The 68,239-nt window shown below is 40.5% G+C and overlaps 5 protein-coding genes across 6 annotated transcripts in view; all 5 read left to right on the top strand.

Moving 5' to 3' along the window:
- The first annotated feature begins 8,359 nt into the window (after positions 1-8,359).
- Positions 8,360-19,211, top strand: gapdhs (glyceraldehyde-3-phosphate dehydrogenase, spermatogenic). The gene is made up of 11 exons (XM_063878921.1): positions 8,360-8,469; positions 15,615-15,674; positions 16,029-16,125; positions 16,334-16,440; positions 17,129-17,219; positions 17,304-17,422; positions 17,517-17,598; positions 17,710-17,861; positions 18,199-18,361; positions 18,517-18,614; positions 18,725-19,211. The coding sequence occupies exons 2-11, from the start codon at positions 15,646-15,648 to the stop codon at positions 18,792-18,794; spliced, it is 1,008 nt and encodes a 335-aa protein (XP_063734991.1). The 5' UTR covers positions 8,360-8,469; positions 15,615-15,645; the 3' UTR covers positions 18,795-19,211.
- Positions 19,212-21,117: 1,906 nt separating this feature from the next.
- On the top strand, positions 21,118-23,706 carry LOC134862111 (macrophage mannose receptor 1-like). Its single transcript, XM_063879825.1, has 3 exons — positions 21,118-21,708; positions 21,794-22,439; positions 23,198-23,706. Exons 1-3 carry the CDS (start codon positions 21,425-21,427, stop codon positions 23,408-23,410), a joined length of 1,143 nt encoding a protein of 380 aa, XP_063735895.1. The 5' UTR covers positions 21,118-21,424; the 3' UTR covers positions 23,411-23,706.
- Positions 23,707-24,193: 487 nt separating this feature from the next.
- On the top strand, positions 24,194-28,749 carry tmem147 (transmembrane protein 147). Its single transcript, XM_063879963.1, has 8 exons — positions 24,194-24,298; positions 25,070-25,172; positions 25,486-25,555; positions 25,672-25,737; positions 25,846-25,982; positions 26,070-26,154; positions 27,006-27,127; positions 27,892-28,749. Exons 2-8 carry the CDS (start codon positions 25,096-25,098, stop codon positions 28,010-28,012), a joined length of 678 nt encoding a protein of 225 aa, XP_063736033.1. The 5' UTR covers positions 24,194-24,298; positions 25,070-25,095; the 3' UTR covers positions 28,013-28,749.
- Positions 28,750-30,700: 1,951 nt separating this feature from the next.
- Positions 30,701-47,622, top strand: sult2st3 (sulfotransferase family 2, cytosolic sulfotransferase 3). Of its 2 annotated transcripts, none has more exons than XM_063878622.1 (6): positions 30,701-30,908; positions 44,914-45,122; positions 45,330-45,456; positions 45,579-45,673; positions 46,583-46,763; positions 47,144-47,622. In XM_063878622.1, exons 1-6 carry the CDS (start codon positions 30,773-30,775, stop codon positions 47,257-47,259), a joined length of 864 nt encoding a protein of 287 aa, XP_063734692.1. In that variant the 5' UTR covers positions 30,701-30,772; the 3' UTR covers positions 47,260-47,622. The 2 variants fall into 2 exon arrangements, with proteins under 2 accessions (XP_063734692.1, XP_063734691.1); XM_063878621.1 differs by lacking the exon at positions 30,701-30,908 and adding an exon at positions 36,057-36,310.
- Positions 47,623-65,666: 18,044 nt separating this feature from the next.
- ncam3 (neural cell adhesion molecule 3) overlaps positions 65,667-68,239 on the top strand; it is a 7,425-nt gene continuing 4,852 nt past the window's right edge. The window contains exons 1-7 of the mRNA XM_063879989.1: positions 65,667-65,927; positions 66,170-66,241; positions 66,379-66,573; positions 66,727-66,864; positions 67,034-67,177; positions 67,346-67,463; positions 68,080-68,234. Of these exons, the coding sequence (XP_063736059.1) occupies positions 65,864-65,927; positions 66,170-66,241; positions 66,379-66,573; positions 66,727-66,864; positions 67,034-67,177; positions 67,346-67,463; positions 68,080-68,234 (886 nt within the window). The 5' untranslated portion in view covers positions 65,667-65,863. The remainder of the gene's footprint in view (positions 65,928-66,169; positions 66,242-66,378; positions 66,574-66,726; positions 66,865-67,033; positions 67,178-67,345; positions 67,464-68,079; positions 68,235-68,239) is intronic.

Raw genomic sequence — 68,239 nt, 5'->3', positions numbered from 1 at the left:
TGGAAAACAGCCTCAAATCCATAATGCTGTCAAATATAGTCAACCCCTTTTGTTCTGCAACATGTGATTTGTTTTTACAATATTTTTATATGAGGTTTCTATATATCCTTTATTGTTTTAAAATTGAGAGAACCCTTAGAAAAAGAGTTCTTCAGAAGAAGCTGGGTTAGTACAGAGGGATGTCTCTTTGAATATATACAGTATATATTCTTAAAAAACGTTTCTTCCTTTATTGGTTTCTTTTAAGTAGGAGTACAGTCAGACATTTCTCCTTGACTTCATACACAGCCTGTTATTGCATGCAACATTTAAAGAAAATGCATAGGGTTAAGTACAAAGTGCATGAAGTAATTTTGTAGAAACAACCTCTTCTAAGGATTTTTTAAAGGAAAATCTTGACCTATAAAGTTTAGATGTATGAAGGCCTGAAGAAGCCTAGACATATAATGTTTTACTACCTTAAAGGCCAAATCTGTTACTTATTGTCCATAGTAATGTCCTATATCAATTTGAAAGGGAGTTATATATGTTTAAATGATGTTTTTTCCCCCTTTATGAATACTGTAACAACACACATTATGGTAATACAGTATTGAAAATATCAATAATGTATTATTTGTCACTTATATTGAGTTATTATTTAACATGAATACCTGCATTAAAACAACTGCCAATGATTTTAAAGTTCTTAGCGCTGTGTTGAATGCTGTGGTGAAGATCGGATTGGGATTGTCAGATAGTTTCTACAGCTGTTCAGAAAATGTTATTAAATATTATGTTTCTGTCTTATTTTAGCAATTCTAGTTTTGGTGAGCACTGTTATAACAAAACTATGTCTCATGAGTCAATTCCATTTACTGTGAATTTGTAAGCTGGGTACTTTCAGTCTAAAATTAGCCGTTTACAAAAACACTCATTATTTGTTCTGGTAAGAGTTTGCTCATCTCTCTCTCTGACTCCTCTCTCTGTTCTCCAAAAAACTTTGCTCATCCCTCCAGAGACCCACCTGATGTTTTTGACATAAGGTGAGCGAAAGAGAAGAGACACGTTGTACTCTTAAGAATGTCCTCCTGACTTTGCCATACCACGTCCATAAACTCATCACATTTCCCCCTCTCTGTCCTCTGACTCTCTCCATTCTTTAAACCTTAACACTCACCCAAACCACTGGATGACTGAACTTTTGCTTTTATGCTGAAAACAAACCGCAACAAGTGGTCGAACATACCTGCAAACACACTCGCATGGAAACACAAACTTTATGTAAGCACTTCACATTTCCCCAACTGGAAAACTATCAGACGTAAAACATGCAGTTAAGTGCACTACATATATCAAACACATTTTCCCCACGCAAACACACACCTGCTAGGAAAATAACCATCTTTTATGCCAAAGGCGAATATCGTCATCATAAAAAAGGAGTAAGAGAGGAAGGAACTGAAACAACTGAAGGAAGTAAGCAACAGTAAAGAAAGATTGGGAAGATAACAAAGGCAAAAGATGTAAAAATTGGAGAGTTTGAGCTCTTCTTGTAAAAAGAGCACTCCACCAATTGAGCAGCACTCTTATAACAGTGTCAGGTTCACTATGGGCAGTATTTGAATTGTATGCATCCGAACCACTTTTACCTGGTGACAACATTATCCTCAACTCAATCCAACTGCTGACCAAATTTTATTTTAGAACTTCTATTAAATGATGCTTTATACTTCTACCCAATTACATTGTACGTGTTACTCCACTGCATTTGTTTAAACCTAACTAGCTCTTTTTTAAATGTGTAAACACATACAGTAATGGCAATAAACCTGATTCTGAATTTGGTTCTGATTTTAATGATTATACTTTTGTAGTTTTACTTAATTTTGAATTTAGGAATTTTACATGTAATGGAGTATTTTAAGATCATAGTATTTCTAATTTCAATAAAGTAAAGGATCTAAGTACTTCTTCCAAAACTGCATGTTATGCTAGTAGCAGCTAATGTAGCTTTAAGTCTTACACATCAATGAGAAGCGGGCTAGGGCTGGCTTTCCAACATGTCACCCCCAGATTTGATGTTCAAACTTGCTGCCTGTAGCCCTAACTGTCCCTGACTCACTCTCTTCAACACTTTAGGACATTTATCAGTTTTGCACTTTCTTTCTGGAGCAGAAAAAGTTATTATTCAGCTTTATTTACATATGCAGCTCCACAGATTTTGATGTGGAAAATCAGTGGGGCTCACTTTACTTTATTTATCTCTTGGAGCTTTGTTCTTGCACATTACAATAAAAAATAAAAACAAAACCATAAGATACTATGAAATTAAAGGTTGGCAGAAAATCACAAGTTCCTCGCAGAATAAGGCTTGCTGCAGGGTTTTTCTTTAACAGAAAACCTTTATCTTATCAGTTACTGTCATAAAGCGAGACTGAATTCCTTTCTAGAATTCTACATTTTCTCCTTTTTTACTACTTCAATTCTCTTACTGTTGTTATGTATGCATGTTTGAACCTACTTGGCAGCAAACCTGTTTCTGAATAAATATTCTTTTTCCTTCTGTGTATGAGTGATAAATTGCCCGTTCAAGAGTATTTTATCACTCTGCCAGGTTGTCAAATGCATCGCTGTGGTAGCTCAGTGTAATTGGAGAGCAGTTTATTTCACAATACCTTGTTGCCTTCACAGTGAACCCCGGCCAAAGAAAGGAAAGGTTAAAACCTGGCAGAGTCCCACACAGCGCTGAGGCTGATTGTAGAGTTATTACAGGCAGTCTATCTCTCAGATAGACATCGCTGTGAGAAGAACTTCACAGTTGTTCAAGAGCCAACAGTGTTTGTAGGAAGCTGCCAAATCCAGGTTGAGGATTTCAGATCAGATTAACAGACATCCTACTGTGGCCTCCAAGGGAAACAGAGCTCTGTGTGATGAGGTGACACTTCCAGTCCCTCAGTGGCAGGCCAAAGAAAACAGGGAGAAAGGGAGAGGAAGTGGAGGAGATATATGCAGGAGAGACGCAGGTAGGATGAGAGGAAGGTTGGAATGAAGGTGGAAGGACACATTGATGGATCTACCTCTGCTCACTGTGGAATTAATCTGAATTATGCCAGAATATCAGAAGTATATAACATTACATGACATTTCATTTAAATGACATTTTTATCCAAAGCGACTGCATTCAACCATGAAACAAAAAAAATCTCAGTTCGAACAGTGACGGTGAATTACATTAAATGTCCTGTGAATCTAAATCCAGCTTTATCTCTGTTGGAATCAAGGTTTCTCAATCTAAATCTTATGTGTGGGTTGACAGAAATTATATGACATAATGTACATTAAGTCCATCTGAGGTAGCACTTTCTACATTCTCTGCATCAAGCTTGACATTTTTCAGATTCCCCAGGTTGGTTTTCTGCTGCGGTGATTCAGGAGGACATTGAGAGCAGCTCCAAAACCACCGGAGACCCGCATCCACAGTAAGGTGCACTTACCGGTCACTCTAGCTCACATTTCCATCCTCCATCTTTTCCACCCTGTTGACTGTTTCATTAAATCACATTAAAAACTATTGTTTAACTTTTGTTTTAAAATATATTTACAGCTTGAATTAAGACAGTCCTTGGTTTATTCCCATAAATTGGTATTTAAAAAGAATACTGTTTCAATTCGGAAGGCCCCACATGACTTACTGTACTACATATCTTATCACTGTCATCCAACGTTTGTACCCAAAGATTATCACTAGTATGGTACGAAAAATACCATAACATTGTTTCTGACCGCATGTTTGTACATATTAAACTTGTAATGAGTTCACAAAGGCATTTATAATCACTTATTAGATTGTGCTCATTGTAGTTTTTGAGATGTTCATTTTCTGTAAGTTTTTCTTGGATATGGAAATATGTAGAACAACACAGTATGTGCCCAAAGAATATATATAGGATGACAAAAAAAGTACATTTTTAAGTGCTTCATACATTTTGAAATTTCTTCAGATTTGTGCTATGGCTAGCCCAGAGAAAAGTCACCCAGGAAGGGTAAAACCAGGCTGACTTGCTAACGATAATTAGCTTACTTGTAAACACTTCAGAAGAATTTGTCCAAGGAAATCTGTCTCGCTTATTCATTTGGACATGAATATAGCAAATTTCTTTAAAAAACACAAAGCTTACAGAGTTAATAACAGTGCTCTGCATTTAGTGTTGTCAGGTGTGTGTTGCCCTCTGCTGGACAATAATGAAATGCAATTCACCTCCATTTGTTTTCTGTGTTGTGGCATTAATGGAACATTGCTGTCATAATGAAGAATCATCCTTTCAGTTTTAAGTGAAACAACAATGTGTTTTGTGTTGAATTATTTATTGATTATTTTTATTATTCGGGCATTTCCAATCTTTAGTATTCGGTTAGCTGTTCTGAGGGGAGAATCTTAGTCAGCCATCCCAAAGATTAAAGCCTGCATCTTTACCTCGACTTCTTCACCGTGTGGCTACCATTACCTTCCACCACTTTCAGGGTCTGACTGACAGGAACGTTTTTGCAACGTTGCGTATGGTATGTTTTAGTGGTGTCAAAGGTTTGAATCTGACTTAAGATGGCTATTTTTCCCCCTATCCTCCCCATATTTCTTTTAATTTTCCACTGTATACTTTCTTAAAAGGCATGATTGGCCATAAAAAATAATTGTTGTAATGAATGTTTTAACTTTGGCTAAAACCTGGCCCTTGAGGCTCTCTATCCAGACTTTGTGGTTTACTGATGCTAAGCAGCTCTTGGCATGAGTGTAACTCTGCGATTAGTGCCCCTTTAAACACTTATAATTCACAGCCTATGAAAATATTATCAGAGAGGGCCAGCTCTCTGCCTGAGGGGGTCAGGAGGTTGGTTTAATGGTACCATGGGCTCAGTGTGTTGAACTGTTGGAGTTCTCGGCATTAGTGTTGTCTTAAATCACTTTCAGTGGGTCCAGAATGTGAAGAAAAACTACACAAGATATAATCATATGTGTATGGAGTAATGTAAACATGAAAATTATAGGCCTAATACTGTGGCTATTAAAGACATGACATAACTGGAACATGTGGAAATTATTTTAAAAGTTTGCATTATAATGACAAATGGTTTGTTTTTTCAATGTTGTGTGTGAGGCCGAATTCTCATGCTTTCACCTTTGCACACACACCTCTACTCAGACTTAAATTTCCTGTTAAGTAGTGGTAGGAGGTGTATATGACACATTTGTCATTCGGCTGGTGGCTCATTTCAGCCGACAGTTTACATAAGGAAGCTTTAATATCAATAAATACTTTGTTCTGCTACACAGGTGCTTTACGTTTTCAAGACTCAATCTATGGTGTGTGGAGGAAAGAAATAATGAAAAATAACTGAGAAGGGGTTTGAGGGAATGGCAACCAAAGCAAGTTTTTGTTCTTATATCATCGCTTAACAGATGATTAAATTATCTTTATTTGCATTGTTCTTTTCTTATTTACTGGTAATGACCCAGAATAATAAAGTAGACTAAATGGACCTTGCCATATGCAGGGTTGATTCAAAGTGTACATAACTCAAAAGCGTATAATATTTTTTTCTGTTGAGAGGGTGTATTAGAATCCCTGACAAACATGTTCAGTTACTTTTCACATATTTTTAATACTGTAATAAGCCAGACAAAACACACAAAACATGGTCCATATATGAAAAGTATTCATAGCCTACATCTGCCTTACTTCAAAATAGTGATTTACAGTTTCACCAAAGAGAAAACACTGATTACCTTTACACGTTGATATTTGTGTGCATTCATCACACTTTATTATTTACTGACTTTACAACTTGTTCTCAGATAATAATGTTTAACTGAAGGTGACTGGGCACAAACTCTGACCCGTTATTTGGTGCTACCTCTGCTGTAAAGGGAAGTTCGCCCTCTGTTGTATGACACAGGAATTGCGTGGGTACTGTAACTATCGTAAAAGATCCTCAAGTTCTTTTAAAAGCAAAACAAGATCTAGGGACCAGGCAAAAATAGGGAATATTATGTCAAATAGATCTATAGATCCTGAAATGTCTTAAAATCCACAGATTGCTTTGCGTGCGTTTTGAGGTTCACCCTTGAACCAACTTCATTTTATTCAAAGGAATGTTAAGACAGTATAGATTTATAATTTGAAAAATAACATGTTAAAGATATAGTCCTGGGTTCAATGGGCATTTACATATATTTTAAAACTGTTGATCCTTAGATTTTATACATATTCGGATTCAAAACAGTTTTTCTCCTGAGTCATTTATGGGGCTTTTCTTACAAATCATCCTCTGTTGCAGCTCTCTTCGCGTTGTTCTCAAGAAAGAAAAAAATGCATAACATAGACATCCAGAACTGTAGGCCCAAAGCTGATAAGACTGGCTCAGTGTCATCCACCATGCGAGGTCAGGGAGATAAAAGTCTTCAGACAAACGTCAGGGACAACTTTCTTGCTAAGAATGTATTGTCTAGGACTTAAGGCGCCATCCAAGTTATACAATTTTAGGTAAACATGTATTGGTGTAGGGTAGATATCGAGAGAATATGGCTGACTTTCAGCGGTGAACATCACATTGGTCTACTGCATGCTTCATGAATTTTAATTGCTCTGCTTCTCCTATTGCTAAATTCCCCCTACTGCATTTGTAAGAACTTCTGTCTTGCCAATCTGAACACTTTCCAGATTTTTTCTAGTGTTTCCATTGCAATGAATCCTACAAACACAAAAGATCCACTGAGAAAATTAATCATCGTAAATGTATGTGCTGAATGTTTATTATCCACAGTGTGCCGACAGTCAACACAAACAGTACTGTCATCTTGTTAGGGCAAAGCCTTCAGAACAGACAAGCAAAACATTTAAGTACCTATGTAGCTGATTTAATATCTGTCATAAACACGAACAATCCTTATGTGCAGTGCAGTTTTCTGTCCAGCAGATGGCACCATCGATTAACTCTCGATGAATGGACCCTGTGATTGTGCTGAAATGAAGAAATATATATTTGGAATTACTAAAAAAGTAGCCTACTGTGAACAGATTGTTTTCTTTCATAAAGTAGAGGAAACTAAATAAAAGATCATCTATGTCTAGAGATAGATAGATAGATAGATAGATAGATAGATAGATAGATAGATAGATAGATAGATAGATAGATAGATAGATAGATAGATAGATAGATAGATAGATAGATAGATAGATAGATAGATAGATAGATAGATAGATAGATAGATAGATAGATAGATAGATAGATAGATAGATAGATAGATAGATAGATAGATAGATAGATAGATAGATAGATAGATAGATAGATTTGATGGGTTTGACCTTGCTTTACAATGCAGGAATCTAAAGCCAATGCAACACGGGATGTGCAATGAGTGCAAATCATGTTGGTCAACGACTTCCTGCTCGCACTGCAGTGCAGGGATCTCCCATGTTACAGTAGTGCACGCACCCTCCCTCACGTAGGCTCGTTCCCAGTCTGACACATGCTGTGGCATGAAAAGAGGAGTGGAGAGAGGAATAGAATGGCATACAAAATAATACGATAAACTTAAGTCTAATTCAAATAAAATCACAAGTATTAGGGTTTATTGTTGATCTTTTATTATTTGTTTCTTCTTTAAAGTGTAATATAAACCGGTCTAGCAGAATGTAGAACATGTCTCTATCAGATGTTGCTTTCATGATTTCCTACATAACTGCTGCATCTATCCATATCGGCACACACACACACACACACACACACACACACACACACACACACACACACACACACACACACACACACACACACACACACACACACACACACACACACACACACACACACACACACACATGCATATGCTGCATCTATAGGCGACCCAGTCTGCAGTCCTTTACAGATCACTGCACAGTGTCGGCCTGGGTATAAAACATGTGCCTGTATAGACAGAGAGGGACCAGTCTACCAATTAGACTGCATTTAGTTATTTTGACTATTGTAATCTACAGCTAGTTTCCTGTCTCTGCCTATTATAAATAAAGGCTGTCCATGCATTAGCTATATTGCTTCTGTATTTCATCACATGCATGATCACGGTGGGAATGGGACAAAATGCTTCATCATTGCCCACCACTTCCACGCTGGCATCATGCCAGTGTCTGTCTTATCTCTGTCTTGTCCTTCATCTCTGTGTGTCTTCTCTCTGCTTAATGTCATCTTTCATCATCGACACCACTCTTGTCTTATATTGGTTTATGAGTAACATGTGTGAAAAACCATTTCATCCCTATAGTTACTATGGCAGCCGTGACCAGCCCCTCGTTCAGAATGGAGCCTATCAGCACAGGATGAGGTGACGTCACGTCGCCAGGACGACCAGGCTTCCCGAGGCACGTGTCTTGTATAAAAGCGGAAGGCGGCACCGAGTACTGCGCACCCAGACTGAAGAAGCATCAGCAGGAGGTAAGTCCAACACCGATTTACCGTAAGCTGCACTGTGTATTCGCCATTATACAGTACACAAATGTTAAAGGACGTTACCAGTATTTGACACTACTCAGCCTTCACTAGGGGTTTAAATGTTAGCGTATATGTCTTTGCACACATGTAGGCCAGCCTTACTCAAAGTAGGTTTACTACTGCCGCTTTAAATGACCTATTTACTGTTTAATTCGTGGAATATTTTCCTGAGACTGCCATTATTAAAAGCTGTAAATGACTTATGGAAGCCAGTAATCATCCTCGAACCTTTACAGTGCATTGTTAATCGGCCACGTATCCGTTTACACAGTGGCCAGAGACAGGCATGTGGGAGGATGAGAGTGAGGTAACATTAGTTTAAAGCAAATGTATCGTTGCATAAGTGAAACTAATGTTAAATGTGCTATTATTGCAGTTAGCACGTTTTATGATAGCCTGCGGGAAGAGAAAAGCGAAGATGGGAAATGGATGCGGACATGGCCTTGCAGTCAGGAGAGAGGCTGCTCGTTCTTCTCTCTACTTCAGTTTATCGTTGCATCATATAGCCAACACCAACACCCTCTGTCTATAAACTCATAGGAGTTTCAAAAGTGTGTCTTGCAAAGAAAACCTACATAATGTGGATGATAGCTAGTTTATAACATTTAATTCATTCATTTGTCTTACTGAGTGCGTAACGTGACATTGGCAGCTCCCATTGCTGCATCTTTGCGGAAGTGGATTAGTCTCCATGTTATATAAGCGCAACACAGAAATATATATTTCCGCGTTTATCACAACAGATACTTAATAATATCCCATATAAAATAACTATGCAGTGAATTTGAATGTGTTTGAAGTAAAAGCTTTAATAGACTCCAGCTCCATTTTTGTATTAGGCTGTAATGGACAAAATGTACGGGAGTGTACGTGCATGAAGGGTAAGCTACGTGCTTTCCCCAGACTGCATGATGAAACCTGTCGTTGCGCCATTACATTTCACAGATGAATTGTACACGGGAAGTACAGATCACAGTGATGCAAGAAACTGACCGGGAAAAAATGAAATAACCTTGGCTTCATTTAATGTCGAAAGATGAGAGAGGCGTGGTGAAAAAGGCTCCAGTGATGGCTGTGAAGGACACAGGCAGGACTTTGGTGTCGCATTATTCTGTCGCAGTTTGACTCCAGACTCGACAGACCTGTTGATGCGGTTCACAAAGACGCCTGCACTTTTTGAGGCAGCAATACGGCACAACTAATTAAAATCTGTTTAGATAATCAGCCTTACAGTATAAAGTGTTCTCTCTTTATTGTGTTATTTACTATTCAGAATTATATATAATAGTAATAAAACAGTACATAAGATATTATTACTGTGGCAATGCCTATATGCTTTCAGTTACTTCCATACATCTTATGTAGGTGTGGCAGATGCAGCCATGTCGGGCTTTGGCTCCCTGTTGAAGGTCATCACTGCAGCTGAGAAGGTCACATCAGACCCAGTGCTGCCAGCGGAGATGCTAGTGTTCTAAAGTCAAAGCTCATTAACTTTATTCCATAACTGTTAAAAATGTGTTTCCCCCCAACTGTACTGGTGGATGGGGAGTCAGGCCTCTTATCTCAGGATGACTGAAGGTCACTCATAACAGGCCCAGTGCTGCCAGCGGAGATGCTAGTGTTCTAAAGTCAAAGCTGTATCATTTTCCATACTCAAGGCTCTATTATATTCATTTGGGGAATTTGAGCATAATCATTTCAATTTACATATGTTATCATTATAACTCCCCATGTATTTTATTTCTCAAAATTACGTTTTTCATAGCACATGTATAACAATGAGAATATCGTTACATGTTGTTCAAGTCTATCAGTGATTACAGAAAGAGATATGGACCACCCACAGACACAAATCGTGACATATGCAAGTAAGGGTGTCATGGGGTCTCTTTTACATTGGTGACAGATATGGTCTGGACTGCCAGGTGCTTTTTTTCTTCTTCTATTAGATTAGGTCTGTGCATGCTACTCATGTTGGACAGAAGCTCTTACTCTTACTTCCTGAGCACTCTTCAGTGCATGGTTTTACAAAAAGGGAAGAATCCCTCATACTCAAACTCCTAAGAATATTTCACACAGTCATGTGTTGGTTATGACTTCTCTGGATATACACACCTTTTCCACATAATGTGAAGTGGTTGTTTCAAGGCCAAAGTTAGCATGAGTGTTCCTCTCCATTATGCCCTGCAGATGACTTATCAACCAGCCATCTTGTCCAGGATGTGTGTCAGGGAGAAGGAGCTCAAGAGTGACTCAGCACTCTGCACATAACTGCCACACATGTATGGAAATAAGCCCTACAGTAGGGAAGGACAGACACACCTGGGACATAAGCAGCCCTTACTTGTAAAACAAAGCAGTTTTGCATAGCTTTTTTATTCAGATGTTGATAGGGCCAGGTGTGTGTACAGCAAGAGGATAGCAAACACAGCATCATACTGTAGTGCTGTAGCTTGAAGAAAAGAGGCCAGTCACAGGGTCTGAGCCTCACCAGGGGAATCTGTCATCTGCCTGCTGACACAAACTCCTACTATGTGTGTGTGTGTGTGTGTGTGTGTGTGTGTGTGTGTGTGTGTGTGTGTGTGTGTGTGTGTGTGTGTGTGTGTGTGTGTGTGTGTGTGTGTGTGTTTGGGTGTGGGTGGCTGTGCGCAGTGTTACCTCTGCAGAGCGGTCACATGTGTCCCTCCTATTGAATCTTCTGCAGTTTGATACGACACACTTTTAACTAATTCATGATGGGTGTGTGTGTGTATGTGTGTGTCTCTGTCTCTGTCTCTGTGTATGCACATTGGGTTTGTGCATGCATGAACATGCTTCTGTAGAACTTTAATAGTAAGTTATGACATTTATTATATCACCTCCTTTATCATCTATTCTTATCTTTGGTTATAAAAACATAGTAATTCATAAAAGCTATTAGCACTAAATATAGTGTTGGCTTATTGTGTTATTTTGCCACTTGTGAATTGTCCAATAGAAAGATTGAACTTATTATCTGGCTATTACAGGACACCATGCCTGCTGAGACGGAGGCACAGCCTGTGGTGGTGTGTGTTTGTGTGCGTGCGTGTGTGTGTGTGTGTGTGTGTGTGTGTGTGTGTGTTTGCTTTGTGATGTGATGGCGTTGGACATTTAACTGACTGGTTTACAGCAGCAAAGCGACATTGCCTCAGAGGTGAAACTGTAAAAAGGGCAGCAGCAAAAGAAGAAGAGGAGGCGGAGGAAAAGTTATTTTGAACACAGAAACTTTGACTCCACTCCATTAGAGTGTTTGTATCTAAGAGGCAAAAAAGCATGATCTATTATTCAGTCTCTAATGTATTTATTTTTTAAATTGCTAACCAGAAAGGCGGGCAACAAGAGAAAAGCTAATTGGATAGTCTGTCTGGCCTCTAGCCAATCAGCACTGCAGTGGAAAAGTACTGGAGAGGACGAGGGTGTGACAGAAGGAGGAAGGTTTTCAAATGCAAAAGACGCTGAAAGGAGAGCGGGTGGAGGAAGGAGGCAGACTGGGGAAAGGAAAAGCAAGATCAGAAGTTCTATTTCTACTTTTAAACACTTACAAATGTTCCACTCTATACCAAATAAGTAGCTGTGTACATGATTTATTTATATAATCCTCTCAAAACTCGGGTAGATATAAGATTAGCAGGAGTCTCAGTTTTAGTATTTAACCACAAGACTTATTTTTCTGCCCGACTAGTCATGAGACATCCTTCCCCTAGTGGTCCCTGCGGTGCACTTGCACACACACAGACATGGCATCCTGCACCCCCCCGTGGTTAAACTCTGTTTGTGTGAGGAAAGTGGGTCGCAGCTCAGACAGAGGGAGGGACATGGGTTGTCGTGCTGAATGAGGGTGGATCAGACAGACAAAGAGTGGCGCGTACAGGAGGAGGTAGGGAGTAGAATTTTAATGATAAGTTTGAGTGGTGTGGTAAAGGGGGGGAGGGTATGATAGTCATGGGCAGAAGAAACGGTTAAGAATGAACAGGAGTGAAATGAAACATCAAAGGGAGATATAGCGAGGACAAAACAAGTCAAATAAGCCAAACAGATTGAATGAGAAGTGTTAGAGTGGATGAAGGGAGAAGTAGGCAGAGTGCATCGGGTCTACTTCCGCATTATTGAGGATTACACCATTAAAGCTTCTCAGAGTGGGCGGTTCCTCAGGTTGGCCAACCAATCAGGAGAGGGGATTGGTTGCATCGCCCCTGGTCAAGTGATTGATTGTAGGTTGACTTGTGATCAAGGAGATGTGAGATGTATGGACCAGGAAGGTGAGACAGAAGTGAGAATGAGGAGGGAAGGTTGAACACAGAGATGGGAAATGATTGGCTGTTCTCTGCCCTGCCAATCATGAATCATGTTTGGCTCTCAGTGCACAGATATATCTAACAGATGCAGACACGTTTGTACCATAATTAAATCAAATTTAAACAGTTTCAATTTGCTGTGCATTTCATTTGATCTTGAGAAAAAGTAGGTGTTCAGTACTTGATTTTGCATTGCAGTCTTTTTCCAGATATGAATTGTACTCTTCCCTGGTAAACTATTGAGAACACGGTTTAGTAAATCAGCCATGTGTAACTTTACCACACTTGCTGTCTGGCTGTCTGTCTGATTCTTCATACTACATTTTAATGAGTGTCAGCAGACTTCAAGGTGCAGTTGACAGCATGTAACTTCATTGCTTTGCTCTGCACCATCCTGCCTCTATGAGCGGTGACATTTCTGTGTGAGTGTGTGCTGAATACCAGGTCACACTGATTGGTCTGCAGCCAAAAGAGACAATCTTTTGGTGCTAAAGAAAGGTAACTGCACATGAAAACCTTAATGTTACTCTACATTGAGGAAATGGATGATTTAGCAGTAATGTAGCAGGGATTGAACAAAATGTACACATTTTAGTGTTATTATCAATGCCAAAGTACATTTAGAATAGTTTGGACCTGAACTAAATGTAGCGTAACACTACATTTGGAAGCTGAACAGTGGTGCTACAGTTTCCTTCCTTGGATTCATTCACTGAAGTTGCGTTGGCAACGTTTTTTTTGGCTTCTCGTATTAGTGGGCAAAAGCCAGACACTGTTGCTTGGCAACAGTAGGGCATTGAGGGGGGAATGTCACCCAGGCTTCAGTCCAATTTTAAAGTATCCAATATATGTCAGGGTTTGCACAATTATTACCACTCATTTCTATAGTTTAACCTCAGCAAGTATACTATTCTCTGCACACTGCAAACTGATTTTAATTAATATGTTTTGGAGCACAGCACTTAATCCAATCAAGTCTCTCTAATGTGGTCCAATTAGTCTTTGTCCACGCTTTCCCCATGCTTTAGTGAATCAGAATAGCCCTCTCTTTTAACAAAGTAGTATCATTTCTCAGTAGAGCAGCCATTTTATGTTGGGAAACCCAGGGAAATGGCTCTTTGTAAAGAAAAACGCAGAGAACAGAGAGAGGGAGAAAGCCAACAAGTGAGACAAATGGTGAGAAGTGCACAGGGGGAATGAGAGTTCTGTGAATACACAATAGGATATGGTGAGAAAGACAGAAACGGTAATTCTGTACGCACCCTCTTTCTTTCCTCTACCTCTCTCTCCTTTGGCGACCTTGTACAATGGATGCTAGCAGCAGAATTCAAAATGGCTGCTCTTCTCTTGAAAAAAATAAGACACGTGATCCCCCTGTTGGAAATTCAGTCAGTGGAAACGGTGGCAGTTCAATAAATTGATTTTTCCTGGCATCAGATTAGCTCCAAATGGACAAGTTTTCAAATCTGAGAGCGTGTGTGAAAATGAGAGGGACGGTTTATCTTAATCTGCTTGCTCATTTTAGTCTATTTAAAGTGCTCCCATAATGCATTTCACCAGATCTACATCCTGTCCTTCAGGCTCCCCACTGGGACACACACGACTCACACTCAGTGAGATGCATACACACAACAGATTAGGAGATTACTGTAGTCTGAAACGACAACCAACCAATGTCAAGGACAATCAGCGTTAACCTCGGTCACTCGACTGTATCTGCGCTTGTCACACACACACACACACACACACACAAACACACACACTGGCTGCTAGTCAAAGAGCAACCACTATCTGGTTATCTGTTCACCTGTTTAAGTTTATGAACTTTTATAAGTCATATATGACTATGAAGTTGAAATATAAGAATAAATAGTAAACGTAAGTCAATTTGAATCCTAAATCCGTATTAGCAAATCCACATTTGCTTATATTCCAAGTCCCAAGATATGATTTATGAAGCTATATAAGATATCAGAGTGCATATCCCTGCTGGCACAAACCGTTTCAAGGACAGCAAAGGAGAAGAGGTGGAGACAGAAGATGAAGGAGGCAAAGCAAGTAAAGGAGAAGTGATGCATAAGTAGAAAAGTAGAAGGCGAGGACAGAAGAGGTGTTGAGAGGAGAGCTGGCGAATGAGTGCACAGCATGAGAAGGAGAGGAAAGCTGAGGGTAAGGGAGGTCACATAGTTGATTCAAGGCCAGGCTTCCTCCGTTCACTCAGCAGACAAGTCTTTTATTGTCAAGTTGCGTGCAGTTCCTGCTACTCTCTCCCTCCCTCTCTTCATTGTTGTCTAAACATGTCCCTGCATGATGTGAGACGCCCCTACTTTTGCACAAGTTGCACATAAAACAGCCTGCAGCCAGTACCTTCCCGCTACTGATAACAAACAGCCACACCCACGCTGGTATTCTGACTCGGACTGAAGCACCCAGCTCATCTTGACATTATACCTTCAGAAACACACCATCATCTAGATGTTTTCTTTCTAGCTGTAGTTCTAATGCAGCACACCGTGCTCCCTGTGCACCGTGAAACTACTGCTCCCAGGCTTTATTCATGTTATTTGTATGTAGATTTAATTTCACTGCTGTGAACATGTTGGAATGCTCCATTTCCACGGCTACAGACAGATCTTGAGTCATTTATGCAGCCTGTTCAGAATAGAGCGTCCTGCCACTGTTCATTCATTAGTCTGGATGTGTTGCTTGTTTTCTCCATCCATCAGTAGCTGCGGTTCTAATGTCCCTCTGTTTCTTTCTTGTATCTCTCAGGTAACTCAATCCCCCACAAGCAGCAGCAGCCATGTCAGACCTCTGTGTTGGAATCAATGGGTGAGTTTAAAACACACACACACTTTATAAACAGGACTGAGGTTTATGTGGGATTATTAGGGTAGGATGTCAAGTGAAGCAGATTTTGGTAATGATCAATCAAAAATAAAATAATAATGGCACAGGAAGAGATGAACTTACATGGATTAGATGTCACAAAGAGTTCGGCAGTCAGGTTGATTTAACATCAGTGGAGCTGGAGGAATACTGGAGTGGAAGAACTCATTATATCATTGGTTTTTATAGACATTTCTTGTGAGTTCTTGTGAGGTCTGGGACATTCTGAGAAAGTGTCCCACCATTTTGGCAAAACAACTATTATTGACCCCCCCTCCCTCCTCCCTCTCCCTGCAGATTTGGCCGTATTGGCCGCCTGGTCCTGAGGGCTTGCCTCCAGAAGGGCATCAAGGTCGTGGCCATCAACGACCCCTTCATTGACCTGCAGTACATGGTGAGAAAACTACATATTTCCTTACAATAATTAACAACAATGTATTTACCTATCACTGGAGCACCTGGGAACTAAACCATCATTATTACTCGCTTTTGTTATATTATTACCCTTTTGAACTGGAAATAACAAACCAAACTCTGACTCCTAGATTGTGTTTGTAATTATACCTGAACTAAACGTGTGTTATCTCCCCCCCGCCTCCTAGGTCTACATGTTCAAGTATGACTCCACCCACGGCCGTTACAACGGTGAGGTCTCCAAAGAGGACGACAAGCTCATCGTCGATGGCCAGGCCATCTCTGTCTTCCAGTGGTAAGTGTGGATAATGGTTAGTGGTCAGTGGCAACAAGCAGATTTATTAAAACGTTTCTATTTAACTGAAGTATTTAGTGCCAGTTTCACCTCCTGGTGTTAAGTATCCCCAAAAAATCCCATGTAATAGAATGAGGCTTTGTGCTGACTCAGCGATCGCTCATAGAGCTGCCCCTCTACCCGTAGTGCCGGCTGTTGTTTTAGTCCTTTCAGCAATGGTGCCTCCTCATCTGCAAAATGCAACGCCATCAGAAACGAGTGTCAGACAAGAGACATTCCTGGTCCTCTGAGCACTGAGTGTAAATTAGTATTTAGTTTTTACCATGCAACATACTTAAAGTGGCAGGATCTGAAACTCAAATGCCTAAAAATTTTAATTACTGGCATAACATGATCCAAAGAGGCTCTTCTGTACACTATTTTAAAAAGCCCAGTGTGTGCTGTTGTAATAAGATAAGCCCTCACTTCACTCACTACTTGTTCCTTTTGTTAACCTCAAATTTTATATCACAAAATGTAAAGATAGGAAGATTTTATCGGCATCGACTCCTGATAAATTGTTAGGTGAAAAAAGAGTATATACAGTACAAGTCTATAAGAGACAGCTTGTATTTAAAATATTTGTGCAATTGCTAACACCATTCTGGATCCTGCTCGCTAAATGTTCCTGATTTTCCCTCGACTTCAGCATGAAGCCACAAGAAATCCCCTGGGGCAAGGCTGGAGCCAAGTACGTTGTGGAGTCCACTGGAGTCTTCCTCAGTGTGGAGAAAGCCTCTGTATGTACACACATGCACAAATATCGAAACAGATAACACAGACTGCCTAATGTCTCCGTTTCTAACCTGTGCCCTCTTCCACAGTCTCACATCCAGGGTGGAGCACAGCGCGTGGTCGTGTCCGCCCCCTCACCCGACGCTCCAATGTTCGTCATGGGAGTCAACGAGGACAAATACGACCCCTCCACCATGACCATCGTCAGGTAATGTTTGTTTGGACATGCACATTTTTTATTTACACAAAACATACTTCTAGAATAGAGTCCGATACTAAGTGACCTGTCTTCCTGTTGATAGCAATGCCTCCTGCACCACCAACTGCCTGGCCCCCCTGGCCAAAGTAATCCAAGACAACTTTGGCATCGAGGAGGCTCTCATGGTAAGTGTGTGTCCAAATGTTATACTGTAAGGACTTAAACATAGATGACCCTGTATTTTAACTCATAAATGTATGTCAGAGTTGCTGATGTTCTGTTTGATGTCTCTTTAGACCACAGTGCACGCGTACACAGCCACCCAGAAGACCGTTGACGGACCCAGCGCCAAGGCCTGGCGTGATGGCCGCGGTGCCCACCAGAACATCATTCCAGCCTCCACTGGTGCTGCCAAGGCTGTCGGCAAAGTCATCCCCGAACTCAACGGGTAAGGACACACACATCTTACTATTATTATAACGTGGCTTAGCTGAAACTTAATTGTGATTGGTCAGGTGGGAGATTCAGTGGCCAAGGGACACTAGTGTTTGGTTACTTCGTCAGAAAACACCATAGAATTCTTTTTTATATACGCAAATAGCACGCAATGAAATAAAACAGCAGGAAAGAAGATGAAGACTCATGAAGTGACACTAAAGGGAACAGCCGAGAAAGAAAACAGGAAATAAACACGAAGGGGAACACGGTATTGATAATGGCATTGTTTAAATTGAGGTAGATGATACATGTCTGATATCTCTATCATGTCTGTGCTCTCTCTCCAGGAAGCTGACCGGCATGGCGTTCAGGGTGCCCGTGGCTGATGTGTCAGTGGTGGACCTGACATGCCGTCTGTCCAACCCTGCGTCTTACGCCGAAATCAAGGAAGCCTGCAAGAAGGCCGCACACGGACCCATGAAGGGAGTGCTGGGTTACACCGAGGACCAGGTAACACTCAAAGCGCCACATTATGTGCATTGATCCGGTTTATTTGAATGCATGGATAACGACGAACAATTAACCAGATAATTATTATAATTCATTTTGCATAAAAGGTGTAAATAATGCCCTTTTTGACCTCTGACTCTCTTTGTATTCTGCAGGTGGTTTCCTCCGACTTCATTGGTGACACCCACTCCTCCATCTTTGATGCTGGTGCTGGCATCTCCCTGAACGACAACTTTGTCAAGCTCATTTCCTGGTTAGTTTTCAATTGCTTTGATCATTCCCACAGGTCAAACAGGAATTTTACAGTTCTATCATTTCAAAACCAAACTATTTATTCCTCTTCTCTTCGCTCCCTCTCTCCAGGTATGACAATGAGTTCGGCTACAGCCACCGTGTCGCTGACCTGCTGCTGTACATGCACTCCAAGGAGTAGACACTTCCTGGCCAAGAAGGAAGTCAGAAAAGGGACCAACCCAACCATCCTACCACACTTTCCCTTCTCTTTTACACACCCCACCCATAGCAAAGTCATAGCATCACGGCTCTTAACTCTACTACAGTAAACGTAGGCAGCAGCTACAGTGTGTTTGAGTGTTCTGAGTTTATCTGTTGTTTTCCTTTAACGACAATCGGTCGGTGACAGTATTTGTGTCTGTGTGTCCCCTCTGCACCTCCCACCTCCTCTTTAGATGTGTCCTTATGGCTCAGTACTATGGTGACTACTGTATTCATCTCCCTGTTGGTGTGTTTTAAAGACTTCATCACCAGTGGAAGGAGGAAGCTGAGAGGAAGAGCTACTGTAACAAGGCCTAAGAGTAATGAGACAGAAATAAAACTTCAAAAACCTCAAGCTGTCACTTTGTCCTGTTTTTATTGTTAACTGTTCACTGTGTCTCATGGAGCCATAAAACTGACAAAATGTAGTAAAAGGTTTTCAGAAAAATAAAAAATATATATTTAAATACATCAAAAAATTATATTCACAAGGACTTTAAAACATTATGGTTTTTTTTTATGTCTAATCAGTAAATATTGTTCAGTTATTGCTAATAAGTAAATCAAATTCAAACTTCATTAGTTTTCAATTTATGAGTTTTTATTTTTTGTATCCATAATTTTCAAATTGTTTGTGTTGGCATAAGTTTAATAATTTGTCCTGTTTTATTTCCACCATGCTACATTTTCCAATTGTTTTGACTACTTATTTAGTGTCTAGGTCATGTCACCTGTCAGGACAGAAATATCACTGTGAAGAAAAGCGATACTGATGATGTTGATATGAATATTATAACGTCTATGTATAGGCTGGAAAGATTGAAGCAATTAATGGACCTGAAATAAAGAAGGTGAAGTAATATGGTACCTGGAACAGCGTGCTCCCAATATTTATTCCCTCCATTTTGTGCTGGATTTGAACTTTCACCGGTCAGACTAAGGGAAAAAATATGAATAACCATGTTAAATATGGATGTGAAAGCACAGCAGTCAGACCTCAAATAAAATAGAGAGTAGAAAATGAGAGGATGGATTGAACACTTAAACTCTTTTGTCTGTTCAGTTCTTCTTTTCAGTTCTTTTCTTACTTACTGGTCCTTTATCACCTACTGTAGCCTATAAGAGGTTAGCAACTCAATGTAAGCATCGACTGGAGTCTCCTCCCTATTCCCTTCAAGTCATTCTCTGGTAGGCATCATGTTTGTGTGTGTGGGGGGGGGGGGGGGGTTGTTCTAGCAGGACTCCTGTTGCCTCTTTAAGTGTACGGCAGCATGACTCAACATGAGGGCTGCATCCTTATATAGAAGAAATGCTGCCCTGCTGCTTTTTCCTGCGTTGGCCAAGTTACTTCCTCTTAAAAGGAACTGACATGAAAAGCTTTGAAAATGTGTATAATGGTTTCTGCTGCAGTGCCACCTGCTGTTGAACTGAACGCACTGCAACACATTCAACAGGGCTGTGGAACTATGGGCATAACAAGGACCTGGTAACATATTACTATAAGACCATGTCCTAGGAGGAGGAGTCCGATGGACAGAGGTCAGCACAAGGATGAGGTCAACAGTATCTCCTGACTAAAAAGAAATCAGATCATTTGCCTGCTGCCTGATTTCCCCATCCATGCATGGAGACTGAACTGTTTTGAATGTAGAACATCTGAATGTAGCTTTCAGTTGAAGTCAGAGCTTTTCCCTGCTCCACACATGACTGGATTTGAGTCCACTTTCTTGTCATTTGTTTATTCCGTGGCCAGATGAAAAGCAGATGGAAGCCAAACAAACTATGGTACACTGGTTACTTTTTACCACTGCAAAATGTCAGTGTTTCCCATACTGTAAATGTGATTTTAGGTTGTTTAATTATTATACAGTATGCTAGTGGGCATATTAGATCCATTTAGTTATTGTTGTCCCTATTTACACAGATATTTTGTTGAGTGAAAAATGTTGTTTTCTATTTGGGATAGAGAGAAAAAAAGTTATGTGATAAAGAAATAATGAAGGACATAGCAAACATAGTTTACATTATACACTAAGTAGTTTCAACACAAGTTATTTGTCTACAATTGTAATAAAATGAAGACCCCCTTTTACAGTATGGCCTATATTTATTTCTGCAATAGCCATTTAATTATCTTTCTATTTATCAGTTTTCATTTTTTGTATCGATGAGTTTCATTCTGCTCAAGGAGCCTTTGGCCTATAATCAAAACGCACTTGCCGTTACCACGGAAATCATGGTTGTCTCGGAATTAACCAAGACGGGAATCGTACACAAAATGCAAGTTTCAAGTGATACAGCTAATTCAGGTCAGGGAGAAATTCAGGCATGTTCTGTGTAGTTAGTTTATCATAGGAAAAGCTGTCATGTGACAAAACGATACAAGCCATTTGAAATCATATACAGTACGTCTGTTGAGTTTCCATTTCTGTTTTACATAGGAGAGGTTATACTGGTCAGCTGGGTGTGGCAGGGTGTGTTTCTGTGGGAGTATTTAGTTGATTTAAAATCAGAGGGACAGCTGACCCTGCCAGGCAAACGGACACATCTTGGTAGGGAGCAGCAGTCATGGTGAACAGGAGCAGCTCTGAGCTCACCCTCTGCCTCCTGCTCTTCACTGCTCTTTGCTTGGAGGCATTCATCATAGAATTGAAAGTCAACTCTCCAGCTGAGAGGATGAACTGGACAGAGGCCAGACTGTACTGCCAGAAGAACCACGTTGACTTAGCTGCTGGTAACAATGTGAATATTCTGGACCTGAGTGAGTCCTTCGTGGAGAATGTCGGTGAAGCCTGGGTTGGTCTACGCAGAGACCCTAAGAACGACTCAGCGTGGAGGTGGATTTATCCAAAGTGAGTATTCTGATGCAGATATCGTGAAATATTGACGAGATAAATTGTAGTTGCTGAGCAAAACATTATTCATTTGTCTTTTCAGAGCAGGAGAGCAGCTCTCAGGAGAAGACCTCTCACAGAGTGTATTTTGGGCCGATGGGCAGCAGAGCAGCCACTGTGCACATGTGGATACAGATTTTAAGTGGCACAGTGTGAGGTGTTCAAGTAAACGTAAATTCTCCTGCACAGAAGAAAATGCCATTAAACATCATCAAAATAGTGTTGACTGGTACACGGCTTCTGATTCCTGCAGGGAAAAAAAAAACTACAGTTACCTGGCCACCATCACCATGGATAACACAAAAAAATTGAAGGCTGGTGACTGGATCGGTCTGTACAGAAAAGCTGGTGAGACCTGGAGCTGGATCGGAGATCAGCAGACTGACTACAGAAACTGGGCCCAAGGAGAGCCAAGCTATGCAGACTGCGGCTCTTTTGATCCCGTAAATCAAAAGTATCACAGCAAAGCGTGCTCGGAAGAGTTTCCTTTTCTCTGCTTTGATGACAACCTTGTGGTGGTGAATGAAAACAAGACATGGGAGGATGCCTTGAAGCACTGCAGGGAAATGCAGAGCCCATGTGAAAATGAAACGAGCCCCTGCATCTACAAACACGACCTCCTGAGCCTGGAACTCCTGTATGAATACAAATACGTCAGAGATAGGATCTACAGAGCCACCACTGATGAGGTTTGGGAATAGGTGGTGGGCATTAATCATTAGAAAAACCTAAAAGAAAAAAGAAAATTTTCACTGAACACTTAACTATTCAAGTTAAGAGAAACATAACTATGATGCTGGCTCGTGACACTGAAGAGTGAAGCAATGTAGCCCATGTTTACCTGTTGAAGTCCTATTCAATCTGTCATAAAAGAGGGATGATTTTCCCCTTTTTCAGTTTATTTCAACATTTTTAGGACCTCTGGAAATAAAAATATCAAATCTTTTTTGAGGTAATGTAAAATGTATTTCTATTAACTCAGAACCCCCCAGGATCTCTTGCAGTTCCTTAATAAGCTGAATTATGATAGACAAATTCATCACCAATAGAATATTAAGAACTTTTTTTCCAAGGTTATCAATGTAAATGTTTAATTATTTAAGGAAAGAATAAGGAGTTGATTCAATAATATACAACAGATGCAAGTGTTTTTGAAAAGTGCCGTAGTCTTGTTTTTTTATGGTGGTTCCTTTTCGCTAAAAAATAAAGCTATAATAAGCTTTAGCTTTTTTTTTTTTTTTTTTAACTGAGTCTTCAGCTTTGAAGGTCAGTTCAGTGAGATAGCAGAATATTACTTTTTGTTTCTCCAGTAATTAACATTGACAACCTTATTGTTTCCGAGCTTCATACAGCTTCATCGCATAATGTGAATGAAAGAGTGAGCGGTTACCGATCAAACCCTTTTAAAAGGGGGAGACACTCTCAAAGCCTGTTTTGTGTTTCTCAGGTTTGGACGAGCCTTCGCTTCCTGGGAGGAAGGTGGTGGTGGTCCAACGGAGAGCAGCTGGAGAACCAGATGATGCTGCCGGACTGTCCGTCTGAGTGGAAACACTGTGGGACCTTGTCCAAACATGACACCAACAACTGGATCACCAGGAACTGCTTGGAAAGAAGAAACTTTATCTGCTACAGATATAAAGCTGACATTTTGGGGGTTTAAGAGCTTTTCAATGCTTTATTTTTTCCTGTTTTGACTGTATGTAACACACTGAGCTCTATATATTAAAGGGTTGGATCAGATAAATAGAATAAGGCTATCCTGGTTTATTTGTTCCCAATGAGTGAGAAAGAATATTAGCATACAGAATGAAAAATTAGAAACAAAAAGGTGTTTCCGCTTGTTTTTTGTTATGGTTTTCGCAATATTAGACTTGTGTGATCTCTATAGATCCCAATCCCGATGAACAACATGTATTATGGACACATTAATACTCTAAGTTTATCCTTTGTTTTGTAGGATCATTGACATGAAATCAATCTTTGCTTCAGATAAATTCCATTAGCTGCTATAGGTCAATAAATGTTGTAAATAAATAATGTTTTTATTAGCTCTTTTATTGAAAAGTAAAGCTATAAATATCGCATCATTTATAGCAAAACATTAAAAAAGTTATGATCAGATATTTCAACAACCACCTCAAAGTCATTGCAAAAATATATACTAAAATAAAGACTTTTGAAATGAAATCATCTGATAATATCCTCGAATATCCTTTACTATTTGGATATTCAAATAACATGCAGACCTACAGGTAGCACCACTCCTTCAATATTTACACTTCCAACATCACTCAAAAACATCGAAAGCAAGGGTTTCAAAGGTTTACTATTTGTATGATTTGACAAGTTATAGTTTATTTTTATTTTTATATAAACTCAATACTTCATGTGATATTGTCTGTTACGCTCAAATAAAGCAAAAATACATTAAATGTGAGCTATGGTTCCTACCTGTGGCGTAGTCGGAGGCATTTCGAGGCTGAGCACACGCTTTTCCGGTTGTCATTCAACGAGACAGCGCTGTGCTTCACCTCAGGACTCTAACACAGTAAGTAAAAAACGGGTTTTCCTTACGGTTGCTGAAATAAACATTAAAATAAAAACCTTAATGAAGACTAGTTTAATGGGTACACTTCACATAAAAATGACCCTCGAGACGTGTTCTGTAAATACAAGAGCAGCGCGTGTAAAGGTACGCAGGCGACGGGATTGTAGTTAAGCTAACGTTAGCTAATGTGCACCTTATTCATTTCCCTAAATACTCTTAACCATGAATAGGTTAGCCATGTAAATGTTTTGAATAAGACAACTGCCGGTCATTTCAGTCTTCTGATTGCTTTGCAAATGCTGCCCATTAGCCTGTTAGCCTGTTCCTATAATGTGAGCTAGCTCCAGTGTGAACTGTATAGCAGAATATGTAAGCTGTTAATTACTGTCGAATAAAGGTCAGTAAGTAGACATAAATATGCAAATCAGGAATGGAAATGCTACTGAATATCAATATATACAAGTGTCATCCAAGTGTAGAAACAAATCGAATACAACAATTAAGAAATGGGACAACTCAGTGTATTATGAACGTCAAGGGATAGGCTAGTCTGCTTTCCTGTGTATTACGAAATCGTAAAATAAATGACGTTTTGTTCTGGGTGATATTAAAAACAAGACATTTGATCTCTTTTGTTGGGTGTTATTCAATATTTTTGTGATTTAAAAAAAACAAAAAAAACGTTTTTGTGTGTGTCAAAATGTGCCAAAACCCTTAAACTCCTGGCCTGCTGTATACTCCTGTGAACTCTTCTTCTTCATTTTTCTTCAGGGAGCTGAACTCTGTGACCAGACACCATGACACTGTTTCACTTCGGGAACTGCTTTGCCCTAGCATATTTCCCTTACTTTATAACATACAAGTGCAGTGGCCTGTAAGTGTTTACTATTAATACACCGTTTATGGCATTGTTTTGTATGTTCCTGTGTTGTAGCAACATATGCTCTGCGTCTAAGAAGTCTGTTAATAATCTGCTTAGTAATGTGTGAGGTTTGGGAGGGGGTCCACATAATCTTCTTAGTGCTGTGTAGTGGGCTCTTGAATTTGGCAGTACCTTTGCTTTACCACACATTTTTTGTTTTATTATTGCTATCAAGTCTTAAACATTTTTCATTTTTCCTTGTCTTTTTTCACCCTTATTTGACCTGACTGCCATTTAACTCTGTCTTTGTGTTTTCAATCTTTAGCTCAGAGTACAATGCCTTCTGGAGATGTGTCCAGGCGGGAGCAACTTACTTGTTTGTCCAACTTTGTAAAGTGAGTTGGCTTTTTGGGGATTAAATGATATTCCATTGTGAGATTGGGCAGGGAAGATTGCAGGGGAAACCTTGAGTTTTGGAGTGTTTAAACGGATGTATATTTTTGCATTTCAGATGCTGTTCCTAGCAACATTTTTCCCCACATGGGAAGGAGGAGCTGGAGTTTATGATTTTGTAGGGGTGAGTGCTCCTTGCTGTCAGATTCCTTTCAACTATTATAATGAAAATACAAGGAAAACCAGTTTCAAAGCATCTTGTGAAGGAGGTTATAATGTTTGTGTTTTTTAGGAATTTATGAAGTCAACAGTGGACATGGCAGACCTGTTGGGGCTCCATCTCGTGATGTCCCGTAATGCTGGTAAAGGAGAGTACAAGATCATGGTGGCTGCCATGGGCTGGGCAACAGCAGAACTTGTGATGTCCAGGTAAGCTGAAACGCTGCACCTGCGGAACCAAATTGCTATTCATATAAAGATGATGAATCTTACATTTTCTCTGTTTTGAATCTTCAGGTGTCTTCCTCTGTGGGTGGGAGCCAGAGGGATTGAGTTTGACTGGAAGTACATCCAGATGAGCTTCGACTCCAACATTAGTTTGGTGAGTAGCTGTCCTATTCTGGTTTTTCACTACTCTGTCTAATGCTGCATTTTCTATTTGTCACTTTATCTGTTGTCTTGTATGTCAGCCTACCCTTTTCTCCCTCTTCCTTCCACCTCACTGTCTTCCATTGTGCTATTTGTTTTTGTTTGTTGCTTTGAGTTTTATTTTTTTATTTTCAAACCCTCCTATCTTTTTACCTGCAAAGGTCACCACCAGGTCTGTTGCCATATCTGATTTTAACAACATAATTATTGTGGCCAACACAATTCAACCATAATACATGTTAAGAACATAAAAAATAGCAATACTGCAATCACTCTCATTCATGTTTCAACTTTTCAAAGACAGGCACTTATGATTTTGAGTGTTTAATTGCAGGAAAACCAGCATCCAATACAACCTATTTTGTTTATAAGCATAGAAATCATTTAAATAAATGTTAAGTAGTTTTAATTATGTATCACAAACTGCCTAAAGTTAGTATTAGGAGGGTAAACCGGCATAAACAGCCCCTGCTATGGTCAGTGACTTTTAAATGATTTCCTAAAATCAGTTTTTACAGACTATCTTTTATTGCTTTTACTTTTATTTATTTATTTATTGTTATGGCTGCACTTTGTATTGTGTTGAACTTGTTTACACATTTTTCCACTATGCTTATACTGTTGCTGTTATGTTGCCTCCTGGTCTGTCTTTTGCTTTTTCCATCAGAGTTTTGTAAACTCCGTTTTTTTTTTTTTTAATTCTCAAAGGTTTTATCTTCAATGTTTATCTTCACATGAGTGTGTAAAAAATACATTTAAAAAAAACAACAAATGTAACTTGTATTTATATTTATGTGTTTCTAGGTCCATTATATCGCCATGGCAGCAGTGGTGTGGATGTTCACACGATACGACCTTCCTAAGAGCTTCAGGCTTCCTGTTACTGTGCTGCTGGCTCTGTGTGTCTACAAGGCCTTCCTCATGGAGTAAGTCTGACAGACTTGTACACACCATCAGACCTACACACCGCCAGACATACCACCTACCGTACACTCAACTAACTTTAGACAAGAAAGCACATTTCCAAAAAGGAAAAGTATTTGTTTAAGGGAAAAATCTGTTTGTTTTTGCAACCACAGGAGGGCACTATATAACAGCAAGAATACTCACTCTAATCTTGAAGTGCAAGTCAGAAAAACAAACCTGCAGGTCAAATGAACAACATAAAAGTTGCATCACTTTACATACCTAAAATATCTGTCATGCATCTATTAGCCTGTTTCCCTGAAGTATAGAGAGCTGTGCAGTGGTTTGATCTCATTTTTAAATGTGAGAAGCAACGGAGGAGAGATGATTCTGGACCCCCAGTCAGTTGGTTGGACATTTTGTCTATTGCACAGGTTTCACTTTTATCATGTGCTCCTTGTTGGAGTCCAAAACAAACTACAGGGATGAATGTGTATTGAATTGTAACTGCCTAGTAACTTTTCTATTTGGCTTGACAAACAAGTTCTGTTGACAGAAACTGTAATATGTGTTTATGCTTTTCAAGAGGTTCAGAGACCAACGTGAGGACCAGCAGATCATTTAAGTACATTTGGGTTTTCAGTGTTAGTGGCTGAAGTAGACCATAGGTTATTAAAATAATACATGCCATTTAATTGTGTATCTGTACATGGTTGCAGCAATGCACTGTTGTCCTTTTGTTCCTTCCCGTTGTAACTTACTTCGTGCTTCTCTCCCTCTTCAGGCTGTTCGTCCACGTCTTTCTGCTGGGCAGTTGGACCGTGTTGTTGGTGAAAGCCGTGCTGACCGGAGCCATCTCTCTCTGCTCACTGTTTCTCTTTGTCACTCTGGTCCACAGCAACTAAGTCAAACTCAGCACCCTGGGAACAGCCTCCAACAGTCTTTTGGGTTCAGACTGGACCCCAGTTGTCATAACTTAGAAGCTCCTGATACCTTTTTTTCAGTCCATGTATCACCATACAACACCAAAGACTACTGAAAAGTGCTTGTTGATAATGGGTAGCTGAACTGGTCTACGGCACAGTTCTGGCTACGCTACCCTACTGGGAAGTGAACCAGTTCTTCAAGATGTTTAGTCATCAGTCATCAAAGCCCTGTGATGGGAAACATGCACTGAGGCTTTGTATGCTTTCAGTCCACCAGTACACTTCTGGTTGAGTGGTGACATCAGGGAGCTTCTATAACATGATTGGCTTTCCTAAGCTGTTTTGGTTTTGTTGAACGAGGAATTTTTGTACAAGGAAGACCACAAATGAATTTATATAACATGTTTTTTTTATGTGTTGTCTAATGAGCCAGCTTAGATTCAATAGAAAAGTGAATTTATAACAAATGAAAGACATTGATAGTTTCTTGTGTGGCCACCAATTTATGAATTTATTTATATACAAGTAAATATTAGTAGTTAAAACGTAACTAACAAGATTTTTTCTAATTCATAATGAAATTGATTTCTGTATTCATAGTTTAACAAAAAAAAACTGTCTTGCAGTTTCAATGAACTCAGCATTATGATCACATTTCATTGAATTATCAGTAACTGTGATTTTGAGATGTAAGTAATAAATGTCTTTTTGTCTTATCTCTGCTCTCTTAGTTTTCATTGTTCATACTGTTCAATGGCTGTCAGTGACCATATGTAATATTTAAGAATGAATTCACAGGGACCCTATCATGCTCATTTTCAGTTTTTATAATTGTATATTTTTCTGTGACATGTTTCTATGCTCTAATGTTCAAAAATGTCTTTATTTTTCTCATACTGCCTGTGCTGCAGCAACTCCTTTCACCCTCTGTCTGAAACCAGAGCCCAGTCTGCGCTGATTGGTTAGCTGTCTGGCCCTGTTGTGATTGGTCAACTACTTAGAGAGGTCCCTCCCTTTAGTCTACCACAAACATTGTGTTGGAGCAATAGCTAATAGAAGCTACATTTTTACATTGATGTCAGTCAATAGCGCTGTTGTCCTACTTTTTTGGATTTATTTTACTTGTGTATGTGTTATAAGTTGTAGCCAGTGTAATTTAGCCATTTACAGGTGGCTGGTAACAAAAGTTCTCCTCTGTTCCCACACTTCTGCGATTACCCTTGACTAAGAGAAAAAAGAGTCTTGAATAGGCGGACTGGAAAAGAGAACAACACCCCCACACACCTGAATGAGCGGGGCTTCTGATGGAGGGAGGGAGGGAGAGAAAACACTTCTAGAAATTATAGAATAGGAGACAAAGACATTATTTAACATGAGAGCCTTGGTTATGAAACAACTTTGAATGTCAACAGAGAAAGAGATTTTTTTTGACATGATTACACCATAATTCCAGAAAAATATCATGTTACAAACAAGGAATGTTCTTTGTGTTCAGGGGTAATCAGATGGAATGGTGCCAAATTGTGCAAGTTTTAGAAAATAAAAGTGAATATTGTACCAAAATGAACACATGAATTTACAGTTGTTATAACTTTGTAGCAGGTATAAATGACACATACATCGTGTAGTCGAAGATGTTCGCTTTTTTTTCTGACAACTTCTTTCCTAGGTGTTTATTTCAAATACGTTACAGAGAAAGTTACTTGTGTACGAATTTTACGGTAAACACAAAAATGGACAAGCAACATTGCTAAAACATTGTAGCTTAAGGAGTTTGGTTACACTTTAGCAAATTATTCTGATGTTAATTGGTAGAAAGCTATTTTTGAATAAGTGATTGCTCTTTTTGTAGATTGAATGAACCTGTAGGTCAAATGATGCCCCTATTTTTTTAAAAGCATGTAGTCCTGTTGTACACTTAAATTATAACAACAATTTTGCTCTAACAAACCTCCTCTGTTCTCACCTCAGGTTTTTCCCTTTCACCACTTCAGTTTAGTAGACTGTCTGCATTCTCTGCTTCTCTCTCCTCCCTCTGTCAGCTGGGGGGGGGGGGGGGGGGGACTGGAGTCCAACAAGTCGGTCATTATTGGAATTCAACAATGGGCTCTGCTGTTGCCTTATACTTGTGTCTGTTTGCAGCAACACATCGACATAAGCCTGACCCTGTGAATTCCAGCAAGAATTAGAAGAGTGTGACTAACAATCAGGATGGTACCACCCCTGACCCATTGCAGGTTTATGTACAGGTCACAAGACTATAGGCCTGGATGTTCTTGATTGCAGTAGCACCTTAGATATTCAGTCCATGAAGGCATTGACAAGGTATCTCGTCTCATTCTTTGCACTTTCTGCAGATCTAATAGTAACCCAAACAATTAAACCTCCGCCCAGGGTAGTTGGCATTGACAGCCCAATTGGGTTGTTAGCGTCATGCTTGATGGTTCACCAACACCAACCAAGGCTGCTAAGTGATTCAGTACGTTCTTAGTGTCTGTGGAACTGCAAAGATAATATTGGGGGATATCTGGTTGGTTTTCACTACGGCATCCTTTGATTTAATTTAGCCTTCCCTAACCTGAGCCTCACCACGATAGAGTGAAGGGAATGTGGGTGTGCCCTCCCAGCTTGATATAAGGAAGGGCTAAGAGAAAAGGGCCTTCATGTAAACAGATACACTCCCAGATCACCTCAGACAGAGGAAGGAGCAACGTTTAGGCTACCAGACTAGCTAGCATCATGTTCCTCAGCGGGTACATTCAGTATCATGGCCTTCCCCTGCCCCCTGTGGCTCACAGCAAGGAGAGCTTGGAGTACTCCCAAAACTTCCCAGTGGAAGACACCGATGTGTTTGCTGTGACCTACCCCAAATCAGGTACAGTGCATTCATTCTCATATGTGAAAGATATATTTTTTTAGCTGTTCAATTAATCCCTGGTTGATGCATTACATTTAAATAACTTTTCCGGATACATTGTATTTTTCTAGCTGTTTGGAAAGGAAATAAGTTGTCCATAGGTGTGGGGGACTGTGGCTGCAAGAGGGGACAATCGTCTCTCAACCAGAAGTCTTTCTTTAAATGACGGAATTGATTTGAATTTGGGATTAATAAGAAATGAATACTGCGTAATATATGTTTATATATATATAATAAGTACAATATAAGACAAGCACAAGTGTCATGTCTGGTTCATATTCCATTATACTTTTTGAATCTGCTGAGGTATGGACTATACGTAGGTGCTGAGAGTCCTATAACATGCAGATACTGTACATGCGTGCACCTATCCTCAACCTTACCATTTTACGGTTAATGGCATACCTCAACCATGAACTTGTGGTGTCAGGAGTTCACGGGCATGAGGTTAATCTGCTTATGATGCATGCCAGGTCTTTTGACATTTCTCATTAATAGTGGATGGGTAATATAATAACTAATTAATGAGCAAAAGCATTTAAACACTGGCTAACTAAATGTCTCAGCAGCGACTAGTTAATTGCAAAAAACACTAAAACTCTGTTTTGTAAATCCTGATAATATCTGAGATCGCTAAATTCGTTTTTTCTGATTTGTCTTCACCATCTTTGCACCGAATTTGTCCTTTAATCAGGAGAGCCATGTGTCACACAGAAACACACAGTGGATGATTTTGTATGTTCCGCAACAGACTTCAGGAAGAAAAGACCCAGTACTTTTCACACGACACAATGCACACACCAAAATGACATGAAGATTTGATTGACTTCAGAGCCTATTTGTGCATCCACACCAGAGATGGAAATTAACTTTTTTTGCCCACCGGCCACTGTGACTGGTGGATTCTAAAATGTACCAGCCACTCAACTTTTTTACCAGCCACTTTTTATGAGTAATATATATATGCGTTAATGTTTTCAATATAATAGGGTATAATGTTTTTTTTCAAATCAGTAGGCCTACCAACTAGTTTTTCATCACAACTGATTATACAATAAGTAGGTGCTACCAAGGAACTGATTTGCAAATGTTACAGTCTTACTGCATATGATATGATAAACAATACACAAGTATCTGCCATGTTAAGTAATGTTTATTCTGGGAAACATTGTGCCATTAAACTTCATAAATGTACCTATTTCCTCAGGAAAAGGTTAACACTTTCAGTCACAGACAACACAAGCACAAGCCACTTGCAACCATTACAAATACAAACCATAGTCATAGACAGTGCATCAAACTATCCAAGATCCAAGATGCTTCATAGAAAAGGATGATCTCCAAAACATCAGCGAGAAAACTTTTAGAGAAGTCACCACAGTTCAGGATGTTAAACCCTGAGTCCACACAACAGTACAGAACAATTATGTCAATCTCAATGTCCCAGTTCCAAATGTTACATAACTAGTTATTTTCAGGACATGAATATGACATTTAGATGACTGGTGGTCCTTCACGGCTTCCAATTTCAGGTTTTTTTTGTCCCCACGATGAAGTTGTTTGACCTGTGAGCTTCTGATGCGTACTGACAACAGGCTGAGCAGTACATGGTCTGGCTCGTTTCCTCGTACACCAGCCTGTCGCAATCTGTTGTTCGCCATCTCTCATTAAAAAATCGCTTAGCCTTTTCTCGGTGGTAGGTCAAATTAGGAAAATCCCCTTTGATGGATCAATTAAGGCACATCTGAACTTCAGCACTGCAGTTATTTTTACACTGTGGTTGTACTATGTATCAGTATCAGCCATTGCTTGCTATAAAAACTTGAACTGAATGTTCACACACACGCACATGTGCTTTACTAATTAATCACAGCAGCTTTATGGTAACAGATGTTCATTTGCAGATAACGTTACCACCCAAGACAATGTTTCCCTCACATTAGCATTTAATTTGACTAAACTGGCAGTGTATGCTGATCATAGAACAAACCTGCTTATTGGACCATTTTATTTGAGTTACACAAACAGTGAGCAAAAATAGTGTTGTTGTAATGGGTATATTTTGTCTCATGTATCCTACGTTTTTATATCTATATCCCATCCAAGGTGGCTCTGCCTCTGAACTGTCTGCTTCCCACTTTGGCACATACTTTGCATGGATGTATAGGGAATGGGAATGTGACGTCATCAACAGCAAGTCAGCCATCTTTAGAGGATAACAGCGGACACAACTGACTTGCCTGTACAGCGAGCAAAGTAGTCTTATTTTCTCTTTTGACCTTATAAGGGGGGGGGGGGCAATGACTCTTAATCCGTCCCTGCTTATAAACAGGGTCGGTTGAGCACTGTTGTGTTGTTGGATATAACAGTCACTCCCAGTGGCGGCTGGTGAACATTTTTTTGGGGGGGGACGCAGTTGGGCGGCACGGTTTAAATAGCACTTTTTTAGAGGTTTAGCTTAAGACAGTTGGTTAGGTGGCTGCGGCCACATTCGTGCTTCTTACATTTTTGTGTGAAGTGCTTTAGATCCTTCATCCCGGTTGTAGTCCAAAGTGTTTCAGTCCCAGGACTTTGAAATAACAGACAAGGGAAACAAAAAAAGGCATTGCTCACTGTACAACCAGCTAACCAATTCCGCTTAGCATACAAGTTTGAGGAGAAAGTCCGAGTGTAGGTTCTCCCGCGATCAGTGGTCGTCTGTTGAATGTTTAAATCCGGACGCTCGGGTCCCAAGTCTTTCAATTTCTTCTTTTCGACATCTGATAGTCGATGAAACGGTGTTTTAAGTAGAGCTTGCACGGAGTTCTCAGCCATCGATGTCGCCATATTCACTCAATCTAAGTTTCAGCTAGCTACGGTGCTGCTCTTTACGCTTGTGGTTAGGGAATGATAACGATGCTGATTCGCCGAAATAGTCCAATCGCGTATCTAAGAATGTCACATTGAACTAAGAAACAATGCCATTGGCTGTGGGCGCAAAGATTTGCGCCCACAGATCTAAGTTTCATCCTCCAATGAAAAGCTATCCTTGCTAAAATGACTGAGAAAAGTAGAAGCTCTCCTATAGACTCCCATGTTATCGGCGCCCACGGACGGTAGCCGACCTGCCTATTCTCAGAAAAGGCGAATGGCAATATATTATGTCCGGACACATTTTAGCGGTTCTTGACAGTGGTCTCCCATACACATTTAACCCATAAACACGGTACATTTCTTATTTCAATTATGTTGTATAACGTTTTTTAACTCAAAAAGTCAGGGTGGGCGGCGCCCAAGCGCCCACTATTGACGCACCGCCACTGGTCACTCCAAAGACCGACTAAAAGAACAATATATAGGACCGTAAGATTGCATTTGACACTTTTTTGTTTCAACCGTCAGCAGGATGATTTTCACTTAACACCATTTATGACTTCTAAAGTGTAGATTCATATCACAGTTGCATGGTTTTGTCACCACTCTAAACTATAGTGTTCGGCATGTTGACGTTGAGCAGTCTCATTTAGTCACTGTTTTTTATGACACGTAGAAGCTTTGGACATTCCCAATAGGGGTATTTACTAACCAAAGATCATATATCAAGATCAAGCATATAACCATAAACAACTTGAGAGATACGGCAAAATTTAATTAACAACGCATTTATATGTAGGAGATATTACAGCATTCATTGCCATTTAGTTCCCCGAGACATCATATCATATATGTTGCATTTAAAAGGGCTAATGGTTATTTGTAAAAGCTTGGTTTTACATGTTTAATCCCCCTCTACCATAACAAAAATGTTTACATACTCAGGAAAACATCTCTGATTTTAAGTAGGCCAAACTGCCTCGTCCCAAACTTTTCGCTCAACTTCGATAACAGATAAAAAAATACAAAATACGAACAAATCATACGTTTTTGTCACTGTTGTATAATCCTATTATTTATATTCCCCACTCAATTTATTTTTGTGTTATTAATACTTTTTTTTAAATTTAAAGTTGTTATAAAGTGAGTGTGCCATGGTTGAATCCCTTGCCGTCTCCTCAAAAATGTTAGTCTTGTCATGTTTCTTACTTGTCTCATGCTCCAGGTTAATGGTTAGTTATGTTTCATGTTTTGTTAAGTCATTTTAGTCTTGTCTTCCAGGTCCCTTCCCTGTGTCCCTGCCCTCGTCAGCGTCAGCCCCGCCCCTGATTGTTTCCACCTGTTCCCTATTACCTCATGTTTAAATAGTCCAGTCTCCCGTTGTCTTGAGCCAGTTCGTCTTGTCCTATCCTTTTCTCCTGTCCTTTTGTCAGTAGCCAGCGTCCAGCGTTTTGTTACATGAGTCCAGCCTGTTCCATGTTCCTGAGTTTTTGTGCTGCTAGTTAATTTCTCATTCTGAGCTATTCTCCGTTGATACTTTTTGATAAACGTTTTGATCCTCCATAGGCTCTGAGTTAGTTTTTTTGTGGGGCATTTTTAAAAATAATTAACCTCGGTCTCCTGAGTGGTGCATTCGAGTCTTACTGTCTTGTGTCTAAAGCTCGTGACACTACTCTCCATTCAATGTTTTCTTTAATGTTTCTCAACAAGCTTGACTGTTGCGGTAAAGCATAACATGTCCGCCCTGTTATGCTTGTTTTTAGTTTAAACTGATGTTTTGTAATAGGCCTATAGGTAATATTGTTAATATATTTATCAAATATCTTATTTTGTTGTCAAGTGCTAGCTTGGTTATCATCACACAAGTCGCAATAGCCAAGTTTAGCATAAAATGTCCATACTTTTTTACATTTAAAATGTATTTTTTCACAGTAACAGTAATTATTGGACCTGCTGTCCTGAGCTGGACTCAAATATTGTCCTTATACTTTAACGAGCCATCATTTAGATGAAATAATAATTTAAAAAAGGTTTTTACATGGATGAAATGTCACCGAAAGCTAGGAATGACTCGGCTACTACTTGATTGAAATAGCCTAAAACATTCAGCTGCCCATAATAAAGTAAACAAAACTAAATCATTAATGAGCTTGTTTTGGAGGTTCTAAATATGGGTTCATTATGTTCAGTCTTTTATTTGGTCATTTAGTTGCGTTTATCTTTCGGTAATCATTTGTCCCATATTTTTGAATGCATCATGGAAGTCAAGTCTCCGTGATTTGTTTGAATACATTTGTTAGGCTCTTATGCTCAGAAGTTGCCAGTCACAGTCATAGGTGACAACAACATTCAGTCTATGCTCGCCAACATGACTTCTGAAGACATGTGTCTGCACTATCAGGGACTTCTGCTTCCTAAAGAAACTCACTCCTTACAGAGCCTGGAGTTTGCACAGGCATTCAAGTTTACGGACGACGACGTCATTGCTGCCGTGTATCCAAAATCAGGTTAGTGTTGTTTTGGACTCACTGCAGTCTTAACAGAAACTTAATTGGGTCAACAATATGTTACAACTATTTTACGTTGCACTACTTCGGGTCCTGCTCCTTTTCCCCTCTCCCTCTCTGCTGCTGGTGGGCTTGGACCCCAACGGCGAATGTTATGTATTCTGCAGCCGTTTTAGTCTTAGTTCTGTCAGTTCATAGGTAAGTGTAAAATACTACAACGTTGGCATCCTTTTATCCATATGAATCGCTTTATATGACCTTTCATGTAAATACCCTCAATCTGTGACAAATACACACATAGGAGCAGTGGCGGACCTAGCAATTTAGGGGCCCAAGGCGAACATAGCCGGGGGCCCTCTTCATCCATTTTTTAACGAAAAAAAAACAAACCAGGAGGCTCCCTCTTCTTCCTTGTTATGGCTCTCTCTCCCTGGAATGTTATGTCCATGTCTATCTCTCCATTGTCTCTTTCTCTTCATCTCTTTTGTCCCTGTATTCATACTGCTCTTCTTTATCATTGTTTATTCATCTTCTTCTTAGTCCCTGTTTTTCTTTCCCTTGAATGTCTTTGTATTTTATATTTGCCCTTTCTTTGTCTTCCTTTATCAATTCTGCTTTAGTCTTCATATTGTGGCACAGCTGATCAGTCATACTAAAGCCTAACCCTGCGAGCTTTGGCGTCAGCAAACCTTCCTATCACTGACTCCATATCCAGTGTTGTCCTGACTTCATGTTCAATGGCAATGGAGGCAAGGGCAGACAGCCTGTCCTGGGACATAGTGGACCTCAAATAGGTTTTCAGCCTCTTCAGTGCCGAGAAGCTTCTCTCACCTGAAGCTACAGTCACAGGGAGAGTGAGAAGAAGTCTGAGAGCTATGCTCAAATTAGGATACATATCCAGGACATTCTCCTTAAGCGTATATATACTCTAACATCTGACATGGTGTTGAGATACAGTATGTGGGGGAAAGGACCTAACAGCACCTATTATTTCCATCTTCAGGTCCTGTGCATCGACATCCTCCATTGCCTTCTCCAGTTTGTAGCAGCATTCATCTAACTTCCTTCCCTGTTCTGTACTTTTCAATAAGTGAGTGGAGTAGAGAAATCCATATAAGTCAAAGAAGGCCTGCATGTGTGAGAATCTCTCCTTTATTGTGACCTGGGCTGTATCAGGTGGAGGAAAAACTCTCTTTTGAAGAGCTCTTCTGGAGCAGACAGTGTTTCCTCTCTCCCCTCATACTAAAACTTCCTTTTGGTCTTTCTGTCGCACCTCAGGCCAGCTCATCTCCACCTCCATCTTCTCTGCTATCTCCCTGGCATCTGTTTTTGTAGAATTGAAACCATACTCCCGAAATTCCTCATTCTGACACTGATGATTTTTCTTCTTACGGTCTCAATAGAAACAATGGAGCTCTGCAAGATTTTACTAACCCTATTAATGTGGTACAACACATTGTACCAAACAATGGTACTCACCATGAAGGGCCATTTCATCATTTCTTCAATGAGGCTTTGAGCGCTGGAGACACATTCTGGATCTTTCTTCTCCTTTGCGTGTTCTTTCAAAGCTTCCAATGCATCCAGAATTTCAGGCAGCTGGTAGCACACAGCTTTCACAGCCTCCACCCGACATTCCCACCTTGTTGTGGACAAGGTTTTGACAGACACATCTCTGACATGCTTCTGGAGAATTGCCCAGCGGTGAACGGAGCTACTGAACGCATTGTAAAGCCTCTGCAATAATCCAAAGTACTTTAACGATTCCACAGAAGACTTCACAGCATCACCGACCACCAGGTTTAATGTGTGACTGCCACACGGGACACACAGCACTTTGCTGTTCAGTTCTAGGAGTCTTGCGTGGACCCCCTGCCTTTTGCCTTGCATATTGCTGCCGTTGTCATAGGACTGGCCACGGCCAGGCGTCCTAGAAAAAAATTGAGTAGGCCCTGGCCAGTGGTGTCCTCAGCAACAAGAAATCCAACAAAGTGCTCATGAATGGACACTCCCTTTGCGGGCTCACAATTAACAATTCTCAACACCACTGACAGCTGCTCATTGTGGCTGACATCGGGAGTGCAGTCCATGATGACTGCATAGTATTTTGCCCTTTTTACTCTCTCCTCTATGGCATCAGTGGTGCACTGCCCAACAAGGCCTATTAATTCATTCGGAATACTCTTGCTTAGGTAGGTATCAGTCAACTCATTCTCCTCAATCCTCTACACCTGCTTCCTGGCTGCTCGTGCGCTCATTGGTCTTTCGCGGTCATAGAACAGTCCATTGTAGTGTACGGGGGGGGGGGGGGGGGGGGGAGAGGAATATGAATTTGTCTTTTCTGATGTTTTCTCATTATTATTTTTTTGTTGCTGTTATTTATTTGTTTAAAATGCTATTATAATTTACAATGATAATGGTGTGGGCGCTACTGGCCCGTAGCCATGGCTGGTTGGGGTAAGGCAGGGGTGCCCAACCTTTTTTGAACCAAGATCTACTTTTAAAGTTGATAGTTTGTCGAGATCTACCAAGCCATATCGAAAGCCATAGCGTAGCCACAATTAATTGTGCACCTATATAATAACACAATTTTCTGACACAAAGATCAAGTTTGAAGAATAACAATACATTTATTGAAGTAAATGTACGTCGTGCAAAGAATAAGCACAAGTAGGCCTAGGACTGGCCCGTAACAACACAACAACATACAACCCAATTAATACAATGCCTAATTTAAGTTGGAAAAGTGGTTCTCTACCTCTACCTGAGAGGAGGAAGCTAGTCTCTCATAGGCCGGACAGTAGGAGTTGAGTGCCAGCCGTAAGCAGGCCGCAAGGTGGTTATCAGTATTGGTTGATCTGTATTTTGACTAAATGATTTTCATATGTGAAAAGGCAGACTCACACAAATATGTTGATCCAAAAAGTGCAGTCAAATTCTTTGCAGTTTGTCTGAGGTTGGGGTACTTCTCTTTCTGCATTAGATTCCAGAATTGGACATTTGTGTCAGGTGTAGCTCTTGATTTGAGCTCAATGTCATTATTTAGTGAGTTGCACCTGCTTGATAGCAGCTGCAACTTGCTTTTAAAGGTGTTCACGGAGCTGATCATGTTGATGATGTGTTTGTTCTTAACCTGCAGATCTAGATTCAAGTTATTGAGCTTGTCAGTCAGATCAGTAAGAAAGGCTAAATCCAAGAGCCACTGACTGTCTTCTAGCTGTGCATATTCAGCATGGTTTGAACGTTTCAGAAATTCTTTAATTTCGGGCAACAATTCAGAAAACCGTTCCAGAAATGTTCCTCTGCTGAGCCACATTACGTCTGTGTACGGCAGCAGATCTGTGTGTTCTGCACCGGTCTCCTCCAGTTGCGCACGGAATAATCGCCTCTGCAGACTCCTGGCTCGAACAGAACAGGCAATCTTGTTAGTGAATTATACAATGGTAATTGAGGAAATCCGGGAAAGATGCTGACTGTTTGCACAATCCAATGAACCCAGCAGTACGTCCAATCATTGCTGGAGCCCCATCGGTTGTAATGGAGATGAGCTTGAAGAGGAGCAACTTGCTCAACTTGCTCTTACTAATGAATTCCATAAAAGCCTGAAAAATATCTGTGCCTGTTGTGTGCCCTTTCAGAGGCAAAATAGTCAGCAGCTCTTCTTTTACACTCATATTGTCAAAAACCATTCTAATGAACACACATAGCTGAGCCACATCCACAACATCAGTGGATCCATTGAATTACAGAGAAAAACACTCCCATGTGTCAACATCATTCCTCAATTGCTGTTCAACATCCTCCGCCATTCCCTCGCATCGCCGTGTAACAGAATTTCTTGATAGCTGCACATCCTGAATAGCAGACACAATCTCCTTTCAGATTTATAAAATCGGCAAAAAGCACATCTGCAGCTTCCATGAACGCGTCTTTCACAATCTCACCATCCTTGAAAGATTTCTTTCCTTTTGCAAGAACACGACAGACACGATAAGAAGCTATGGTTGCAGCCTTACTCGTTGTATTGGGCCTGGTAAAAATGGACTGTTGTGCTGCTAGCTGACTTTTCAATTCCTTGACTTTTCGGGCGCGAAGTGGTGATTTAGCTGGGAAGTTTGTATCGTAGCTCTTGTGGACCGTCTTGAAATGCCGATCCAGATTCTCTTTCTTTGGTAAAGCCACATTTGCATTGCAGATAAGACAGATGGACTTGGCATTCGAATACACAAAAAAATAATCCTCCTCCCACTCTGAATGAAAATGTTAAGTTTTAGATGTTTTAGCTTCACTCGCTCTAGTCAAGCTTCTCGCGCCCTTCCGAGTCCTTAGTTCGAACCTAGCAACCATACCCTGCGCACGCAGATAGAAAGAAGCGCGTGAGACTTTTTCTTTGATTATGCCTGATCTACCTTACTATAGCTGTACAAATCTACACACTGCTTCAGGCGATCAGCAGTTCATTGTGCCTATTTAAGATGTTTTAAGTTGGAAGTTTTAATGTAGGCCTATTTTACACAAGAGTAGGAGGATAGCCTACACACAACATTTTCTCGCGATCGACTGGAACTCAGCCCGCGATCGACTGGTAGACCGCGATCGACTGGTTGGGCACCCCTGGCCTAAGGCAATCGCCTACTCCGCCTTAATCGTAGGTCCGCCACTGCATAGGAGTTCAGTGAAATAGATAACATGACACTAAAGTCTGCCAAACTTACCAACATCATGGAGCCTGTCCTCCTGTAAAAAACGACCAAATAGTTAGATTGCTCAATCAGCTTATTACGACCTATAGTCACGTTTTAATGTTTTTGACCACTATTGGTCGTATAAGACACACACACACACACACACACACACACACACACACACACACACACACACACACACACACACACAGCCGAACTTGAAGAGACCCATAAATACTTTTACTGTGTAACGGTTGAAAATATCGACTAAGCGGGACGTGTACGGCTGCGTTCCGGTGCGGCAGCACTAAAAGCCTGATGAACCTTTACCATATACAATACCATTAATAGTATTTAATAAATAAATTATTTGACCATCCATCCATCCATCCATCTTCTCACGCTTTTCCGTCAGGGTCGCGGAGGTAACAGCTCCAGCAGAGAGCCCCAACTTCTCTTTCCCTGGCCACATCAACCAGCTCTGACTGGGGGATTCCAAGACGCTCCCAGGCCAGCGAAGAGATATAATCCCTCCACCTGGTCCTAGGTCTACCCCTCGGTCTCTTCCCAGCTGGATGTGCCTGGAACACCTCCCTAGGGAGGCACCCGGGCCGGGTGGCATCCTTACTAGGTGCCCGAACCACCTCAACTGGCTCCTTTCAACGCGAAGGAGCAGCGGTTCTACTCCGAGTCCCTCCCGGATGACTGAACTTCTCACCTTATCTCTAAGGGAGATGCCAGCCGCCCTGCAGAGAAATCCCATTTCGGCCGCTGGTATCCGAGATCTCGTTCTTTCGGTCATGACCCATCCTTCATGTCCATAGGTGAGGGTAGGAATGAAAATGGCCCGGTAGACAGAGAGCTTTGCCTTCTGGCTCAGCTCTCTTTTCGTCGGTGCAGCGACTGCAGTACCGCTCCCGCTGCTCCGATTCTCCGGCCCATCTCACGCTCCATTGTTCCCTCACTCGAGAACAAGACCCCGAGATACTTGAACTCCTTCATTTGGGGTAAGGCTTCATTCTCTACCTGGAGTGGACAGTCCATCAGTTTCCTGCTGAGAACCATGGCCTCAGATTTGGAGGTGCTGATCCTCATCCCAGCCGCTTCACACTCGGCCGCGAACCAATCCAGTGAGTGCTGCAAGTCACAGAACGATGAAGCCATTAGGACAACATCATCTGCAAAAAACAGTGGTGCAATCCTTAGCCGACCGAACTGCAGACCCCCTCCCCCACGACTATGCCTCGAAATCCTGTCCATGAATATCACAAACAGGATTGGTGACAAAGCGCAGCCCTGGCGGAGGCCAACCCTCACCGAAAATTGGTCCGACGTACTACCGAGGGACCCGGACACAGCTCTCGCTTTAGTATTTGACGTGATAATAACATTTGGATGACCAAATGGATGGAGTCATTTGACTAAAACCCAGAATGCACGGTGGCCCGTTGATTGAAAACGCTCCAGTGGGTCGTATTAGAGGGTTGGAACAATCGACCTATTTGGTCGTATTAGTTGGAGGACTTGTTGACGTTGAAAATACATTTAGTGCCAGTTCAGAGACTCTTTGAGTTCCTGTAGTTTTTTTGGGTTAGCTTTTGCAAATCAGTCCTGTATCTAATGGTAGGGTATATCCAGGTTGTATTCATGTTGGTGATAGATCTATTGCTATAACTAAGATTATTCAATAAGTGTAGCTAAAATAAATAGCAAGAATCTCCCAAAAGCCCAGTAGTGCTTCTTAAAGAAGTGTGAAGTCTGAACAACAAACTAAACCTAATGTCGCATGAAACCAACTGAACTTAAGTGACGTTTTATGCAGAATACACATTTTTCATGGTGTCTAGCTGTATGTCTTGAGACCCTAAAAAATGAGACAATACACTTGTTTCTGCTTTCCTACCTAGCTACAGCCAACTGACAATCCCTGCCATGAGAAAACTTGTTGTTCTTGTTGAGGTATAACAAAGAGATATGTATATTGTATAACCCCATGTATTACTATGTTGGCCCTGAAGTGCAAGTCGAAATGACATTTCCCTAAACAGTTCAACAATTCACGAAACACAACAGCATTTCACGAAACACAACAGCATTTCACGAAACAAGACAGCATTTCACGAAACAAGACAGCATTTCACGAAACAAGACAGCATTTCACGAAACAAGACAGCATTTCACAGAACAAGACAGCATTTCACAAAACAAGACAGCATTTCACAAAACAAGACAGCATTTCACAAAACAAGACAGCATTTCACAAAACAAGATAGCATTTCACAAAACACTACAACAATTCAAAGATTACAGAAAGGGTATTCCTCTCCTTGTTTTGGATTGGACAGAGAGCCAGAGAAACACTGTTGTGATTGGTTGTTTGACGTTTCGACTTGCACTTCAGGTCCACCGTATATTACTGTGTATTATATTGTTTATGTAAGTAGATGCGACTACTATTGTGTTCATTGGGTAGCGCTGTGGCACATGATTGTGATGTCACTACCTGGGGTATAAGACCGTTAGATTCACGCCCCTTCTTGTCAGTTTTCATGTCACTGGACCTGTCAATAAATAAAATATGCCGAGATGAATGGCTAAATTGAACTGTGAGAATGTCACCTTTCCTCTGCAGATAGACAAAAGGTATACATCAACAGTTGTGTTGTTTTTTCCACGCCACAGCCTGGTTATGCCTCACATGGGAATCAACAGAAAAGCCTTAATGTACTCCCATCATCCAACAAAGTAAAGACCCAGTGGATAACCATTATTGGTTATTATGACTGAAATATGTCCATAACCACTGAAAAGCTCTTTCTCAACAAGGGTTAAGGGTAGGGATGGGACAAATAGGGATGACTGTGAACATTCTCAGTGACTTGAAAGCTGTTTAGCTTGCTATTATGGCAGATGAGGGCAAAAAAGAGCCTGAAAAAAAATGAATTGATCATGATGAAAAAAAAGTGTTGCTTTTTTTCATTTTTTTTAGATATTTCATATATGTCGTGTACCCAAGAATTTGTCATAACCGAGTTGCAATACAAATATTTAAATGAATCAGTGAATGCAGATCTATAGCTCACTGCTGTCTTAATGAAAAGTTGCTGGCTTTTATTTAACAATCATTCCCCCAGGCTCTGTTTTTGCATTTATTTGAACGCACACTATATCTTGTAAGGTCGCAGGGGTAAGCCAAATCATACAATGCAGGATATTTGTAGACACTGGTGTTCCGGTCCCTCAAATAAACTAAGTTACTGGTCTGGTTGTGCGGCAAGGTGGAACTTTGCCTCCAGGTTAGAAAGTGCTATGTTGGAGAAAAAGAACAGAGGTGTTAGAGCTATTCCAACATCTTACAGACCACTGACTCTATCCTTTGTGCAATAGTTATAACACACAGCTTGAAAAAAAAGATTTCTTATGTGTGCCCTGCCATGTGACTTTCTTTAACAATAAGAAGTCCTTCTTGCATGGGAATGTCCTTGAGACATTATTTCTAAATGGCATAGGAATATTTTTTGAACAAAAGATTTCTTATGGAGGAACACTCCACACATAACAATCAGTTCTGTTTCCAATAGATATGACCTTATTAGGGTGAAACAAGCCCATAGTGTGTGTTAATGAGATATCGGCTTGAAATGGAGTGTCGTCTTTTGCACATTCATTAATTTACATAACGTACCTCCAATATCCTATTCAGGGTCATAGAAACTAAGACTTTATGAGGAGCATTATATCCTAGGTCAATCGTAACAAATCCATATATCTGATTTGAAATCATAGCTTTAGTTAAGGGGCTGAATGCTTGCGTCTTTCCCGCTTATAGAATTAAATGGCAGTCGACAATGCGCTTCCTTGCAACAGACTTGAACGATGCAGCAGCCATTTTATCTACTGATCTATTCTTTTATCCAGGTACAATCTGGATGCAGGAAATCCTCCCACTGTTGCTGAATGGAGGGGATCTGACCCCAATCCACACCATCCCTAACTGGGATAGGGTCCCTTGGCTGGAGGAGAAAAGATTAGCGTGTGTGGTGGATAAGTTGCCTACTCCAAGGGCAATGGTCACACATTTCCCTTTCCGACTCATGCCCCCATCCTTCCACACCTCCAAAGCCAAGGTAAAAGGGAGGAGGCATTTTTTTTTCATTTTCTTTTGGAAACATCTACAAATTGAGCTCCATATTGGGGTGTTTCTGTGAAACGCATTATCTATTGTGTATTTGTCTGTAGTTAAAACAATTTTTATCATGGTTGTCCTTCAATAATTAATATCTAACACTTTATCCAGTGTGTTATAGAATGAGTCTCTTATGTCTCTGCTATAGGTGATCTATGTCATGAGAAACCCTAAGGACAACCTAGTGTCGTCATACTACTTCCATCAGATGGCCAAATTCCTTGAGGATCCAGGGACCTTTGATGAATTCATCGATAAATTCCTTGATGGCAAAGGTGACAGGTTTCATCCCAATAAAGAGTGCTTCAAAATGATAATGTATTACCATTTAAACATATTTTGAAAGGAAGTACAAGTCATCTTTACATTTATACTGAGGTCTATTTTCCGTCTGCAGTGTTGTTTGGAAAATGGACCGACCATGTGAAAAGCTGGAAAAATGCAGAGTTGGGAGACAGAATACTGTTCATCACATATGAAGAAATGTGTCAGGTAAAACATAAAAATGTGCAGACTGCTTTTTCAACAGAGGCAGTGATCCTATGCACTATTGCAGCTGAAGGCATTCAAAAACAAGCCGCAAGGCACTTTGAAAGATCAAACCAAACCACTCCACTCCTTCCTTTCGTTTGCCAATCTTTTCCAGCACATGCGGGAAAAAAATACAATCCAATACCTGCAGTGGAAGTGAGATGGTGATTGTGATTAGAAATTGGCTATCTTTTCTCTATGCAGGGCAGGATAAAATGATAAAACTTCCATTGGGGGTTTGTTCCTCTACAATTAGGCATTTGGTCATTTTGTCCCCATTAAAACACTCTCCTCTTATTTAACCTGTATTTTAATTTATTTTCAACCAGTTACAGTGATTTTCCATTTATTATTTGCTTTATTATTTCCCTTCCCTTAGATTGTATTTCAGTTTGTGCCTGTGTCAGTTCAGTTGTTATTAGACATGATACAAATATGGATGTGTCCACCTAGGTATGGCCCTTCCAACCGCCCAATCCTAACATCTGGGAGTGTGCGGCTGCGTTTATATTTGAAGATTAAATGACTTAAATTGAATTGAATCAGTTGGCTTGCCTAGATTCCATGAATTCAGTCATTCAAATGCAGGGTTTCACCATGGGAGGGCGCTTCCTTTACAAGAGGACTTACAGCAGCTAAGCTAAGCAGCTAAATTAGTTCAGGCCACGGTTCACAAAGTATGTTAACCAGATATACAGTACATTAGTTGCTAACTTCAATAATGTTTGCAGCTACTAAGAAAACGTATATGGAGTCCCAGCAAAAATCATGAAGAAAAGTTCTTTATCAGAGAATGTGCATTATAACAACACCTGTTGTCCGTGCACCTACCGGTACATGAAAACACATATCCATGTTCCCCTCGCTTAGGACCTCCCAGCAGCTCTCAGGCAGATGTCCGATTTCCTGGGCCGTAACCTGAGTGAAGACACTATTCAGAAGATAGCACAACATTGCACCTTCAAGACGATGAAGACAAACCGTATGTCCAACTTCAGCCTGGTCCCCAAGCAGTACATGGACTCCGAAAAATCTCCCTTCCTCAGGAAAGGTGAGGCGACGTATTTCCATCATCATAAGCTCTATGTTTTTCAGTTTGCATTAAACAGTTTGAAGGGTCAATCTGGTTGAAGTACTGGAATTGGTTATTTTGAGAGAAATACACTGCCTGGCCAAAAAACAGGTATTTAATTTTCAGTCATGTCTAACTGTGTGTGTGTGTGTGTGTGTCTGTGTGTGTGTGTGTGTGTGTGTGTGTGTGTGTGTGTGTGTGTGTGTGTGTGTGTGTGTGTGTGTGTGTGTGTGTGTGTGTGTGTGTGTGTGTGTGTGTGTGTGTGTGTGTGTGTGTGTGTGTGTGTGTGTGTGTGTGTGTGTGTGTGTGTGTGTGTGTGTGTGTGTGTGTGTGTGTGTGTGTGTGTGTGTGTGTGTTAGGTGTTCCGGGTGACTGCAAAAACCATTTCAGCTCGGAGCAACTGGCCAGATTCACTTCAGCTATTCGCAAAGACCTGCAAAGTGAGAGCTTCACTTTGCCTTACAACCTGGTTTAACAATGAACTGGAGCAAAGAATAACATATAACTTCCAGGTATATAGAACAACTAATAGAAAACTACTGATAATTAATTAAGAATGATTGTATTTTACACAACCTGACCTTCTTCTTCTTCTTCTTCGTCTTCTTCTTACACATTTATATCCTTTCATTGATACTGGGTGGTTGTTGCACTTTAGCAATTTAGTGACATTTCTTTAAGTAATGAAACATAATTGTTATAATCGGTGTAGGGTTTCAATTTTTAAATGAACTATTACTGAATTATAACTTGATTGATATGCATCCCTTCAGTTTCTTGTATTAGTTTGTGTAAAGCATGCTTACTTTAGCCTAAATAAAGTAAAGGAACATTTGAACCTACTTTGTAAACTTCTTTCTTCTTGTTGTCCTATAAGTGTTTCCTTTAGGAGATATGACTGAAGGCTGTCTTGGTGTTCTGATACTGCGACATTTGGCTCCCTTCTTTATACATGGGTAACCAAGTTATCAATTTGTCCTAAAAAGTGTCACTCAGACATGATAGAATTAGCACCATCAGTTTCCATTCAACTTCATGTGAATCTTGAAACTTGGAGGAAGAATCAGGAGTTGATAATCAGTCACAAATGGTTATCACAGGTTTGCAATATACCCAACACCAGGACCTTTTAACCCATCACAGGCGTTTAGTCTTCGCTCATTTGCAGGCCTTTGCAAGTCCAGTGAACAGCAACTGGCTCATAAAAAAACGGAAAAGAAAGAAAAGATCAGGCTTCAACCCACTTAGAAAAGGAAAACACACATTCTTGGATGGTATTATTTGTTACTGACCACTGAATCATCAGAATCAGAAATACTTTATTTATCCCAAACTTGGATTTTCTTTAGTTACAGCAGCAAAATACAATATAATAAAAAAAAGAAATATACAGATAAAATAGTGCAATGAAATGGAATATTAAATGAAAATATAACATAAATGTACAACGTTAAGTGTAAAGTATAAAATGTGCATGTTATGTCCAGTTAACAGAGGCTATGGAGCAGTGAGTTGTCTGCCCGCCAGGGGGGAATTATTGACAGTTATTGCAGTGGGCAGGAATATTCTCCTGTATCTGTCCTTGTGACAGCGGAGACCAGCAGACGGCAGCAAAGAACAGTGCACTAGCAACAACAGACTGGTAGAAGGTCTCCAAAAGCTTGCTCCACACGTTGAAGGATCTCAGGAAATAGAGTCGGCTCATCCCCTTCTTGTACACAGCGTCAGTGTTAGCCCTCCAGTTCAGTCTGTTATCAAGGTGAAGTGGAGGACACACATCCTTGCTATTGTTCTGCTTGAGCTTGGCCTCCAGCTTGTTCCTGTATTCATCCCTGCACAGCCTCAGCTTGTCCCTCAGATCGTGCTGGATGCTCCTCCGCAATGACTTGTCCCCAGACTTGAAAGCTTCCTTCTTCTTGTTTAAATGTGCTTTCAGGTCACTTATAATCCTGGGTTTATTGTTCGGAAAGCAGTGAACAGTTTTAGCTGGTAATGTTGTTTGCTCACAGAAGTTTATGTAATCTGTGATGTTGTTGATGTCCTCTCCATGTGGCACACAAAGCACATTGCAGTCAGTGGTCTTGAAGCAGTCCTGTAAAGCCTCATTGGCCTCAGTGGTCCATTTCCGTCATGGTATTTCATATATTTTGTTACTATAATTATGAAAATACACGAGTTTAGGAATGTTCCAGTGTTGTTGTCTAACCTTTGGTGAAGGAATAAAATGACTTCAGGCAAACATGTATAAGCTTGTATGCGTCCTGAAGCAACAAAAAGGCAGAGGCAGAAGAGACCATCCCCTCAGAAACACACACACACACACACACACACACACACACACACACACACACACACACACACACACACACACACACACACACACACACACACACACACACACACACACACACACACACACACACACACACACACACACACACACACACACACACACACACACACACACACAGTGAATGTTGCAACACTTGTATTTAATTCATCCACTAACTGGCAGTGACACTTCATCAGCATTTCTGCAGACTCTGTTTACTTCAGTAGCCAATTTCACACAAGATACAAAACAATTATTTTGTCATATATAGGACATGGGTTGATCGACTATTAGACACATGTTTATGTTCAAGTTCCATGTGATGGGTAGACCTAGGACCAGGTGGAGGGATTATATCTCTTCACTGGCCTGGGAGTGCCTTGGAATCCTCCAGTCAGAGCTGGTTGATGTGGCCAGGGAAAGGACAGTTTGGGGCTCTCTGCTGGAGCTGTTACCTCCGCGACCCTGATGGATAAGCGGGAGAAGATGGATGGATGGATGGAAAATGTATCAGCTCTAGCAGCAGTGGTCTTTAAGTCAAACAGATTTAACATAGAGACAAACCAATCTAAATGAATGTTTACAAAGGTTATTCATTATTCACTATTATACTGTAAATATACATCTGTTTGGTTCTGGTACATCTGGGAAACAATCAGTGCTTTAAAGTTTACAGGAGCAGTTTTACTTTATTGGTTGGCAATAAAAGCATAACAGTGCTAGTCAGATAAAAATAAGATATAATAAAATGTAAGATAAGATGACATTAAAAGATACTACACTATACAGTTGGGAGAACAAGTATTTGATACACTGTTGATCTTGCAGGTTTTCCCACTTACAAAGCATGTAGAACTCTGTAATTTTTATCATAGGTACTCTTCAACTGTGAGAGACGGAATCTAAAACAAAAATCCAGAAAATCTCATTGTATGATTTTTAAGTAATTAATTTGCATTTTATTGCATGACATAAGTATTTGATCACCTACCAACCAGTAAGAATTCCGGCTCTCACAGACCTGTTAGTTTTTCTTTAAGAAGCCCTCCTGTTCTCCACTCATTACTTGTATTAACTGCACCTGTTTGAACTCGTTACCTGTATAAAAGACACCTGTCCACACACTCAATCAAACAGACTCCAACCTCTCCACAATGGCCAAGACCAGAGAGCTGTGTAAGGACATCAGGGATAAAATTGTAGACCTGCACAAGGCTGGGATGGGCTACAGGACAATAGGCAAGCAGCTTGGTGAGAAGGCAACAACTGTTGGCGCAATTATTAGAAAATGGAAGAAGTTCAAGATGACAGTCAATCTCCCTCGGTCTGGGGCTCCATGCAAGATCTCACCTCGTGGGGCATCAATGATCATGAGGAAGGTGAGGGATCAGCCCAGAACTACACGGCAGGACCTGGTCAATGACCTGAAGAGAGCTGGGACCACAGTCTCAAAGAAAACCATTAGTAACACATTACACCGTCATGGATTAAAATCCTGCAGCGCACGGTAGGTCCCCCTGCTCAAGCCAGCGCATGTCCTGGCCCATCTGAAGTTTGCCAGTGACCATCTGGATGATCCAGAGGAGGAATGGGAGAAGGTCATGTGGTCTGATGAGACAAAAATAGAGCTTTTTGGTCTAAACTCCACTCGCCGTGTTTGGAGGAAGAAGAAGGATGAGTACAACCCCAAGAACACCATCCCAACTGTGAAGCATGGAGGTGGACACATCATTATTTGGGGATGTTTTTCTGCAAAGGGGACAGGACGACTGCACCGTATTGAGGTGAGGATGGATGGGGCCATGTATCGCGAGATCTTGGACAACAACCTCCTTCCCTCAGTAAGAGCATTGAAGATGGGTCGTGGCTGGGTCTTCCAGCATGACAATGACCTGAAACACACAGCCAGGGCAACTAAGGAGTGGCTCAGTAAGAAGCATCTCAAGGTCCTGGAGTGGCCTAGCCAGTCTCCAGACCTGAACCCAATAGAAAATCTTTGGAGGGAGCTGAAAGTCCGTATTGCCCAGTGACAGCCCCGAAACCTGAAGGATCTGGAGAAGATCTGTATGTTGGAGTGGACCAAAATCCCTGCTGCAGTGTGTGCAAACTTGGTCAAGAACTACAGGAAACGTCTGCTCTCTGTAATTGCAAACAAAGGTTTCTGTACCAAATATTAAGTTTTAATAATAAAAAATACAGACTTCTACATGCTTTGTAAGTGGGAAAACCTGCCAAATCGGCAGTGTATCAAATACTTCTTCTCCCCACTGTATATAATGATTTTGATGATTCAAAAATATTTAATGAGCACTAAAGCACTGAAAATGTTTAATCCACATGCCTCAATAATTGATTTAGTTTGTAATTTTAGCTTTTAATTGTAGTAAATATAACATTCATTTCTGAGTTCAATTGGTAAATGTTGAAGAGTCACTTCTCTGGATGTGTGTTTGTGTGTCCTTCCCATCTCTTCCTCCCCTGAGTTCTGACACTACTTCAATTACATGATGGCCTTATGTACTCGGGAGGGTTGGGATGTGTGGCAGACGGTGTGGTGCCTGCTGCAGGACACCCACCTCGCTGCCGCCTTGTGCCCACTGGTCCTGCCCTGGGCTGCCCACAGGATGCTAGCCAGCTTTGATGCAGACATACACACTTAAGCAAGATAGCCAATAACTCCCCAGAAGATAATCTTTTTAAAGTCTAAAAAACTCAGTCATCCAAGTCTTCTGAAGTCTATTGACATCCTCTGCCCCAGCTACGCTCACATTTATCGGATTAAGCTTCAGTCAAAGAGTAGCAAATGTTTTTTGATCAGTAGGCTACTGGAGTATGGAGCTGGATCTACACAATATCTCTGTAGCCTTTTTCTCATAAGCTTATCCAGTACTCGCAAACAATTACTGTTGCACAAGGGTCCAGGAATGCAAGTGAATGAAAGAGGTTGCCAGTTATAAAATCCACACCAGCTTGAGTAGATGTGAACGCTAGCTCCAAACTCCTACAGCAACCCTGCCTTACTTTGTGGGCCGGGGTTTTTGGTATACATCATTATCTGCTTTTGTAAGTCATGCTTGTTTAAGGAATGTTTTGGGTTTGATTGGAAGATCAATTCCATTCGTTGGTCTGTGATGTAAATATGAAGCTATAGCTAGCTGCAGCTGCTTAGCTCACACAGAAACTAGACGCAGTTTTCCTGGCTCTGTGCCAAATACAAAAAATACACATTTCATCTTGTCTCTGTTTTGTGTGCTGGAGTATTTCATGTCCATGTTTCATGGGAGTACTAACATCTTACATTAGCTAAGTGCCTGGAAACTGGTCCTCCAAGTAATTGTTCAGCACATAAACCTTTCATAATAATGTAGATTTGTCATCTTTGTTCATCAGTTTATGATGATAGATTAAACAAACAGGATATCATGTGTCAAGTAGTTTAATATTTTGTTACCCTTGCAACAGAGCTTGAGTTGCTGTTTCCTGTTCTTTCTTATCCAAGCAAGCTAGGCTGAGCCAACGGATAGATGTGTCATATCATGTTTTCTACTGACAATACATTACATTGTTAAATCTTAACACTTTTTCATGCCCATAATAATCTCTTTAACCGTGCGGGGAAGTAATCGTTACGGGACTCAGGGAGGAAATCAGGTGAGAGATAAAGTTTGTGTAGGTAGGATGGGTCAAACCAACAAGACTTTCCACTAGCTGTTCGTGTGCCAAGTGAGACCAAAAGTCAACATTGAGTTATTATCATTAATCTACTGTAGGTTGTAACATAGTTAACTTGCACCGCCTACTTACCAACTTGTTACTTATTTCCTCAGACCATTTTCTTTAACCTAACCAAATACTTTTGTTGCAAAAGTTATGTTGAGGAATGAAGATGTGTTGACCCCATTTACATCGATGTTAGAAACAAACACCCTTTGGGTTGTATGGGTTGAACAGGTTGGTTTTCAATAACACAAAAAAGATAGACACACCACACTACAAGTCTAAAAATGAGTTTTTATGTTATGTTTTCCATTAAACCTGCAAATCCTATTTTATCTCTGAAATTTTGATATCATTTGTGTAGCTAAATTGTCCCTGCTGGATGTTTTTGTTGTATACATACAGCCCACTGTCAACCTTCCCCTGGGTCATATAGCCTGCTGTAGACATCTGCAGATAGACCAGTGATAATATACAGTGTCACATCTAAACATCCTCCCCTTCATTATTGTTCGAAACAGGAAAGTCATTAAGTATGCTAGGTAAATGCATTACATGACATCAGTGTTTCCCTTTATTCTTCTTAGGTGTATGTTTTTTAACCAGATACGTCAACACACCGAGTTTCGACACTTGTAGCATTTTGCTTCAGGGATATGCTTAATTTCCCTTTCTTGATTGATTAAGCACATATTTGTTATATTGCTCCAGAATATTAACCTATTTACAACATTATTAAAATTGCTTTTTGACTTATTTTATTGCCGCTGTGTGTTCTTGTTTGTATTGAGTACCTTGTAAAGCCGTGTGACAGCAATTGTAATTTGTCTCAGTTCTTTAGATTTTACTTACCATTCCTTGTATAGTTATTTCCTAACTTACGTCAGCTCAGAGCTATTAAGCGAGTTCTGATGACGGGCCTCTCCTCTTCCGCTTGGTTATAGACAACATACACATTCTGTCACGCTACATATACTTAGAAAACATATACATTATGTCCGGCTACATAATGCTATCACTCCGATCCATCTCTCCGTTGTCTGCACACTCATTGTGATCTTTTCTGTTTATTATGTATGACAAAACACATCATCCATATGTTTCCCCAATGACAAGGGACATATACAGTGATACAATCAGCCATGTAAACAGGTATGTAGCATTAACAAATATGTGAACAACCAACATTTCCCAAGCAAAAACACACAGACACGCACACTTTTCAGTCACGCCCCACCCAGGGTGTCTGCCGATTCCGGGCCAGGGGGCAATTAGCAGTAATGGCAGGAAGTTAGTTAGTGTTATCTGCTGCCATGGCTGCCTCCACTGGCCCGGTCACGTAGAGAAACAGACAGTCAGGCAGAGAACCTGGGGGGAAGTGGAGGAGGGGAGGAGGTGGATAGGGCAAAGAGCCCCCAGGCAATAGTACTGAGAGGAGATCCATATTATTCACCTGCAGGGAATCACCTTAAATTATTAATTAGACTGGAGGGAAACAGGAATTTTATCCAATTTTCTGTTGAGAAAAGGGTATTACAATATATCGTTATAAACCTTAAATACTGATAGAATGTTAATCTTTCACACAAGAACACAAGGTCTGTCTGAAATGAACTGAAGCCATTTTAGTTAGTTTACCCATTTACAAAGAAATGAACAGTTTGTCATTTTAATGGTAGGTTTATTTTAACAGTGAGAGACAGAATATTAAAAACAAAATCCAGAAATGTACATTAAAAACAAAGATATAAATTAATGTGCATTTAATTGTGGGAAATAAGTATTTGATCCCCTTGCAAAACATGCCTTAGTTCTTGGTGGAGCAAGCCTTGTTAGACAGCACAGAGGTCAGACGTTTCTTGTAGTTGGTCACCAGGTTTGCTCACATCTCAGGAGGGATTTTGGTCCACTCCTCTCTGCAGATTCTCTCAAAATCCTTAAGGTTTGGAGGCTGATGTTTGGCAACTGGAAGCTTCAGCTCCCTCCACAGATTTTCTATAGGATGAAGGATCGGAGACTGACTAGGCCCCTCCATCACCTTAAGGGGCTTCTTCTGTAGCATGTCCTTAGTTGCCTTGGCCGTATGTTTGGGGTCATTGTCGTGCTGGAAGACCTATCCATGTCCCATTTTCAGTCTCCTGGCTGAGGGAAGGAGATTATCAGCCAATATGTCATGGTCATGGCCCCCTCCATCATCCCCTCGATGCAGTGATGTCGTCCTGTCCCCTTACCAGAGAAACACCCCCAAAGAATCATGTTTTCACCTCCATGCTTGATGCTGGGGATGGTGTTCTTGGGATCATAGGCAGCACTTCTCTTCCTCCAAACACGACATGTCGAGTTGATGCCAAAGATCTTGATTTTGATATCATCTGACCACATCACCTTCTCATAAGCCTTCTCTGAATCATTCAGAGGATCACTGGCAGACTTCAGATGGCCTGTACATGTGCCTTCTTGGCAGGGGATCAAATACTTATTTCCTCCACTGTATCTCCTTCACTGGAGCACAAACACTTTTTTCCTATCTTCCTGTCACATGGGAACAACAAAGAACTGCTTCTGCTTCCTCCAGAAGGAGGCACTTTAAAAGCACCAAATAATTGGCAAAGCTATTAATCAGTGCCCCCCACCACAACCACCAATACCACGTGGAGTAAAAATAAATAAAACGCAATAACAACACACCAGGGGGCCCCAAGCAGCCGCTTAGTTCGCTTATGACTCGGGCCGGCCCTGCTATTAATCATCAATAAATAGAGTGCACCACTGCTTTGTCTCCTGGCGGCAGATGCAATGTCTCTCTATTGTCTCTGCAGGAAGTCTCTCTTCCTGTATGCATGACACTGCACACATGCTTGGGATTGGGTGGCTGGGTTTGTTTTAGGGGGGGCGATGGATGACGGTATAAGCTGCGCTGTAGAACGTAGGAGGATGTGGTCAGGGAGGCCCAGAAAAGACTTAAGAAGAAAATAAACAGCAGAAATCCCTGAATGACGCCCAGACACAACAACAGTCACGTAGGTTTGAGCGACTGCAGGTCACATCGTCAGACTGGCAGGCTCTCGTGCCCCACTGTGATTGTACTTAATGCACCATTTATGTCAACATCCGGCAGGATTGATGTCATACAGCAAGCCCAGAAACTTCAAAGACTGAACAAAACTTCGAATGACTGTCCTTTAACTCGTCTGTGGCTAAATGACTTCACAAGCCATTGCAAATGCATCGATTGGTTTATCAAACTACTTCTTTTTATTATTTTGACATTTCTGTTGAGATAAACATGACTGACTGAGGAAATATTCTGAAAAATGATGGTATGTTATTCAAGATTCAAAGATAGAAGATTTAAAGCATGTTTCATTATATGCTACACTGTAGTTTGGGCAATGAAAATCTTAAGTAGGCTCGTGCAGCAATGCAACATAAATACATAAAAGACACATAAAAATAGTGCAAGAAGAAACACACAACAAAATACAATGTGTTGGCACCACTGCAAACATTTAAAAGAAAGGTTGAATGTTCCATTGGAGCTCTTAGCTCATTAATATCAAGTATGGATTAATATATCATTCATGAAGACGCAAATATAAACTACAGCTTCATAAACTAAAGATTGAACTTGTTCCTGTATAATCTGTAGAAATGAATTAATATTAATGAATTAATACATTTAGCCAACCTTTATCTCAATACATTGAGTTATAATCACCTTCAGTATTTTTAGTACAAACTTCCCTGTCTATGATACTATTTATATTCTGCTTTGTAAAGGAAGTCTGTTCAGGAATAGACCAAGGAGACTGGGCAAATCTTTTCCTACATCTACGTTTGTTTAGCTTTTGTTTTGGACAATGATTTTATATTTAGTAACATAATTTTCTCGATATAACTCTGTTTATATTCCTGGTAAATTAACAGACACCAAATTTGAATGACCTGAAAATAATTTGTTATGGTAAATTTAAAGACATTATCTGTTTTTTCTACACTACACCGGACACCTCCAATCCCCCCACCCCATTGCTCCCCAGGTGCTGCATAATAGCTGCCCCCTGCTCCTAGTACTAGGATGGGTTAAATGAAGAGGACCAATTTCACTGTGTGTGCCATGCTGTGTGCATGTATGTGACTAATAAAGAGGGTTTCATCCTTCGATTCTATTCTATCGACACTGTAAACAAAATCTGCCCATCTGAACAAAAATGGATTTAGAGGACAAACAAAAATCTTACTGTACAATGTATCTTTACAATCTGATGGTATATATCATACTCTATTTACGTCACGTAGATAGATTTCTGCCTGCAATATTTTATTATTCTTATTTTATTTTTGAATTTGTTTTATTGTTTTATGTCTTATATAACTATGTTGCATTGTTGGAGAAGCTCGGGACTTAAGGTTTTCATTGCCATTCTTACACTGAAGCTTCTGTGCATATGACAATTGTAAATTGTACCCACCCTGACTCTCTCTCCCACTTTCCTGTCACTCTCCACTGTCCTATCCGATTAAAGGCAAAAAGCCCCCTCCCCCCCAAAAAATAAAAAATTGTAATGTACATCAAAGTAATCTAAGTACACTTTCTTCTCCTCGCACGCAGAGCTTGTGTTCAGTTCTGTAACATCATCACTGTTACTAAAATAGCAACAGACCGGACTCTCAACAAAAGGAATACTTCCCTCTTTATATTCTCTATTGTTATCAATATGAAAGTGACATCGATGCAGCTGCTGGCTATATTTATCCAGCTTATATTTATACTGAGAAAAGACAGTAAAATAGACGCCCTCAGGTCATCTAAACCTCAGTTTACGCCAACCATTGTTGTCTCATAAACAACCAATAAACAAACGCTGCACTGTGTATACCACAGAGTTGTGGACTTGAGTCACATGACTTGGACTCGAGTCATGAATTTGATGACTTAAGACTTGACTTGACGAAATCAGTGACTCGCATTTGGACTTGGACTTGCCCCTTTTGACTCGAAAAGACTTGCTACTTTCCCCAAACCCAAAGATTAAAAAGTATGTTGTAGCTTATCGGCTAATTGCTAGCTAGCTACATATCAATGAGATTGTAAACGTCACCTTGGCTTACGTACACACTAAACGGTATCTCCTGTGGGTTCATTAATGGATAAGTTCACTATTTTGTACTTTGAGCCCCCTTTCTGGGTTGTCTTGGATGTTGACGATTGGTCCAGTCTCCAGCTTTTGGCTAATTTGGAATCACCCCCTGCTTCAGAATGGTTGGCTACAGGCATTCATAACGTTGTCCTTAAAACAACCCTAAACATTCGTTTTCAAGGATGAGCAACTCACCGAGTGGTAAGTGGTGTTTGTAGTTGTTTTAAAAAAATATATCGGCGAAATATTTGGTTTCCATCCGTGTTATTTGCTATTGTGGAACTAGCTATGTTTTCAGATACCTCACTGAGTAGGCTATCAACTTCCGCTTGATATTTGGAATACAAAAGGGCAAATTAAACACGACAGAAACTGTATTTCGCTAAGACACTCATTTTGGAGCATCGCCACTAACCAGTGACCAGTCGCTGAATTGCACATCTTTGAAAACGAGCGTCGAGGTTGATTTAAGGACCGCTTTATGAATGCGTGTACATGTCATGATCCTGGTTTCGTGTCTGTCATGTGTTTGTGCTGTGTGTTTTATTTTGAAAGGTTTTCCCCTCTTGTGTCAGGTTAAGTTTCACTCCCTGTCTTTAGTTTCCCTCCTTCGCCTGATTGTGTCCTTGTGTTCACCTGTTGCCCCTGTGTTTCTCCTCCCCTCTCCAGCTGTGTGTTGTTCGGTGATTGGCCTTGTGTATTTAGTCTTTGTTCCCCTTTTGTCTCTTGTTCGGTCGTCGTTGTTTCCTACCTGATCCTGTACATGTTACCTGCCTGTTCCTGCCCGTCCGTCTGTCTGCTCCTGTTCCCAGTGTCCCTGTATCCCCTGGTTAGTGTTGGTGTGGTTATTTTTTGGTTGAACGTACAGCTTTAATTTAAATAAAGCTCACCTTTTGTTTGGACCCATACCTGCCTCCCGTTCATTTTACTGCACTTGGGTCCTGTTTCCCCAAAACCCTGACAGTACATGAAGCATGGGGGACCAATCGTTAAAATATCGGTGTCAAACACACTATTTCATCCTAGACAAACCAGAAATGGGGCTCAATGTGCAAAATAGTGAACTTATCCATACTCATATTGTAAAAGGATAGTTTAGGATTTTTTGAAGCGAGATTGTATGTACTTAGCAGCTAGTCAGTGGATCATACACAGTAGACTGCTGCCAACAGCAAAACTAAAGCAAGCCTAATCAAATCAAGGTCAGTTTAATGTACTTTATATTATAAATATGTGTACCATTTTAGCTTTCTGCCAAACGATTATTTCCGATAGGAGGTGTGCTGGAGAGAGTGAATTAACACGCATACTTCAGTTTCCTGTCGGAAAGGGCTGCTTGATGGCAAGGTAAAGCAGGAAAAATATAAATTAATATAGTAAGTGTACACTGAAAATAGAAATGTATTTTATCAATGTTATGTTAAAACAAACACAATCTTACGGTATACAATACAATTCATAATAATACAAAAATAAATATTAACACAATGTTAGCATTGCTATATGAGGAGATAGTTTCAAATTCAATTTCTGTGGCTATAAGGGACTTTCTGACATCTGTTTTATATGCTTACTTGTTACAGATTTGAAGAATACCAGATGAGTATAAGCATCATAGATGAACCACAACAGCCTTCAATCTCACAATTCTTGGACAGTCCTGTAGCGCATTACAGCATGAGTCATCCACAGCAGAAGGCTATCACCAGCGCAATACTGTCCGACTTGATTATTGATTGCAACCTTCCCCTGTCCATTGTGGAACACAATAGTTTTCGGCACTTTCTGACAGTAAGTACAGCCCAGTGTGTCGCAGAACGACGACATCAAAAACAGGGAGCCTCGCTGGGGAGAGACGTTCAAGATTAAAAGCTCAATTGAGCAACACTGAGCATGTTTCAGTCACTGTGGACATTTGGTCTGACCGAAAGATGAGGGGATTCCTTGGTGTCACTGTCCACTGGATATAGAAAGAGACAGCTAAAAAGAGGAAACAGCTAAATACAAATCTCTTGGCGTGCAATCGCTTCAAAGGCTCACACTCAGCTGAACGAATCTGTGGCCAATTTGAGTCAATATGCGATGAATACAACATCAAAGATAAATTGGACTACATTATTAGTGACAATGCTGGTAACATGCGAAAGTCATTCACTGTGTGCTTCCCCAGTGAACAAGAGGATGATGACGGAGATCATCTTGATGACCCTGAACTCTGGTGTGACTTAACCCTGGAAGAACAGCAAACGGTAGATGCTGCTATGGCAAAGAAAAAGCGCCTGCAGTGTTTTGCGCATACTCTTCAGCTGGTGGTGGGAGACGGTTTGAAAGAAACAAAAGTGGCATGTCCTTCTCTTTCCAAGTTATCAAAACTTAGCTCATTGCTGCACACAAGCACAACATTCAAAGATGTGTTTGATAGTGAATTTGGGGAACAGAAAGGCATCCCTGCTGCAGTCAACACAAGATGGAACTCAACACTGAGGCAAGTAAAGGCAGTTCTCCAGTGTGATCATCTAAAGCTCTGTGCCATTCTAGAAAAGGCTGGGCATAAGGAGTTGTCATTCACACCACGAGAGTGGAATCTGTTGAAGGAGTTGGTGGACATCTTGAAGCCGTTTGAAGAAGCAACTGATTTGACACAGGGAGAGAAGGTCGTCACAATCAGTGCAGTTGTTCCATCCGTCTTGTCCCTCAATCATCACCTTGAGAAGCTGAAGCCTCAAGTTAGTTTCCTGAGCGGCCTGGTCGGAAGTCTCCAGGCATCCCTGAACAAAAGATTTCTTGGGATCTTCATTAACGTGAAAATGGCCGGGACTCAAGATGGGATCACTGCCCCCTTTTCAGACCCAGTCTACCTCAAAGCAGCCGCCTTGGATCCAGCCTTTTCTCTGCTGTGGGTGGAGCACCATGTACTGGTCAATCGGGACATCAAAGCAGAGGTGGCACAACAAGTTAAAGGTAAATATTATTGACTTCAATGCAACTTTTTTTCTCATAGTCTGATCTTATTGACAGCATCAATAATAGCATTTTTCAGTCTAACACTGTATCAACAACACCATTGATAATGCCAAGTCCATCTGTCTTATCTGCAATGCAAATGTGGCTTTACCAAAGAAAGGGAATTTGGAGCGGCATTTCAAGACGGTCCACAAGAGCTACGATACAAACTTCCCAGCTAAATCACCACTGCGCGGCCGAAAAGTCAAGGAATTGAAAAGTCAGCTAGCAGCACAACAGTCCATTTTTACCAGGCCCAATACCACAAGTAAGGCTGCAACCATAGTTTCTTATTATGTCTGTCATGTTCTTGCAAAAGGAAAGAAATCTTTTGAGGATGGTGAGATTGTGAAAGACGCGTTCATGGAAGCTGCAGGTGGCTTTTTGCCGATTTTAAATATCGAAAGGAGATTGTGTCTGCTATTCAGGATGTGCAGCTATCAACCAATTCTGTTACACGGCGATGTGAGGGAATGGCGGAGGATGTTGAACAGCAATTGAGGAATGATATTGACACATGATGCTGTGGATGTGGCTCAGCTATGTATATTCATTAGAATGGTTTTCGACAATATGAATGTAAAAGAAGAGCTGCTGACCATTTTGCCTTTGAAAGGGCACACAAGAGGCACAGATTTTTTTCAGTTTTTTTTTAATGGAATTCGTTACAGCAAGTTGAGCAAGTTGCCCCTCTTCAAGCTCATCTCCATTGCAACCAATGGGGCTCCAGCAATGATTGGACGTACTGCTGGGTTCATTGGATTGTGCAAACAGTCTGAATCTTTCCCGGATTTCCTGAATTACCATTGTATAATTCACCAGCAAGGGTTGTGCGGGCCTTTCCGAGAACCAGCACCTTATCGTGGTGGAGAGGTTTGTGTGCCCCGATGAACCTGGGGGCTGTGTTGTCTGGAACCTTGTGTTCCTTGTAGGATCTCCCATGGCAAATTGGTCTCAGGTAAGGGGCCAGACTAAGATTGGTTCAAAAAGACCTCATGACAAACAAACTTGGAGGCGAGGATACCCGGCCCAGAGGAAGCCTGGGGTCCCCTTCTGGAGCCAGGCCCAGAAGGAGGACTCGTCAGCGAGCGTCTGGTGGCCGGGCACAGCCCGAAAAAACAACGTGGGCAACACCTCCGCTTCTCCGTCCCGCGGGCCCACCACCTACCTACATAAATAATGCAGGGTATTACGAAATACGTAGCAGAGTTTTACAGATTCTAATAATGTTTTGACTTAAGATAGTAGGTATGTGAAAAGGTTTAGGAAATAAGATCTATTGGATATTTTGGTATAAATAAGGTGGTGATAATCATTCAGTGGGAGAAAAAGGAAGTGATATTTTTGTATTTACTAAATTTAAAATGAGGGAAGCAGCTGTCTCAATGGAAAGTTAATAGACATTTTTAAAATATAGTCAAAATTAAAAGGAAATAAATGATGACACTCTTTTTGTAAATGATGCATATCACCTCTAGTGAATAATCAAAGACTCTGCAGAGCATGACGTGACCATAAGACTTAGACCAAATGACCTTTGACCTGGACTGGCAGTGTTACTTGACAAATAACACTGTTGATGACTGACTCTGGGTTGTCCCTGACCAAACCCGACCATGAGAGTGAGAATGAATGTTTGCATCTGATCAATGCAACTGCATGAGCAAGTTTATTTATACAGCACCTTCCAACACAAGGCAATTCAAAGTGCTTTACAAACTGAAAGACATTAAGAGCATGAAGAAGGGGAAGTTGGAAATGACATCTCATCTTAACAATACAAACATCCTTTTGCCAGAATGGAACCATGTTTATTTAAGACATAGTTTATTTTGCATGCCAACACATGAGTGAATGAATTCATGTCCAAACACTGCAAAAGGCCGTGAGCAGTTTGCAAGGTTGTTGGTTTTTTGTTTTGGAGTTTCTAGCAGGATGTTTTCTTCCAAAACATGTGGCTTCTCATTTGCTAACAGAGTTATCACAGGCTTCCTTAATGTGCTTTTCATTCAAATGCCTGATGTTCAGAACATGAGGGAAAAGGGTACATAACCTTTTTTGTAGTAGGAATTTGTGAGCGTGTGGCACGTAGCCTTTTAATTATGTGTTACTGTGAGTTATGTTTTAGCGGGTCTTATCTAAGTCTCTGGTGTTGATTAACACATACATACTCTATCTTTGTTTCTGCCACACACACACATACACTCAATAGAAGTCAATTATCACATCGGTAGGCTGTGTTTGCTGTGTAATGAGGGGCACGTGAGGAGCAGCACAAACAGAGCTTCATTTCAGTAAACATTCTTAAAACAGCAGACCCATCACCAGGGTGTTGATGTGTGGATGTGAAAGCTCTATCACTAGGTTCTCTGTGATTTGGCAACTTATCAATGCATTCACTGGGCTTGTAATCAGATGTACTCAGATCAGTTTAAAGACATGTCCACAATATCACAAGTTTCTGAAGGTTCTGGACCAGGGCATGAAGCACTCTGGAATCGCTGGCCAGCTCGGCAGGCCCCCACATCAGCTGGGTCAAAATTGTCGAAAGAAAAGGGTATAATATCGTTGAAAAGCAACAATAACAAAAATCTTTAACTTAAAACTTTTGGAGCTTACAGTATATCAGTAAACTCATCTTGTGAAGAGAGCACACACACACAACCATGGGGGAGCGGATGTGTGTGGCGGTGGGCAATAATCACAGTCACATGCACACAAGCAATTGTATTGTGACGTGTGCAGGCTGAGCACTGATTACTATCATTGAGTGTGTACAGTGAGTACTTCCTGAATCTTGTTGTCACAGTAATATTGTAGAATGATGTCTTCACTGAAGTCGTCACTGTTTTGGGAGTGTTGACCTGTTTGCTCTAAATTCTGATTTATGTGATATTATCATTTCAGTTTTTAACTTTGATATTGACTTTGATATCTCTCGTCCTGTCAGCTCTAGGTGTATACATTTTTATAAATTGGAGTAAAGATTTAGGAATATTTGAATTATAGTATTTTCTGCGCACAGCATCACATACACCAATGGTCAGAGTTCTGTTAAAGTTTGATGTATGCAGATTGCAGATGAAATTGTGTGATTTCTATAAATTCCAAAAGGCCCCTAACCATAGCATCTCTCTGGGTAAAAATAAAACTGTAACTGTATAACAGTAAGGAAATACTATTACATTTTTCCTTAACACAGCACTTACTAAATAAACTAATAAGTCAATTTTATCCGGATAGCTAAGATTCTTGAGGACCTGCACAAACACACAGAGTCTGTATTATGTTCACAAAGGGGAGAGTGAGGGAGGATTTTTCTGTAGACACGAGAGTCTCTCTCTACCTCCTGCCCGTCTCGTCTTCACTTCTTCAGCCGTCACAGCATTGTTAATTTGTTTTAGTATGTGTACTATCTATACATGGATACAAACATGTGTTATATAATGTATTATATTTGAACAATATACAATACATTTATGTATTGTATATGTATTTGTTGAAAGAGTTGGAAACAGACACAACACCTATACTCAGCTGACTTAAACAGCATCACATATGTATGTGTTAGCATAGCAACAGTTTTTACTAAACATTAACAGTTAAAATTTCATCAATTTTTTTTTTTTTTCTAACACTGATTTAATTGATAAAACCCATTTGGACATTCAATTCATTTTGACACTTTGTGTAGAAAAGTCTCTGTGAGCTGTAAGTCTTGTCTCTCTGTCACTATATCAGTGTATCAGTTTGTTGTGAGTGAGCCTTGGGCATGCACTTACACAATGTTGACAGCATCAATTATAAACAAGAATTTTATACAATCTTTCAATTATGACCACAGTTACCAGGAGAAAAAAAACAGCCCTAAAGAATGTGATGTACTATAGGGCAGCGCTCAGAGTGTGCCCGCCCTTGTTATTGGCCCTCATTTTCAGCCTTCATTATGAGCACACTCCATTGTAATGAGCCATAATAGCGACTTCTGATAAGATGGCCGCTCTGGATTCTTTTCAATCTCTCGACTCTCGTTTCAATTGCTGATAGGCTATCAAGGCGGAGGTAGGGGAGAAAGGCTGGCTCTTGGCCAATAGAAGTGATAGGCAATGTAAAATCAGCAGAAGTCTTAGCACAAGTGAAGGTTAACCCCTGTTTACAGGCTCGTCTCAGTAACCCCTAAGAATCTGAGAGTGAGAATTTTAATCTACATCCATCCACTTGTTATCACAATAAAACAAACACCACTAATCAGGGATAGTCAAACTCAGGTTCATTATGCTCAGTTACAGTAATGCTATAAATACTTGGCATGACTGGCAGTATACGTTCAAATAATACAATTAATTCAGCCGCTCCAGCTTCACCCTGGGTTACTGTCACATTGTCATGGCTTAATAGGAAACTTGAATCGAACCATGCCCGTGTTAATGGTTGTAACACATTAACTTTCACTTCCTCAAAGGGCCTAATGAAAAATGAAAAATGAAAAAGTTTTCTTTCTAGTAGAATGGTTGTGACTGAGGTGCACTGATTTCTCTCTCTCTCTCTCTCTCTCTCTCTCTCTCTCTCTCTCTCTCTCTCTCTCTCTCTCTCTCTCTTTCTGGCCCCCACCCCTCACTCATTTCCTCTCATCTCCACTGCTTTTGTGTCCCTATATAACCCCTGACACAGACCCTCTCCCCATCATACTTACAGCATGTTTGGTGGATAGGAAAGCAGCAGGTGTCTGCAAGTCAGCCTGATACAGAGTTAGAGGTATTTGTCATTTATAAACTATATTAGTTTTTTTCTGTCCAGCTGTGTTGACACAAAAACCGACAAAGAAAAACTTCAGAGTTGTGATTTGAAGTCGTACAGGATTGGCAAACAGCAGCCAGGTGAACACGATGGACCTATCAGCTCTCATCCTAAAGATGGCCTTTCTGCTGCTGCCTCTGCTGCACAGCACAGGTAAGATTTTAACATGACTCAAGGGCTTGTAATGGGCAGTTTGATACACACTGCATGGCTGAAATATGTTATTTTGAGCAAGATATGTATATGTTGTAGTGTATGAGTAATTACTTGGGCAATAATCAATATATTTAATTTCCAAGTTTTTTTGTACCTGTATAAACAAAGAAAATGCAAGTTTTCAGTGGGATCCTGCCTGCAGAAACAGCTGCAAACTCTTTTCTCCTCTTCTCCCATAGATGCAAAGATGGAAGTCATCGTGAGTAAGCAAGATTTTCTGGTGGGAGCTGAAATCTTACTGCTTTGTCAAAGTGAGTCTTTTTGTTTTCATGTGATCACAAATCAATTTCGATCATCTAGTTGAAATTTTCCAAATTAATATTTTTAAAGTAAGCATTTATATTCACTCCGTCTCTTCCTACTTTGCTTCTCCTCTCCCGTCCTGAAGGTGGGGGCGAGGGAGATATAAGGTGGCAAAAGGATGGGGAAGAAATTGATGATGAAAAGGTAACTAGGGTGGATGAGACTTCCTCTAAACTGAGCATTATGAATGCTACGATGCAGGATGCGGGCAGATATGTCTGTTTGTGTGAGTTTGACAACGGACACGAAGATGAAGTGGCTACACAGCTGTATGTTTATGGTGAGTAAATATCTGAACTTGAGGAACCTGTCTAGAACCGGGTAAAAGTAATTTCATGGGTAGCTTAACAAACTCCAATTTTTTGCACAATATCATTCATTATTTCAATTTACTGCAGAAAGTAAGCATCCTTACATTCTCCTTTCTTCTTAGAGGGTCCATCATTTGGGAGCACATACACCTACCATGAATTTCTGGAAGGCATAGACGGTATTGTGCCATGCCTGGCGATGGGCCAGCCAGCCCTGGATGTGCACTGGCTCAGAGATGGAAAAGAAATCTCCCCTGAAGGTAGGATTCTTACAAAGAGATTTCCACATTTTGTTGACTTGCTAAGCTTTTATACTATAAAAATGCAGTAATTAATTGGTAAAATGAGACTGAAAAACAAAAACAGCATGACTGAATGTTTGGACTTTATACATAACTTTCTTTTTTGGCTTCTTGTCTCTCTCTTCAGGAGGAAAGCGTGTGCGTCGGCTGCCTAACAACACAATCCTGATTGAAAAAGTGAAGAGAGAAGATGCTGGGACATATGTGTGCTGGGCCGGGATCAGAGGAAGACCCATCAATAAGCAACTCTCTGTCTCTGTTGTCGTCAATTGTGGGTATCTTTTACTTCTAAGTATTGAGAGCTTTGTGAGATAAGTTATGACACAATTAGCATTTGTTATGCGCATGGCGCATGTAGTAATTTACTTTTAGATACAAGGATGCCATAATGCATTAGAACTATAAATTATCATACAGTTCTATAAATTCCCTTCGACAGACCCTCCTTCTGTGCGTCTGAGAGAAGAGGTGAAAAAGGTTCTGGCCGGACCAGAGACGAACGTTTCCTTGCTGTGTTTGGTGGACGGTCTACCAAAACCCAACATTAACTGGACCATGTGAGTCCTGACATGGAGACTTCATGTTGATGATGTGAAATGACTTAGAGTGAATGTTTTTTTTCAGTAAGTATTCAAATTGTAGTGCATCACTTTCGTTGAATTAGATCCTTTTCATACATTTTGGATTTTAAAAGGGGAGACCCTTAAGCTGAACAGGGTAATCATACATATACATTTTTTGTATTTAAGTTTATTAAATTACTATCAAATATAAGTGACACATTTTCTAATTCTAACCTTGGAGGTATTTTAAGAGAAATTACCATAAACACACAATGTCTAATAAAAAAACATCTAGATGTGTTTTATGGACCTTTTGTTTGATAGTAGTATTGTCTTTCCATGATTACCATTTGGTTTGGGACAATCTACAATCAGCAGTACAACTGTGTTATTATGTCATTTAGATCAGTTCCTCCTTACTCTCAGCACTGCTAATGTAGCATGGCGTGTGTGTGTGTGTGTGTGTGTGTGTGTGTGTGTGTGTGTGTGTGTGTGTGTGTGTGTGTGTTCCTCCTTTCTCTGGCCTCTGTCTCTCTTAGCATATCCTTTGAATCCATATGATTAACAGCAATAGTAAGTTTTTATTTTGCTGTGCATGTCCTCCTTATAGACCGGTGACCTTTGACCCCTCACATCATCAGTTTAACTTGGACCGCAGCCAGTTGACTATAAAGTCTGTTGCCAGGCGCGACTACGGGGAGTACATCTGCACCGCCACAAACAAGATCGCTGAGAGCAGCGCTACCATCATGCTTCATGTTTATGGTCAG

The sequence above is a fragment of the Eleginops maclovinus genome, chromosome 3 (assembly GCF_036324505.1).
Source record: "Eleginops maclovinus isolate JMC-PN-2008 ecotype Puerto Natales chromosome 3, JC_Emac_rtc_rv5, whole genome shotgun sequence".
NCBI lineage: Eukaryota > Metazoa > Chordata > Actinopteri > Perciformes > Eleginopidae > Eleginops > Eleginops maclovinus.
The sequence above is the reverse complement of the archived record's forward strand: the minus strand, read 5'-3'. Positions and strand labels throughout refer to the sequence as shown.

Excerpts from the sequence above, each read along its gene's own strand:
- gapdhs (XM_063878921.1), top strand. The coding sequence starts at position 15,646 with ATGTCAGACCTCTGTGTTGGAATCAATGG. Across the intron at positions 15,675-16,028 it reads CTCTGTGTTGGAATCAATGG|ATTTGGCCGTATTGGCCGCC; the intron begins GTGAGTTTAAAA and ends CTCTCCCTGCAG. Across the intron at positions 16,126-16,333 it reads TCATTGACCTGCAGTACATG|GTCTACATGTTCAAGTATGA; the intron begins GTGAGAAAACTA and ends CCCGCCTCCTAG.
- LOC134862111 (XM_063879825.1), top strand. The coding sequence starts at position 21,425 with ATGGTGAACAGGAGCAGCTCTGAGCTCACCCTCTGCCTCCTGCTCTTC. Across the intron at positions 21,709-21,793 it reads TGGAGGTGGATTTATCCAAA|AGCAGGAGAGCAGCTCTCAG; the intron begins GTGAGTATTCTG and ends TTGTCTTTTCAG. Across the intron at positions 22,440-23,197 it reads ACAGAGCCACCACTGATGAG|GTTTGGACGAGCCTTCGCTT; the intron begins GTTTGGGAATAG and ends TGTGTTTCTCAG.
- tmem147 (XM_063879963.1), top strand. The coding sequence starts at position 25,096 with ATGACACTGTTTCACTTCGGGAACTGCTTTGCCCTAGCATATTTCCCT. Across the intron at positions 25,556-25,671 it reads TGTTTGTCCAACTTTGTAAA|ATGCTGTTCCTAGCAACATT; the intron begins GTGAGTTGGCTT and ends TTTGCATTTCAG. Across the intron at positions 25,983-26,069 it reads GCAGAACTTGTGATGTCCAG|GTGTCTTCCTCTGTGGGTGG; the intron begins GTAAGCTGAAAC and ends TTGAATCTTCAG.
- sult2st3 (XM_063878621.1), top strand. The coding sequence starts at position 36,160 with ATGCTCGCCAACATGACTTCTGAAGACATGTGTCTGCACTATCAGGGA. Across the intron at positions 45,457-45,578 it reads TAAATTCCTTGATGGCAAAG|TGTTGTTTGGAAAATGGACC; the intron begins GTGACAGGTTTC and ends TTCCGTCTGCAG. Across the intron at positions 46,764-47,143 it reads ATCTCCCTTCCTCAGGAAAG|GTGTTCCGGGTGACTGCAAA; the intron begins GTGAGGCGACGT and ends TGTGTGTGTTAG.